The sequence below is a fragment of the Diceros bicornis genome, chromosome 15 (assembly GCF_020826845.1).
Source record: "Diceros bicornis minor isolate mBicDic1 chromosome 15, mDicBic1.mat.cur, whole genome shotgun sequence".
In the NCBI taxonomy this organism is placed as follows: Eukaryota; Metazoa; Chordata; class Mammalia; order Perissodactyla; family Rhinocerotidae; genus Diceros; species Diceros bicornis.
Window position 1 is genome coordinate 63,388,930 of NC_080754.1, and position 63,616 is coordinate 63,452,545.

The 63,616-nt window shown below is 42.0% G+C and overlaps 1 protein-coding gene and 1 long non-coding RNA gene across 3 annotated transcripts in view; one reads left to right on the forward strand and one right to left on the reverse strand.

Annotated features, from left to right (window-relative positions):
* The window catches only part of CCNL1 (cyclin L1), a 12,757-nt gene extending 12,649 nt beyond the window's left edge, over window positions 1-108 (reverse strand). The window contains exon 1 of one of the 2 annotated variants that reach the window (XM_058556445.1): window positions 1-88. This exon is cut by the window's left edge and continues 247 nt beyond it. In XM_058556445.1, the coding sequence (XP_058412428.1) occupies window positions 1-56 (56 nt within the window). In that variant the 5' untranslated portion in view covers window positions 57-88. The other variant, XM_058556448.1, reaches the window with a different exon arrangement.
* A 9,998-nt stretch (window positions 109-10,106) lies between these two features.
* Window positions 10,107-44,935, forward strand: LOC131415012 (uncharacterized). Its single transcript, XR_009222295.1, has 4 exons — window positions 10,107-10,641; window positions 29,675-29,860; window positions 43,390-43,699; window positions 44,730-44,935. It is a non-coding gene; the product is annotated as an uncharacterized LOC131415012 (long non-coding RNA).
* Window positions 44,936-63,616: the final 18,681 nt, after the last annotated feature.

Below are 63,616 nucleotides of genomic sequence, written 5' to 3' on the forward strand. Positions count from 1 at the left end.
GCGGCCGACGAGGCGGCGGCGGCAGCGGTCGCGGTCGGGTGAGGCCCGGACGCCATCGTCTCAGCGATCTGCACGCACGCCCGACGCAGTCGCAACCCGGAGCGAGACTAACCAGCGTTCTCGGCGCGACGGATTTTCCCGTGACCGCCGGGCGCGGCCGCCTCACGCAGCGTGCGCTTCCGCCTGACGTCACCACGCCGGCCGGCGAGCCAACTAGTCCCTTAAGCCGCGCCTGCGCCCTAGAGCTTCCGCCCGCCGGCCCGGGAGCCGCGGCTCCGGGGTACGGCCCTTGGGTGTACGGGGTAATCCCTGTGCTGCGGCCGGTGAGGCAGTGGGGATGCCGTATCTTTGGCTAAAACAGGTTCAAGCCGCCTTGTTTGTAATATTTTTAGCCCCAAGAATAATAAAGGAGCTATACAAGACACCTTCGCCCCAGGTTAGCGTCGGCGCGTTTCCTGGAGCCGCGCGCGGTGCGGTGGCGTGTCCAGGACGCGTGCCCTGCCCCTGAGCCGCTCCTACGCTCGCGTTCGCGCGGCGCGGGCTCCGCGAGTGCCGAGGGAAGGTGGGCCCCCTCGCCCGCACTGGCAGAGGGGGACGGTTACCCTGGTGTCGTGTGCGGACGAACTTGTAACTTAAAGTGACCTGAGAGGAATCTGGAGAGGACTGCTTTACAGTATTTTTAGAAAACGGAACTGTGAACTCCATCGGTGCCCGGAAAAGCCGTCTAGTGAGCGTGTGGTTCCAGGAGCATGGAAGTAGGGCGAGGGGTCCCGTAAGGATGGGAGGGGGGCTGCTGTCCAGCGTTGCTGGTGAAACTCAGGCGAGAGCTGGGACGGCGCCACGGCTTTCAGTAATCTGGAAAATCCCTGCTTTCCAAAGATAGTTTCAGGGCGAGGACTGGACAGCGGTAATCTGATTATGCTCTGGAGTCTCGGTATTCACACGTGGTTACCGCGGGGAGGCAGAACCGGAGCAATCCATCTCATTCATATTTTTGTCCTTTATGATATTAGCTAGCAATTCCCCCAAATTTCCTCAAATTTGAAGTAAAAACTGATACTGATCCAAACTACTAAAGTCTAGAGTTGGAGGAAAAGGAGTAGATCTTTGTTAACTCCAACCATCTTTTTGTCCCAGCTTGAACTTCTGAGATGTTGTCCAGGGAGGACAAGCCCGGTTTTCCTTTTTGTGCCGTTGCTCGGTTTTAAGGCTTCATTTGTTTAATTATGAAAAATACATTGAAACTTGGATCTACAGAGCAAAGGGAGTTTGAGTATATTTCAGTATTTGTCAATGATGTCACTAAGGCAAAACATTTGAAAACCTGATTTTTTAAGAAAAGCATTAAATCAATTTTAGTAAAGATTTTCATAAGTAGTTCTGAACCCTGGCTGCACATTAGGCCATTTTCTGAGGAGCTTTTAAAACGTCCTGTTGCCTGAGCCTTACCAGCAGGTTGGTTGATGTAGTTGGATTGGGGTGGGCCCAGCCAGTGGGTGGATTTTGCCCATCCTCCAGTGACTTAGTGTTCAGCCAGGGTTGAGCAACATGACTCTGAGAGTGTAATTCTTCCCCTGGCTGAAGCCCTTGACCTCTCTGCGTGTCACCTCCACCTTTCTAACTAGGCTGCTTCCAGGGAAACTTCCCTCCTCAGTATTCAGGAGGGACTTAAAATACTGTAACAAATTTTGAAATCTTTAAAAACTAATTTTTTTTTTTAATATTTCTTTTCTTTTTTTGAGGAAGATCAGCCCTGAGCTAACATCCATGCTAATCCTCCTCTTTTTGCTGAGGAAGACCGGCTCTGAGCTATCATCTATTGCCAATCCTCCTCCTTTTTTTCCTCCAAAGCTCAGTAGATAGTAGTATGTCATAGTTGCATATCCTTCTAGTTGCTGTACGAGGGATGCAGCCTCAGCATGGCTGGAGAAGCGGTGCGTTGGTGCGCGCCCGGGATCCGAACCCGGGCCGTCAGTAGCGCAGCGCGAGCACTTAACCACTAAGCCACGGGCCGGCCCTAAAACCTAATTGATGATTTGCTATTTTCCTGGTTCTGATACTCTGCTATGGTTGTGTAAGATAGTATTGTGGCAAGTTGGGTGAATGGTGCACATGAACTCTGCTGTTTTAACAACTTCTTGTGAGTCTTCAATTATTTCAAAATAAAAAGTGAGAAAACCACTAATTGATAATATGCTTCATTGAAACATTGAGCTTCAGTGAAATCACCACCTATATTTGTAAGGACTTGAGAGTAATATAATCAAACTTATTTTTGACTATTTTAAGAAAATTTTTCTCTTCTTTAGAGGGTCTTGCACCATGCCTCTCTGAAAGCTGACTTGGTCTTATCTTGATATATTTTATATTTTTACACTCTAGGTCCATTATTAATCCAGAAAAGTTCACAAGCATAGAAGGGAGAAATTCTGGGACGAGGAGGAGTTACTTGCTTTACTCCTGATATCTTTTCCCAGTGGACCTGCCTGCCCCCCACCTCCTGTGTCTGGCAGTCATTTCCAGAAGAGTAGAACCACCCAGACTATTCCACATCTTGGTGACCATTTCCCACTCCCTTCTGACGGTACCTCAGATTTTATCCAATAGATACGACTATTTTCACTGTTCCCCCCTTTGGCTTCAACAAAAGTGGTAGAGGAGGTGGGCCAGCATTTTATTTACTTAGCATTAACTCATCAAACTGTGATGGTACTTTTTAATTTCTTTTTTTAAAAACCTGTGACTAATTCAAAAGATGGAAAGCAATGTGTCTAGTGGTTCTGCTCCACAAGGTTGTCTTAAGGACAGGGTTAAAAAAATTTTTTTATGACTCCCATATCCTTTTCAGGATCAAATTCCAGAAAAATCATGGTTTGGAAAAGTTGTTACATTGTTTTTAAGTTATTTTTTAAAAAGTTGTTTTTCTATGTACCTACTTCCAAAACATCAACATTAACATGCGGAAAGACTATAAGACCTATTCAGAGTTACAAAGGATCCAGGATTGGGAAGGGTAAAGCATATGCTTTACTTGTATAAAAGCATTAGTAGAAATGAGTTCAGGCAAATGAGATGTTCCATTAGAAAGGTAATGATTGAATTCTTTGTTATTTGAAGAAAAAATGGAAGGGTAAGTCTGTAATATATTTTATATATTCTTTCTCAACAGAAGTAGACCTTCTGGTAGACTCTGAGTTCACCCATGCCTACAAGGAAATCAGTGATAACGAGTAAAGTTGCATTTTTACTGTTTCAAGACCTGCAGCTTCAGATGATGACTGAAGAGATGAATGGAATTATCAGTGGCCTCCCTGTGGCTACCGAAGAATCATGTTCTTGATGCTTAAATCAGTTCTCATTCCATTAGTCTGCAGCCTCTCTGGGGAGCATGTTTTTCATTATTTAAACTTTCAGGTTATTTAATCCTAAAATCACAATTGGTATAATTTCATTAATTTCTTCAGCAATCGGTTATTTGTTAGTAGACCACCAGAATTTAATAACACAACACTGTAATTTAGGCTAAAGGCAAATGAAGCATAAGTCCTGACCTAGAAGGAGCTACACTTTTAAAGAGAATGGTATTCACAAAGACAAATATTAAGGCGACCAGTAAGTGCAAAAAGTAGGCAGAGAAGGGATAAGTCATCATGGTTAATGTCATCAGGGAGAACTTATAACCTTAAGATTAAGTTTAATCAAGTTTCTGTTTACAGCAGAAATCATAGAGTATCTGACTTTATGCATGAACTATTCATGTAGTTCCATGACTGTTTATCATTTAGACCTTTGGGGGTTTTATGACAACACATTCTGGTCTGGTTGCTCTCATCATTAGAAATAGTCATGCTGAAAATGATTTATATATAATTAACACTTAGGCATATACTGCTTGGTAAATCTTATAATAGCACTGGCCTGGGCATTCTGCTGCTGGCTCTGCTGAGAACTAGTTCTGAGGCTTGAAGCAACCAATTTTCTCATTCTGCCAATCTTTTTTTTTTTTTCCTGAGGAAGATTAGCCCTGAGCTAACATCTGTGCTAGTTTCCCCCTATTTTGTATATGGGTCACTGCCACAGCATGGCTGACGAGTGATGTAGGCCCACACCCAGGATCTGAACCCAGAAACCCTGGCTGCTGAAGCAGAACACACCAAACTTAACCACTGTGCCACCAGGCCGGCCCCCTGGTTTTCTCATTCTTAAAGTGAAGGAGTCCAACTGGATGCCTTACAGGTCTAAAATTCTTTGACTCTGGTCATCCAGACATCTTGAACCTCAGACTCATCTTTGGTTTTTATTCTTTTTTGTATTTTAGTCACCCAGTCCTGTTGTTCCTTCCTTCAGGGAAGGAAACTGTTCTTGAATCTGCCTGTTCTCTCTATTCTATCGTATCTGCTGTTACGTCATGCCTGGACCATTACAGTAGTTTTCTAGATGGTCTTCTGGCCAACATTTTCTCCCACCCCTCATTCATCATGGGAAATCTCTAAATTAATCTTGAAATGTCACTTTCCTTACCCCACTCTCTCTCAAATAAAAATTTTGGAGGGATAAAAGGTAGAGATCAAACACCTTTTGGCATCTGAGGCTTTCCATAATCTCAACTTACCTTGTCACTTGTTTCCTTATTGCATTGCCACCTCACCTTATTCCCCTGCATGTATTTGCCGGAACCAAGACCAGCTGGACCTATCTCCTCACTAACAAACACGTTCTTTTCCTTCCTGATTTCACACTTCCCTCATGCTGTTTCTCAAACTTGCAACATTCTTACTCCTCCTCTCTGCTAATCAAATCCTACCAATTTGTTTGAGATCCAGATGAAGTTCTACCTCTTGCCAGAAGCCTTCCCCACCTGATCTAGCTTTCATTAATTTTCTCCTTCTTTGCAGTCCTTCCTAGCATTTATGACCTCTAGTATACATTTTGACACGATTCCACACTATTATGCTTGTTACTTGATCACTTCATGGGTGTATGTCTTGACTCCTTAAAAATAGGACCATTTTTGCATTTGTTTTGCATTCTCCACAGAACCTGGTAGCCACTGTGTGTATGGTGGATACTTAATCAGAACTCGTGCACGGAATTGCATATTTTTCTGCTAGTGCCTCGCATAGGCAGCCTGGTCTCATCTTTGCCTTTCTGTCCAGGAGCCAGTTCCATCCTCAAGTGTCTGTCCTGTCCCCACAGCCCTCTCTCCCTAATAGAGATCTACAGGTCCCCATTTATCTTGTTCTCTTTCCAGCGCTGTGTAGCAGATCAACCATGTTTCCACTTCTGCTCTATTCTGTGTCCTTCTTACAGTGGGCTAGTTAAATAGCCCACAACCTCTGCTCTATACAGGTGTGGGCTGCAGAATAGGAGGCCTGTGGGAATTGCTGTAACCAGACATTTGTGGTGGGGGGATGGGAGCTCATGGAAAGCAATATGGTGAAGCGGTTTGGTGTCTGAATGTGGACATAGGCTCTGGGACAGTTTTTGGAGGTGTGTCCAGAAATTGGGCATGTGTGGCTAAGAGTTAAGACCCGTGCAAACTTTATAAAGCCAACAAAACCACAGGTTTGGTTTTGGAGCGAACTTAAAAGTTAATAGCTAGTCCAATCTCTTCTTTTTCGTACAAGAAAACTAAGGTCCAAAGAGGAGGCTGCAAATAGTAGATACTCAATAAATATTTGCTGATTGCAAATGATCCAGTCAAGCCAGTCCTTGGATGGATTCATTCTTTACGGTATTTAATGTCAGAAATTGGCCAAGTAGTCTTGGTTTTAGTCAGCAGTTTGAGAGTAAGGAGACATCTTTTTGGTATGACCTCCAAACAGACCACATCAAGGAGTGTTGGCCTGCCAACACCTAGGTTTTGGCACAGTGAAACTGATTTAGGACTTCTGACCTACAGACTTGTAAGATAATAAATCTGTATTGCTTTCAGCCACTAAATTTGTTGTAATTTTTTATAGCAGTTACAGAAAACCAATGCAATGAGATTTGCTATTTCCTGATATTCTTTAAGAAATGCTTTTCAAACTTTAAGATACATACAAATCACTTGAGGGTCTTGTTAAACTTCAAATTCTGATTCCAATATGTCTGGGTGGGGCCTAAGAGTCCCCATTTCTATAAAAACTCCCAGGTGATGCTAAAACTGCTATTCCAAGGGCTGTCCTGAAGCAAGGCTTTAAAGCACATTAGATGATTTTCTCTCTTTTACTAATCTCAGTATGGAGAAAATAGAACCCAGGGATTGCAAGTGCTGGAGGCTCTGGAGTTAACTTACTGGGGGGAAAAATCCTATCACTTAATAGCTATGCAACTTTAGGCAAATTATTTAATTTGCTTCAGTTCTTTGGGCAATTATTTAAGCTCAGTTTTCTCACCAATAAAATGATGATATTAATAACACCTACCACAAAATATTGTTGTCAGGTGAGATGGTTATACAGTAATTCATTTTCCAGTCTTTGGAAATGCAAGTTATCTACCTGATGTTGGCCAGTGGTTGCCACCCATGGTTCAGGCCCCAGGGTCTTTCAGTGTGCCAGCTGTGAACAGTTTGTATTCATTCATTCATTTATTTTTAAACTCTTATTTTTTTATTGACAAATAAGTACCAGGCTGTATTCCTGGCTTTGGGGATGGTGATGAATAAGACAGATTCTGCCTTCAAGGAGTTTGCAGATGATTCATGGATATATAAATGAGAAAATTTTGGCTAATGCTGTTTTAAAATAAAATTGGAAGGATCTCTGGGATGTATTATTAAGCGAACAAAAGGAAGTTTCAGCACGATAATGATATGTAATATGAAATTAACTATATATCTATATATATTATCTGTAGATATATATATATATCTAGAAGGATAGACATCATACTATTACCTCTGGGGAAGGTAATGTGAGAGTTTTGGTGAGAGATTGGAGAATATAGATAGGTGGGAATGGGGCTTTCACTTTTTACTTTGTATAGTTCTCTATTGCAGTGCTTCTCAAACTGTCTATAGGGAAGGAACAATTCTTCCCACCTGGTTTGGAATGATACTTTTGTAAAATCCAATAAAGATGAATTACTAGTAAAATGAAATTTTAAAAGACATTGAAAATGCAAGCCTGAATTATTTATTATTGGATTCAACAGACATAAAGTTTTTCTGTCAAATTGCCATAAAAGTTTCTAGACATTTACTCTCAACTTCTGTATTTATCTCATTGAGGACCCATAACGAACAGTTCTGAGTTGGGTGCCAGTCCATGGGCCACTCTGAATTTTTTTAAAATAGAGAGTATATATTACTTGTATAATTGTAATTAATTGTTGTGAAAAAAAAATTCCAATTCAGTCTGATGATAATAGAAATAGGAACAAGGTAGAGAAATGGTTCCCAGGATGGGATAATTTTACGGAGAAGCAAAGAAGGTGACAAAAAGAAGTTATATGTGATCTGTGTTTTAAAGGCTACATACGCATTTGTCAGAAGGATAATTGTGGAAGAACATTTTAGGCAGAGAGAAAACAGGAGCCAGGTCAGGGAGGTATGAGATTGCTGGGTATGCTGAGAAATATGGTGGACATCTGTTGTTTTAGCCTGCCCAGCATCCAGCCTCCTTTCTTCCATTTCCCCTTGGGGACCCACAACTTCTCCATTCTCTAGGTGGTTGGGTGGGGCTGACTACTACGCCAGCTCACAAACTAATCAGCAACTCCCATCCCCCTTCACCTCCTTCCAGTGATTGGTTCGGGATGGCATCAAGTCCAGGACTTTGGCTGGAACCCTGGCCAGGGGAGAGAAGAGAAGTGCTTCTTCCTGCTGGGGGTGCTGAGAGGAGGCTGTAAGCCCAGAGCTCCCGACTGCTGTCTTTACACTGCAGAAGAGAACCAGCTTGAGAATGGAGCCAGCAGAGAAAAAGACCAGAGACTGGAGACAGAGACAGAAACCCAATCCAGTGACTCCATCTATGCCCCTGCATGTAGCCATACTCTATACCCTACCTCTTGGATTTTCAGTTTCATGAACCAGAAACTTCCTTTTTATTCATTTAATCTTAAACCCATCTTAACCGAAAGACTTACACAAGGAATATTATGGTATGCTAAAATATAGCGTGTGTGTGTGTGTGTGTGTGTGTGTGTGTGTACACTAGGATTAAAGAGGCTGCAGAGGTGGGCAGGGGCTGGAATATGAGGGCTGAGGAACAGGCCCTCATTTCTGGAGGCTCCCAGGAGCTCTGGAGGGTATAAAGCAGTGATTACGTCAACAAGAAAATCAAGAGCTATAAATCAGCAACTCGAATATTAAAAAACATTTACTTCTTCAAGCTTTTCTAGTAAGGAGTGAGAGTTATACTTTAATTTTGAACAACGAAGTAGCTAACTCCGTTTAATATTTCTATTTCCAATAAACACTCAACACAAGCAGACTTTCACTGAATAAACTTGTAGGAATAATAAGAATCAGGTTTTCTGAAGCTCCCTACACATTTAATTAGTTTTCTCAGGGGAAGCAGGAAGTAACTCTGGAAATCCAAAGAACACATTCACCATTTTGAACATTATGAAACAAAAATAAATGAGCCTCACATCAAGTTCCCTGCAGAGAGTTGTCATGTCTCTTTCATCTAGAACAATTCTCTAGGGTTTTTGTCTTTTATGATATTTTGCACGATTACAGACCAACTGTTTTGCAGCAGGTCACTCAATTTGGATTTGCCTGATTGTGTCATTATGATTGGATTCAGGTTAAACATTTTTCCGGGAATACTCCATAGATGATGATGTATTCTTCTCCCGGCTTTACAGCAAGGGGCACATGATGTCCTACTATTGTCCAATTTTTGGTTAATTTTGATCATTTGGTTAATGTGGTATCTACCAGATTTATCCATTGTAAAGGTACCATTAGCCAGCCCTGGTGATCTAGTGGTTAAGATCCTGCCCTCTCACCACTGCCGCCCAGGCTCCTTTCCTGGTCAGGGAACCACACCACGTCTCTGTCGGTTGTCATACTGTGGCTGCTGCGTGTCACTGTGATGCTGAAAGCTCTGCCACCAGTATTTCAAATACTAGCAGGATCACCCATGGTGGACAGGTTTCAGCCGAGCTTCCAGACAAAGACAGACTAGGAAGGACCTGGCCTCCCACTTCTGAAAAAAATTGGCCATCAAACCCCTATGACTAGCAGTGGAGCATTGTCTGATGCAGCACTGGCGAGTGAGAGGATTGCGCAAAAAGAACGGGCAGGGTTCCACTCTGCTGTCCACAGGATCACTAGGAGTCCACATTGACTTGACGGCACTAACAACAACAAAAGGTACTTTTACAACTTTGTGGGATGATTCTTTCACAATAAATAGCATTTTTAATAACAGATCTTACATACATTGTTTCAAAGAACACAAATGGCCCATATTTAAATGAGTTGGAAGGAATTATTTCAACAAACCTCTAGTGAATACCCATTAAACTATGTTATGCTAGATGCTAAGACAGAAGTGGTGAAGACTGACCAGCAAACAGAGGACACGAAATGCTAAAACAAAGGGAAAAATACCACTAGAGAATGTGAGCGAGAGACAAAGACCACATTAAATGTGAAGAAAGGGAAGTTCAGAGATAGGAAACTACTAAGATTTTAGATGGAGTGGCAGAGGTGAGATTAGAACTCTGGTTTTTCTGATGCCTGATCCAGTGTTCTCTCCATGACAGCACCCAAACGCTTTATTGTAATGCCGGTTCCCCAGCACAGGTGTAACATTTGTTATAACAGTGAAAACAATTCATGACACCTTACTATGTAACCTAAAGAACAAGCTTTCTCCAGGCCCACCTTCCTCGTGCTTTAGAGGAAATTTTATTTGGATTGATTTAAGTTATCTACTTTGTGGCATTAAACCCACTGGAGACTTAGTCTAGTTTTGCCTCAGGGAACTGTTTCCTCACAGCGACGGTGACACACACACACACACACAACGTAACCGGATATTGCTCATCTGCCACACCTTAAAACTACCGCACAACAAGACTTTTCTATTCACAAAACAGGAAACAATTCAGAGGTATCTAAATCCTACGTCCCGAGAGTAATTACCTACAGTTGATACATAATTACTTTATAGTGCACAGTGTTTTCGTATCTATCACTGGAGTCTCAACAATCTAGTTGCTCCTTAAGCGGGCAGCAAGGATCAGTGTGCGATGTCGGCTGGCTTACTAATTGTTGTGCCTTTAGATTTAGGAATACCTAGCGTATACCTATTTTTCAGAACAGAACAATAAGGCAGATAGTCTTATACATATTCATTCATTGGTTTGTATGCAGTCAGTCCTAGCAGGACCATCGCAGCTACAAACAGAAGCTGGATCTGGAGGTGAGCTGTTCTAGGCATTGTTTTGGTGAATCATGTGATTTACTTTCTTTTGAGCTCAGTTTTTGATCTGCAGACACTGAAATCCCACTGGTCTCTTCCCTGGCCTGGGGAATTCAGGGAGAAACAGGAGGGAAGACATAGCGGGAAAAGCTGATGCTCCCCCCTCGAAAGCTTCAGGAACTATTTTTAAACATGAAGGCCACGGTATCATTTGCCCTGTGCTCGCCTTTCACCCTCCCAGTGAGGACCCTCGTAACATTCTGCTTGCTTTGGGGTAAGTGAATTTAATTGAACAGGTAGTACCGTGGCATTTCAAGTTTCCCGGAAGGACTGTGGCGGTCACTCAGAGCCATCACATCTAGAGGAGGCGCGTTTCCCCGAGGGTTCTACCGTGGGGCAAGGGACGAAAGGGCTGGTTAGCTGGCCAGTCCTTCTCCCCTTTCAGTGAACTCGGCGACCGTCGGGTGCCCATGAGTGCACGCCCGGGCCCGGCCGCGCCGCCCGGCCTCACAGCGCTCGGCCCGCGGACGGTCGCGTTCAGCGTTGCCACTGAATACGAGCGAGGCTTGGCTGGGCTGCCGAGGGCGGGGGCGAGATGATTTCACAACGGTCGAGCGGGAGGGGCGCGCCCGCTCCGTCATTTCTAGAAGCCGGGAGCCTGCCAGGCGGCGGGGGCCCCGTGGAAAGGCCGCGCACAAGCCGGAAGAACGGCGAGTCAGGACCCACCCTGCGCACGCGCGGCGCCCCCTTCCCTCGCGTGACTGCGTCGAGCGGCTCCCTCCGCCAGCTGCCGGATCTAACTTGTCGGCCTTCTCCGTCCGCCGGCCTGCCGCCCTCGCGCCGCCGTGACGTAGCCGGCCCCGCCCTTCGCCCCCCGCGGCGCCGGCTTCTTGTGACGTCACAGCAGAATCCTCCCACTTAGTCCTGATTTGATGCGGAGCGCTGGGCGGGCCGGATGCGGAGCTCTCCTGCTCCTCCCCCGTCTGAACCTCTTTTGTAAAGGAAACCTCTTTTGTAATTTCCTAAGGCTTCGAATTAAGTCTTTTAGCTGTGCCTGTTTCCTAATAAGGGTGCAAATGCGGCCACCTCTCAACTCCTTGCAAGCTGGGAGTTTTGTTAAAGTAAACTGCAGAATTTGTTATTATTCGAGTTTATTTGGAAGCTTTTACTTGTCGTTTTTATGTGTTCTCTTAGTGTGTAAATTGGAAAAAAGTGGCATCCATAAAATGACAGCCTTGTATATGGAGGCTGGGATAACCAGTACCTAGATTGGCTTGGTGAGATTAATGTAATTTTAGTTTAGTTTAAATTTAGTTTTCGGTTGCATTATCCAGGAGTGGCATCTTGAAAGGCTGGGTATAAAAAGCCGTTAAAGAGCTTCGAGGAGTGGTTAATCGTTTTGTAAGCTATTTAAAGCCAAAATGGAAATCAAGGTATATTAGAAATAAAATAAGGATTTAAACTTATAAAGGGCGAAGGTTTTGTCTACGTTTTACAGATAATGAAATAGACCCGAAGGTTTCTGTGACTTGCCTGGGGTGGCATTCAGGCCGCTGCTTTCACCGTGCAGATACTCTGGGCAGCTGGATTAAGGCGTCTTGAGAATCCGCTGGGCCTGGGCACCTATTGCCTCCTTTCTTGCCTTCCTCCCTAACTCGTCTTTTTCCCCTTGCTGTGATTTTGGTTCCCGTGTGTGTGTGTGTGTGTGTGTGTGTGTGTGTGTGTCGCCTCCCCTTTTGCTTTCTCTGTTTCTTTAACTTCCTTGACAGGTCAGCCAGCCTTTCCTTCCTCTCCTTTAAAGCCTTTCTCTTAAATGACCATAAAAGGAAATAGAATAACTTAAAAAGTTTATTTTCATAAGGATTATTTTCTTGTTTTAAGGTTTTATTTCTGGGGGGGAGGGGAGTTCATAGATAGATATAAAATTTCCTCTAGTAAAAGCTGCCTTCTGCTTCCATAGCTGTTCAGTGAAAGTAGGAGGAGTCTCTGTGTGTGTGTGTGAATAGTGAAGAAAAGAGACAGTGTGTGGTGAGCTGTTTAGCATCAGAAACAGGAGAAAAATAATCTATACGAACAGGTGCTCTAAATGATGTAAAACTCAATTCAACATAACAACATAGCTGTAGGTTCTATAAAACTCCAGAAACACCCATCATTTCCGATCAGGCCCTGCACAGGCCTCAGTGATGCCTTTCCTCAAAGGATTTGCGGCTTTCCTGGAATAAACCTGTAGCTTTAGCTGCCCCAGAGGAAGTAATCATGGGGGTTCTATCTGTGAAATAATAAAATAATGTATCATCAGTGTTTCCAGACTACAAGGCCACCCTGTAGGCCTCTCGATGCTGTGGCACCTGTTCCCAGTTCTGCCAGTGGATGATGGTGTCCTTGTTCTGCAGTCGGGGAACCTAAAGCACGGTGAGTCACTTGCCTAACACTAGAGACCTCCAAGGAGGCAGAGCTGCTGCTGCTGTTCCCAGTCACCTAGTCTCTGAGTGAACATGTCTAGTAATAAAGAATATCTAATTTAAAGTGAAAAATAGAATTCGCTAGAACATACTCATACCAACTGACTGAAGTATGCTCTCTTATTACCAATTTATCTCTTTGGTGTTTGTCTGTCTTATTCTGCTTGGTCAACAGTAACTTGAAGAAATTGATTGGAATTTTGTATTTTGCTAAAGCATTTGAAGTTACTCCTGAAGTTTGGTTTATGTTTTAGTTTTATTTGAAAGTTGCTTAGAGATGAAATCTATTTTTCCCCAGCTTTATTGAGACATAATTGACAAATCACATTGTATAAGTGCTGATTTGATACATTTATATATTGCAAAATAATTACCACCATAGCATTAGCTAACACCTCCATCCTGTCACATAATTACCATTTCTTTTTTGTAGTGAGAATATTTAAGATCTACTCTCTTAGCAACATTCATTCAAGTATATCATACAGTATTATCAGCTATAATCACCACGCTATACATTAGATCCCCCAAACTTATTAATCTTGTAAGTGGGAAGTTTGTACCCTTTGACCCCTATCTCCCCATTTCTTCCACCCCCACCCGCTGGTAACTACCACTCTACTGTCTGTTTCTCTGAGTTTGGCTTTGTTAAGAAGAAAACCACAGGCCCAAAATGGTGTCACTCGTGCCAAAAGCCCATGATACCAAACCTAGATTTGATACCTGATATAATTGCAGTTTTAACCTCTCCCAGAAATGCAATCTTAACCAACCAGTCTGGAATTTTCTGGTCAAGCACCAGTAAGGTAATCTGCCACATGGGCCCTCTCTCTCCAACAGAGGAAGAATAGGTAATCTGTGTGATAAAACTCCCACCAGTTCCCTTCCCCCCAAGAAGATGTCATGGCCCAAAATAACCCTTTCTTTTTATTTGCTAGTGACTTCCTTGCCCCACCCTTCTTCCTATAAAAACCTTCCATTTTGTACAACCCCTGGGAGCGCCCTTCTACTTTCTAGATGGAATGAACTCAATTTGTGAATCGCTTAATAAAGCCAATTAGAGCTTCCGATTTACTGGGTTGAATTTTAATTTTTAACAGCTTTTTTAGATTCCACATATAAGTGATATCGTACAGTCTTTGTCTTTTTCTGTCTGACTTATTTCACTTAGCATAATGTCCTGAAGTTTCATCCAAGTTGTCGCAAACTGCAAAATTTCCTTCTTTCTCATAGCTGAATAGTATTCATAGATGGCTATAGATAGATATATATTGGATATGGATAAAGAAGATGTTACACATACAAATAAATCACATCTTCTTTATGTATTCATCCGTTGATGGACGCTTAGGTTGTTTCCATATCTTGGCTCTTGTGAATAAAGCTGCAATGAACATGGGAGTGCAGATATTTCTCTGAGATCCTGATTTCAGTTCCTTTGGATATATACTCAGAAGTGGGATTATTGGATCATATGGTTCTATTTTTAATTTTTTTAGGAACCTCCATACTGTTTTCCTTACGGCTATATCAATTTGCATTCCCACCAACAGTGCACAAGGATTCCCTTTTCTCCACACCCTCACAAACACTTGTTATCTCTTGTCTTCTTGATAATAACCATTCTAACAGGTGTGAGGTGATAACTCATTGTGGTTTTGATTTGTATTTCCCTAATGATTAATGATATGGAGCACCTTTTCATGTGCCTGTTAGCCATTTGTATGTCATCTTTGGAAAAATGTCTATTCAGCTCCTCTGCCCATTTTTTATTGTTTTTTTTTTTTTATTTTTTTTGCTGTTGAGTTATATGAATTCTTTATATATTTTGGAAATTAACCCTGTATCAGGTATATGATTTGCAGATATTTTCTACCATTCTGTAAGTTGTCTTTTCATTTTGTTGATTGTTTCTTTTGCTATGCAGAAGCTTTTTAGTTTGATGTAGTTCCACTTATTGATTTTTTTGCTTTTCTTGCCTGTGCTTTTGGTGTCATATCCAGGAAATTGCTGCCAAGACCAATGTCAAGGAGCTTTTGTCCTATGTTTTCTTCTAGGAGTTTTATGGCTTCAGATCTTATGTTTAAGTCTTTAATCCATTTCAAGTTTATTTTTGTGAGTGATGTAAGATAGGGGTCCAATTTGATTTTTCTGCATGCAGTTATCTAGTTTTCCCAATAAGAGAGATCTTAAATGTTCTCAACATAACAACAATAGCAAAAGTGGTAATTATGTGAGGTGAAGGATGTGTTAACCACCCTTATTTATTTTAATGTTTATTGTGGTAAACATTTCACAATATATACATGTATCAAATCATTACATTGTACACTTTAAACGTACATAATGTTATATGTCAATTGTATCTCAATAAAGCTGGGGAAAAGAAAACAAAAAAAGAATTGTTCATTTCAATGACACTTGGTAGCTGGATAGCAAAAACAGAAAAAGTGGTACACTCTGATCTTTAATCCAAACATTTATGTTAGGATAAATTATTCTCATAATGTATGTGTCATGCTGTAAGTCTATCTGAAGTCTGCAGTTCACAGAAACACTATTATTCTATATTATTATTTTTTTTCCCCCAAATTTTATCTTCCAGGATGGTGATTCTTTAACTTTTATGTCTTATACCTCACCATAAAGTTGGGAACCTGGATCCCAGAATAGTAGAAACACAAAGCTTGCTTACTCCAAGGAGCATTTTATCTATAGGATTTTATTATTATCCTTAACATATACAGTGTTTTGAGGACCAAAAAAAAAACAAAGAAAAAGCAAGAGCATTGTTGGGGGTTAGTTTTATTTTTGTGGCTTAAAAATAATGCTTGTATTAGTCTTTAAAATGTCAGCAATAGTGTTGACGTTTTTACTGCAGGAGCTGTAAAACATATAGACATGAAATAGTCTCATCACCAGAGAAGTTGTGCTGATCAATTCTCCTATTGGGAAGCTTGAGGATTCACTTTACTAACGTCTGCATTAGGGGGATACAATTCGAAAGGGAGATTCGAAGGGCAAGGTTTGCTAACTTTATCCTTGTGTCTTACAACAAAGATAGAAGCTCTCACAATTAACAAGCAATTTGAACAGAAAGCATTAGCAAGGCTGGTGAACGGGCCGTATGTGTTTCATTGCTCTGAAGCTGTAGTAGAAAACATCAAGTGGAACAATACGTATGTGCAAAGATTGCTTCAGATTATTTGGAAAAACTTTTATTCCAAAGTATTGTGAACTTTCGTTCTGCAGATAATTGGAGTATTTTTGGATAATGAATCTATCCATTCATATTGATATGTCTTTGACCCTCGTACTCTGTTCCAGTTACTGCTGCTGCTTAATAAATTGACCCAAATCTAGCATCTTGAAACCACCATTTCATTATGTTCATGGATTTTGTGGGTCAGGACTTCAGACTGGGCCCAGCGGGGATGGTTGATCTCTTCCCCTGGAGGTCTCAGGTCTCATCCCTGGGGCTAGGCTGGCCCAGAGACCAGGACTGTTGACAGGAGCAACTGCGCATGGCTTCTTTACGTGATCAGCTCCGTTAGAGCTAGTGTTCTCAGGGTCGTTAGTGGTTCGCGGGGCAGCGCTGGGCTCCATGCTTGAGTGTTCTAGTGCATAGGGCAGATGCTGCATTGCCTTTTATGACCCAGCCTCACTATTGTGTCCACTGTATTGGTTGAAGGGGTCATAAGCTGGCCCAGCTTCAAGAATTGTGCCCATAGCAGCCCCCCCTCAACCCCAAAGAGGAATGTCAGAAGACTTAGGGCCATGTGCTAAAACTCCCACGTACTTTATATCCAACTCTCTCACACTCATATTTGACTCTAAAACAATTTTCCTTTAGATATTTTCTCAAAGTGAATACAACATGTTCATAAAATCCCCCACGTGGGATCTAAGGCCACTGAAGCCGTCATGTATTGATTTTTCTTTCTCAGGGGAAGCAGATGGAATTATCAGACTGTGCCTACTGTTTTTAAACAAGGCTTGCCAATATCTGTGCGTCCCTTCCAAGAGATGGGCCACACTTCCGCAATGAGAGAGGAGAACATGTAATCATCCCTTTTTAAAGAAATCAATTCTTTCATTTAGAAATCATACTTGCTTGCTTTCGTTGTTCATTCTGGGAAGATATATGTCTCTGCAGATAGTCTGACTGAGCAGGAGCTTGTCATAAAATCATAAAAATGGTTAAAGCGTGTCTGAGGGTCCGGATTAGGGTGAAGCAAGTGAGGTACTTGCTTCAGCTGCAAAACTTAAGGTGGCACCAAAACCCTCAGTAGTCAAGGCAAATATTTTAATGCAGTATTTTAGCAAATCAAAACTAATGCCAAGCACTCCATAATAAAATATCAAAATTTTGAATAAAGACAGTGTGTTCAGGGGCCAGCCCGGTGGTGTAGCGATTAAGTGCGTGCGCTCTGCTGCGCTGGCCCGGGGTTCACCGGTTCGGATCCCGGGCGCGCACCAACGCTGGCTTGTCAAGCCATGCTGTGGCGGCGTCCCATATAAAGTAGAGGAAGACCGGCATGGATGTTAGCCCAGGGCCAATCTTCCTCAGCAAAAAGAGGAGGATTGGCATCAGATGTTAGCTCAGGGCTGATCTTCCTCACAAAAAAAAAAAAAAAAAAAGTCAGTGTATTCATTTTCTAGGGCTTCTGTAACAAAGTACCATAAACTGGGTGGCTTAAAACAACAGAATGTATTGTCTCCCAGTTCTGGAGGCTCTCAGGAGACACAGGTGCCTCTCCCCTAGTTTCTGGTGGTTGCCGCTGGAGGCTCTCAGGAGACACAGGTGCCTCTCCCCTGGTTTCTGGTGGTTGCTGCAATCTTTGGTGTTCCTTGGCTTGTAGCTGCATCATTCCAATCTCTGCCTCCGTCTTCGCATGGCCTGTGTGTCTGTGTGTCTCGTCATCTTATAATGACACCAGTCATTGGATTTAGCATCTACCCTAATCCAGTCTGATCTTATCTTATTTCCAAATAAGGTGACATTCTGAGGCTCCGGGTGGACATGAGTTTTGGGGAGATATTATTTAACACTGCAGACAGGGTCAGCATTACTGATTTTTCCTTTTGCCTCAGGATCCAGTATGGCTCAGCATGGCATCCCCTACTTCAGCAGCCTGCACGGGCTGGCCATTGCCACTTGAGCTGCTATTGCATCAGTTCTGGGGCCCGAGACTGAGAAGTTTCCCTCACTGCCCTGCTCCAGCTTCCACATACATCTCTGATGACTCTGAACTCTCTCTCTGGCCTCACTGCTTTCTTGAGTTCTAGACTCCTTGTCCAAAGTCTTCTGGACGTCCCAACTTGTTAGCCTGTGGGCGTTTCAAATTTAAGTTGTATCTCACTGAGCTTTTATGTCTTCTTGTCCTTTATTGGCGTGATCCTCCACCCTGCCCCCACAGAACAAGCAGTTGAGAGTCATTCTTAACTCTGGTCTCTCCCTCTCCTCCAACATCTCCTCTCTTCCACCTCAGGGGGGTTCTAGATCACCATCCTCTGCAGTAGTCACAGTCTTTATCAGCAGGTATCCCCTGGGTATGGAGATGTGCCTATAGAGTATTATGTTGATCGTGATCTGCTTGGAAAAGAAGAAGAATTGTTGTGACTTTGTTACAGGTTTAGATATTAAGCATATTTTAGCTCCAGAAGTACAGTGAGTTAGCGATAATTTTGTAGTTGTCAGCATGACTTGGCCGTTGTGTTTTGACGTTCAGTATTGCTAACCTTGGTTATCCTAAGCAAATTCCTTGTATTCTCTCTCACCTGAAATGCTCCCTTCAGCTCCTGGCTCTCGCAGAAGGCCCGCTTTCCCTGAGGGCTGCTCCCTCCAGCCCTCCGCAGCACAGCTCTTCACAGGCCTCCTGCCCCCGCGCCTGGAGGCAGGGCGGCTGTCTCCTCTCTCCTCCTCCCTACCCCTATGCCCATTTTTAGTTGTATGTTTTTGGTGAGGAAGATTGGCCCTGAGCTAACATCCGTGCCAATGTTCCTCTATTTTGTATGTGGGACGCTGCCACAGCATGGCTTGATGAGTGGTGTGTAGGTCTGCGCTGGGATCTGAACCTGCAAACCCCAGGCTGCCAAAGGCCAGCGTGTGAACTTAACCACTAGGCCACTGGGCTGGCCCCTAGTCTTATGTTATCAGACTATACCACATTCTACTCATCCATAGTGCATTCATATATGGACCCTTGGGTCCTTCCCCTGCATTTTTTGAAGATTTTTATCTCCAAGCTCACTGCCATTCTCTGAAGCTACTCCTGATTTCAGTATCCAAGTGGATGATCTTCCAGTAGCCTGGCCTCATGGTTCCTTTGTAACTGAACCAAAGTGGGTCCACTTCTAGGTGAGTTGAAATCAGAGCCTTCGCTGGAAGGTAGTTTCTCTGCCACAAATAAGGAGCCCATGGGGAATTATTTCCCAAAGCCATGGCTCCCTGAGCCTGGGACAGCAGGGGGCTGTTATTTCAGATGGGAATAAATATTCAAAAGGGAGAGGTGGGTATTCGCTTGCACAGGCTCAGTTGGAAAACATGCTTCCACATACGTTGCGTGTTATGATAATAAGGCTTAGGCTCCTCCTGGGGTGGTGGTTTTAGTATTAAAATGAAGTGAAGGGCAACTTTAGGTCATCTCTCGGCTCATCTTTGCAAGTGCTGCTCTTAAGGTGAGGCTTGGTCTGGTTCAGGGTGGTTGATGATTGCATCTCTCAACAACAGCAACAGAAAACAGTTTGGAGGGCTGGCCCCGTGGTTTAGGGGTTAAGTGCGCGCGCTCCACTGCTGGTGACCCGGGTTCGGATCCCTGGCGCGCACCGACACACTGCTTCTCTGGCCATGCTGAGGCCGCGTCCCACATACAGCAACTAGAAAGATGTGCAGCTATGACATACAACTGTCTACTGGGGCTTTGGGGGAAAAAATAAATAAATAAAATTATAAAAAAAAAAGAAAACAGTTTGGAGAAGCAGTTAAATGTTTCTGAAACCTCCCTTGAGTTTCTCAATTAGTTCCTCAATTAGTCAGTGACTTTGACTTTCCCTCCTCCAGTAATCATGTCCTCTCCCCTGTCACAGCTGCTTGACTCCCATGGATCTGCTCTGAACTTTGTCAGACCACTTCCTAGCCTTACTCTCCATCTCATTCTACCACCTCCAGTCTTTGCAGCTGGCTCCATCTAGCAGTACTTTTCACCTCCCGTAGTAGTCTCACTGTTCTCCTTACCTGGCTTAAATTTCATCATCGGTCATTATAATCACTCCCCTGCATAACTCTCAGCTCCCTACCCAAACTCACTCAGCATAACAGCTGTGGAAAAACACTCAGCCATGCCAACTGGGCATGCTCTAAATGCACAAGTCCACCCCCAAGTGGACCTTTTATTGTGTCTGACAACCACACATTTCCCTGGAACATTCATCCTCTCCTAGATAACCCTTCTGGACAACGTGCACACTCTGCTAGATTACCAGTTTTCACACCTTCCTTTATTTCTTCTAACCTCCAATGCATCTCCCGTCCTCACTCTTTCAGTTTTCCTAAGAAAACAGAAGTGCTATGAAGGAAGAGAACTTCCAGCTCTCACCGCCACGGCCACCACCATCCACATCTGGGCAGAGCGTCCATTCTGCCTTCCCTCCTGTTTCTGAGGGTGGACTGTCCGTGTTTCTAGCTAAGGGTGGCCCCTTTGCCTGTGCCCAAGATCAATTAGCAATCAGTTAATACATTGGTCTATCAATGGATTATTTTCATCAGTACACAATATGTGCTTTGCCTAATTAAAAAATTTCTCTCCCATCTCCTCCAGCTACTGCTCCATTCTTCTGCTCTCCTTCACAGCAAACCCCTCATCATTCCTCCAGCTCCTCTCTTTCCATCCTTTCATGGATCTCTTCAGATCAGGTCTCACCCTTGCCGTGCCACCAAACCTGTTCTTGTCAAGGTCATAATGACCTCCATAAACTGGTTAATTCTCATACCTCACCTTTCTTGACCTACCAGCAGCTAAGACACAGTGGCCTCCTAATTGGCTTCCCTGCTTGTACCCATGTCCCCTTGTAGTTTATTCTCAACACAGAAGCTACAATGATCCTTTTAACACATAAATTAGCTCATTTCATTCCTCTACCCAATAAATTCAGAATAAAAGCCAAAATCCATACCATGTCCTCAAAGCCCCCTGAACTGACCTCTCAGGAACTCTGGAAACTCCCTCTGCCGCTCCCTGCTTAGCCACTGCCCTCCACGCACACTGGTTTCCCAGCTGTTCTCTTGACAGGCCTGGGTGTGCTGGCCCTCAGGACATCTCTGCAGGGAGTTTGCTCTGCCTGGAAGGCTCTCCACCATTACTCTGTGCTTCTTCCCTCCTCCCTTCTTCCACACCCAGCACTAGAATGTCACCTCTCAAAGGCAGGGAGGCTGGTCTCTTCATTTACTTCTGTAATCTCAGTGCTGAGGACTGTGTAAGGACTGTGCCCAACACACAGTGGGCCCTCATCCAATGTTTGTTGAATGACTGGAAGAGTGTCATGTTTTGTCCTGACCATGTGCCTTCCAACATGTTCTATTGCCTTGGCCTGGAATGCCCTTCCTCCCACCTGGGAAATGTTCATTTCTTCAGACCCACCTTTTTTTGGTGAAAAATCTTTTTCCCTAGGTAGTCTCTCTTGTCTCTCACCCATACTGGTGCTTTTAAATATACTTAACCACAATATTTTTATTATACTTAGGAAATTCAACATTGACACAATAATATTTTCTAATATATAGTCCCTGTCCCTACTCAGATTTCCCCAACTGTGTCAGTAATGTCTTTAAAAAATTTTTAAATCTAAGATTTAATCAAGGATCACACATTATCTTGTTTTTAAAATTTGCTTAGTTTTTAATGTATCTTATCACTAATTCATGCCCATAATTCCCAGGACAAAAGTAAAATCCCCTCTCAGCAAGGTCAAATAAATGAGAAAATCTATTAGTTCTGTTTTTTTTTTTTTTGGAGATGCCCCTCCCATAGGTCTCCATCCAGAGTTCTGTGTCGTGGGCCTTCTGCACAGCTTCCTCCTGACACTTCCCTTTACCACGTGAATGCAAGCAAGCCGTAATCAACCTATAAGTCAAAATTGGGGTGAGTTTACTGTGAGCCAGGTTTGAGGACTATAGCCTGGGGCCTGCCTTTCCCCAAGGTAGGAAGGACACCAAAGAAGTGGAGTGTACAGAGTGGTTATACACCATCTTGGAACGAAAAGCATACCTCACATATGACAGGAATGTCTCTTTTGCTACTGTCATGAGATGCTTAGCTGGCACAGCAGGTCAGTGGTCACAAGGTGAGCACAGCAGTTCAGTAATTAATCCTTAGTTTCTAGGAAGAGATGCTTATCCTTAAGGAAATGCCGATATGGGGGGAAGCTACATCCCTCTCTTTAGGGGAAGCTACATCCCTATCATTCTTGTCTTTGGGACACAGTAAATGTTTAAAGCAGATGCACAATGCATACTCAACAGGCCACATCAGACCCTTTTGGAAAAACAAGGTCAGGCCAAATTAGTTTTAAACCAACTGGCTTCCTCATATACTCCTAGATATCCTATTGCTTGTCATTTATTTATCAACCCCCATCAAGAATTCCCTTCACCTCTCTCCTATGTTGGATTCTGTGTGTCGTGGACCCCAGGTCTCCCTCTGTCTTGATTTACTCCCTTGTTTTGGTAGAAAACACCCTCCAGTAGCTTCTTGTGGAAGGGTGCATTGAAAGTAAGTTTTTTGAGAACGTATATGTCTAAAAAGACCTGTATTCTACCCTTGTCACTGCCCAAGGAGGGTCTTCTGTTCGCCGCAAGACATGCCACTAGTCAAGAGACAAGGTGGTAGGAGAAAAAGGGCTTTTTATTACAGCTTGCTAGCAAGAGGGCAGATGGCCAACTAATGTTTCAAAGAACTATCTTACAGGACAAAGACTACAGGCCAGTTATATAGAGGGCTATGGGGAGGCATCTGGTCTCAGGGTGGGGGCATCCATCTGGTCTTAGTTCCTGGCAGTCTTTTGTTTTACTGGATATGCATCAGAGACCAAAGCAATGCCCTATACTCTGATCTTTCAGTTGTCATTGATTATGGCTATCAGCATAGACTCTCTGTCTGGGGGTCATCACATTCCTAAGGAACTCAAAAGAACAAAGTTATCAACTTATAGCAGCTGGGAGGGGCTACAAAGTCCAGAGTTAGTCAGAGGTCATCCAAAGTTACCATATGGTCTCTTCTTTTCTACAATATGGCTTCCCTTATGTCAGCCTTGTCTTGAGCTGGTATCACCCTCAAACTCTATTGAGAGTTTGGTTGGATATAGACTGCTAGGTGTAAAAATAATTTACTCAATATTTTGAAGGTGTTTTTCTATTGACTTCTAGTTTCCAATGTGGTTTAGACATCCAGTATGTTCTGATTACTTACTCTATGGACATACCTGTTTTTCTCCCTGCTCTGAAGCCTATTAGGATTCTTTCTTTATCCCTCATGTTCTGAAATTGTACAGTGATATACCTTAGATATATATTTTTTTAATTCAATAGGCTAGGTACCAGGTAGATGCCTTCAATCTGGAAACTCATTTCTTTCAGTTTTGGGAGAATGTTCTTTTATTATTTATTCAATAATTACCTCCCTTTGATTTATTCTCATTTCCCTTTCTAGAACTTCTGTTAGTCCAATGTTGGGAAGTCTGGGTTTGTCTCCAAATGTTCCTACCATTTTTTTTCTTCTTTTCTTTTCTTTTTTCTTTTTTTTTTTAATTTTATGGAACTTTTCCTTAAAATTCTCTTTTAACATTTCTATTGAAATAGTTTTCATTCTGGTTATTATATTTTTAATTTCCAAAAGCCCTTTCTTGTTCTCTGATTGCTTCTTTCTTTTTAAAAAAACTTTTTAATAGCACCTTATTCTTGGGTCATTGGTCCAACAGCTTTTCTTCTTTTTCAGAGGATACTAGTTAGTTTCTTTGCAATTTTCTTCTATTGTCCACATTGTCTCTGTTTTTTCTAAGTCCCCCCCACCCCTTTTTGCTTTGGTCTATATCTCTTATGTTGGAAGCTTTCCTAAAACGTCTGGTGATCCTTGGCTGTCTGTCTGTACATAAGAATGAGGATGGGAAAAGCTGATTTTAGTGGGAAGGGGGAAGCCTGATGAGTGGTGAGCTTCACTGGAGGATTAACAAGCCAGGAGTGAGCCAATTTCTGGAGTTCTTGCCCAGTGTTAGAGCCCAGAAGCACCCATTACTCTCTAGCTTTGGAGGGAGCAAATCGGCCTGGCCCAACAGCTTTCTGGGAAATAGGTGGGCAAAGGGGTTGGATGGTCTTGTGGACCAACAGGTAGATTTCTCCCAATTTTATTCCATTTTCAGTTCACCCCTGGCTCCTGCCTTTCCAGGCCTAGGAGGCACTTTTCATCTCTGAGCCGCCAGGGTTCGGGGGTGGGATAGGCTTGCTTCTCACTGGCCCCCCTTTGTTGGTGCTTGGTTTCAGCTTTTTCCTAGGTTAGTCACACTCAGCCATCGGTTGCCAACTTCCTAAAAATGTGATTTGGTCTGCTGTTTTTTTCTCTCCCATTTTTTATTTCCTTGTGGATTTATAACTTTTACTTTCCTTTTTTGTCTTTTGAGAGGGGCTTGGAAGAGAGTGGAGATAAAAAGCGTGTGTTGAATTCTCCATATTTTTAGGTAATTAATCATTCATTATTAAACTTTTTAGATGGTCACAGCATGGTTTTCCCTTAGAAGAGGACTTCTTTATCACATATCTAATTAAATATGCTGTACTTTGTCCTGGGAACGAATATTCCACCAGTTAAAGGAACTTGGTATGTGTTAGGGCCATCTAGTGGACAACTTGAATTTAGCACCATAAACTTTACATCTGACAGGGTGCCTTCTGAAACCTACGGAAAGAGCTAGAAAGCATCACTACTATGTTCTTTGTGTCGCTATGCAAAATCTCGCTAAATAGAAGGGTCTCCTCTATTATGTGGAAAGAAAACACACACATTTATTTTGTAGTTTATTTTATTACCTGTTTTATTTCATCTTTATGGCTATCTTCAGGTCTTGCTGTTGAAATTTAAAATGTTTCTCTCTTAATATCCTTGTGTGAGATAAAAAAATAACACACTTAACTATTCTCTTTTCTTTACAACAGTCTTTTTATTCAACAAGGATTGGATTCTATTTCTCTCTCCTCTGGGGTGTTTCCCTAGTCCATGGCTGACCTTTCCTAGGAATTAATTGAAAAGGAAATGGCAGATACGATTTGGCTGCTGGACCCAGTAAACCAGCAGAGACCAGGCATGGAGGGAGTTGTGGCCAGCTGGGACAAGCTGCCAGGGGATTATGCTGCTCTGTGGTTGTTAAGGCTTCATGTTACCCCAGTGAATTGAAAAGACATAAGCTATCCAGTCTCTCAATCTCACCCTCAATAATTTACTTAAAAAAAAAAAAAAAGCTGATCTGAAGATTCAGGCAGAAATTTAAAATTACTTCTCTCTTTTCATTACTCCAAAAGGATTTTATGTCTGTAGCTGTAGAACCTGCTGTGGATATTCCTAGGCCCCAATTCAGGCAACTCCTGAGAGTTCCCACAGGGTCAAAATATATGAATCACCAGTGCTTGGGCCAAGTGCAAACCAATTAAGGTTTTAAATAGATCAAGTGTGAGGTGAAACCTGCTGCATAATTTAACTGCCATTTGGTAGCCAAGTGTCGTTATTAGTTCTCAATCAAAACAGTTTTGGTGCTTTCTAGTATTTTTCTTAGGGTGATTTACCAAATAGTTTTGAGTCAGGGATATTATAGCTGCTTCTGCTCTTGGAGTGAAATGGAATTGGAATATTTCCTCACCATAAAAAATGTTGAACAGCTTGAAATGTGCATAAGTCCCAGCTCTTATTCCAGGCACATATGCTTATCTGGCTGCAAAACAGAGAGATGTAGCTTAGTTTGGCTCCTAGGTTATTAAATAGCACCAGTAGTTATGATGTGTTACTTTATAATTGAAAAATAAAAAGACGAATATATGTAATGTCAGGTAACTAGTATAGGAACAAAATTCTAAATATTGATGGCCAGAGGACTTAAAGGATCGACCTTCAGTCTCAGAAACTTGAAGAACTGTGAGAGAGACATATCATTTGTCCATAAGTAAATGCCATGGACAAGCAAATTAGTGTGATAATAATAAGAGTGGTGGTGGTTGCAGCAGCTAACATGTATTTTACACTTAATGCTAGACACTGTTTTGAGTGCTCTACTTATATTAACTCATTTGATCTTCACAACAACCTAATGAAGTAGGTACCATTATTACACCCATTTTATAGACAAAATCGAGGCACAGAGTGGTTAAATTGCATGCCCACTAGGGAGAGGCTGAGTAGCAATCAGAATATTTGGAGTGTTCCTTAGTCTCTTAGCTGGTTTGGATTTTCCTTAGTATGCTTTGGCTGAGGGATCCTTGGAGAATCATGAAAATCCCTCTCATAGAACCAGGGCACAGTCTGGGCTGGGGCTTCAGGTGGGGTTTGGGGTTTGGCTCAAGGCTGAGGGAGAGCAAACAGGGCTCTCTCTGGGTCTCTGACCAGATCAGCTTTGGTTAGACCTGCCCGCTCCTCTGGCTCTGTGGGAGTGAACTGCCCCTGGAGGACTGAGAGTAGATTTCACTTTTGTATAGTTGTGGAGTGGGGTTATTTGTAACCTCCTTCACAGAGTAGAGACTTGATTGATTTGAGTGTAACCAAACTAGCTGTGGTTATGCAATAAATAGAACATCATTAAGCCTTTTTCTTCTTGTTGGTCTCAAATCTGGTTCTCTCCTTTCACTTCAGACATGTGACCATTTAAAGCCTTAAAGAAAACAAATGAGTTTAATACTTTACATAGTGCTTTGTTGATTTCAGCGAGCCTCACAAAGTGCTTTTGAGGTCGATAATAGTAGGTTTATTGTCCTCGGTGTACAGATAAGGAGACTGGGACTCAGAGAGATTAAGTGGCTTGCCAAAGTTCACGTGACTGTTGACCATGGAATCAAGACTAGAACACCTAGGTATTTCACTGCATTTGTTAACACACACACCTGTTTTTCCAGGCTTGTAGTATGAATATGTGTGCATGCATAAATGACAATACCAATTAAATTTTAAGTAAGGTAGCCTAATATAAAAGTGAAAATTTTGCTAATTCCAATGTTATCATCTATTTTCTACTTTCCCAGTTACTATTTAGAGATCTTCAAAAGAAAGTCAGATAACCAAATCAGTTAGATAGGATCGATAGTTTAGGTATTTTACAGACCCAAAGACAGAATCTAGGTAATCTTTCAAGGTTAACTCTAGTCCTCTAATTTTATTTTTTAATTAAAAAAGTAGAATTCTAATTCTTTAAAAAAAATTTTATTCATCAAATGACATACCTCTACAGCAGTTTCACAAGCTTGTCGTGCCTAGTACAATTTATCCAGAAGGAGGCAGCATTTTACTATTAAATTGCTGCTTCTGCAAAGATTCTAACAAGTATTTTTCTTTTTTTCTTTAAAGATGCGGATTACCTAATCACACACATCCAAACCTTTCAGGGCAAAGATTCTTGGAAATCACTAAAGCTTTGCATACTGAAACAGTTTTAAAATCCAAATCTTGCTCAGATGAACTGCATCTAAAATTACAAATAGCATATATAGTGGCCAAATTCATCGGCAGGAACTGTTTTTGCAAGAAAGATGCTGATCAAAACAGAGTTGAACAGAAGATGGGGCAGAAGAAAGGGAAAATGTGTGATTCAATTATTGCTGACTCGTAGAAAAATAAGTATTTGGTTGATAAGAAATCAACTTTTGAGGGAAAAAACCTTTAATTCACTGAGAAATAAGGATAATAAATTCGTTTTAATCATCTACTTAATTTCATATATGTAACTTGCTTCTTTCCTTGCTGTCATAGATTCATGGGATCTTTAGAAGAGACCTTGAAATTTCATGTGACACATTTCCGTGATTGCAGGTCAGAACTCATTTCATCCATCCAGGGAAGTGACAGTCTATCTGCTTTCAAAAAATTAGGAAGAAAGGGATTCCAACATGATAGGGCAAACGAAATTATAAGAATGATGGGATGGCAAGAGGGACTTTTTCTGTTGCCCCGGATTTGACAGAAGGCCCAGAGCTAAAAACAGTAATTGGGGTCTGACACTTTCTCCTGAGTTTTCCTAAGGAGCTAACGAACTGGACATCAGTCCCCGCCTACATCCCATGCCCCTTCATCCCCAGTCACTGGTCTGTAGAAGAAGCCTGAGGAGGATGGTGGTGGCCGTTCCTCCCCTCCCACTAGAGAGGGTCTTCTCCTGACCCCCATTGCCAAGTAAAGAAAGAGGCTCCACAACAGTGGCTTTTCAGGACTCTGCCTGGTCACCTCTGCTTAGGCAGCAGACTTGCTAGGCTGCCATTCCTACCAGAGCAGAGAAGATGGAAGCTGGAGAGACCTGGCTGGCCAGGTGGAAGAGGTGACAGGGGGACAGTCAGTTTGCCCACCCATTATGTGGCATGACCAGGGTGTGAGAAGTTCCTTAGGACCAGAGGACAGACAGAAAGCAGCTATCCTTGAGCCACCTGGCTATAACCCCCCACCAAGGACTGTGTACCATGACTTGGGGTATATTACTGGGATAGTTGAGGGGGTGGGTGGGAGAGGTCCAGCTAGAGCTGAATCTTCCATATGGGGCGCTGTGTGGTAGGAAGACCCCCTGACTAAATTTCACATGTGCTCCCGCGTGGCGAACTTTAGACGCTGGCATGCACACACGGGGTCGTGGAAATGCAGAGCAGCTGACAGAGAGGGGCTACAGCTGTCTCTTTCCTTCCCTTTCTTTCCAATTCCAATACTTGAGGGGAGCCAGGCCTGGGAGAGGGAGGAGGGGGTGTCTCAGAGCCAAGACTCCCACCAACCTCATCTCACTACAAGTAGTCAGGGTCCTGACAAGGGCCTTCTCTGGAGGGGTGGGATAGGAAGGAGAGAGAATTTACATAGAGTTTGAAATTGGAGTTTTAGATGGTCTTTTTTTAATATCCAAAAGTGAATAGAAAGCGATGCAATCTGCTCAGGATGTCATGGAGTGATGGGAAAGGGAAATGTGGAGACAGGATGAAGGCAGGTGCAATTCTGATCACCATTTCCACTGTGTGGGTTTTTTCCCCACACCACCAAGCAATTCTCCAGACTCCAGCAGGGTGTCCTATAATTCAACTCAATTCTGACATTACCTACCCAGAGCTAGCATCAGATCCCACAGGGTAAGGGCTCAGTCCCATGACTGCCCCACTTCAGATGCCAGTCCCAAGTCCAGATTGCTACCTCTGCTTCTGCCCAGCTGGCTATAAATCAGAGGTTCCCACAATCCGCTCCTTGGGTTCGATTAATTTGCTGGAGCATCTCACAGAACTCAGGAAACCAGTTTCCTCATTAGATTACTGGTTTATTACAAAGGGTATTAAAGGATATGAATCAACTGCCAGATGAAGAGATAACACAGGACAAGGTCCCAAATGAAGGAGCTCCTGACCCTGTGGAGTTTGGGACCTGGCTCAGTGGCATGTGGCAGGGTTCTGGTTCACTAAGCTAGAAGCTCTCTGAACTTCGTCCTTTTGAAACTGGCAGACAGTTAGCCATTGATGATTAGGTAGCTAGGAACTAAAATTTTTTCTTCTTTTTGCAATTACTGGTTATAGCTTTTAGCTGTTCCCCCGCCCACTGTTAACTGTGCTGTTTAGGCAATATGCTATCTGACTCCTACTAGGTTCCTACAGATAACATCTCCCTGGAGCCTGGGTCACCATGGTAATGGGTGTTTGAGCTGTGTTTCAGGAATTAGAACCCCTTGTCCACTTCAGACCGGTTGAGACGACCAATCCATCAACTGGGCTCAAGCAGATGTCCGATAAGCGACCTTTGGACGTCAAGAGGCTAAAAACTCCCCCCTCAGGTATGCTAACACCGCCATTTTGTGAACATGTGTCCTATGAAGAGGCATGAAGTCTGACTACGCTTGCGCAGATCATCAATTACCTCACCTCTCCTCACCTCCAATCATCTATCTCCACACTTCAGACCACCTTGCCTCCTACCCCATAAATATCCCTGAGTCCTTATTTTCGAGGAGGTGGATTTGAGACTTGTTCTCCCATTTTCCTCACTTGGTTGCCTTGTGATTAAACCCCCTCTCTCTGCAATCTCGTTGTCTTGGTGTTTGGCTTTCCTAGTGATGGGCAAAAATGAACCTGTAACAGTAACACTTTTGGGTTTTTATGGCGGCTTCATTACATAGGCATGATTGGTTCAGTCATTGGCCATTGGTGACTGATTCAACCTTCAGGCCCTCTCCCCTCTCCAGAGGTCAGGGGGGTGGGACTGAAAGTTACAACCCTCTAACTGCAGGGTTGGTTCCCCTGCACCCAGCCCCCATCCTTAGGTGCTTCCTGGAGTCACCTCCTCAACCTAACAAAAGACAACTTCCTGGCTCTCACTTAGGGAATTCCAAGGGTTTTTGGAGCTCTGTGCCAGGAAAAGGGTGAAGACCAAATATATATTTCTTATTATAAGTCACAATATCACAGCAGGGATTAGGAAAAAGTTAGATTATTTCATATTTATATCCCATTAGGTAGAGATAAATTGGCTACATAAGTATGTAATGGGAATGCTATTTAAAAGCTGATATAATACTTTTTAATTGTGTATATATATATACACATACAATTATTTTTGTATATTTTATAAGTTTTGTATATTGTATAAATACGTTTATATATATATATATATATATGTTTTTTTTTTGCAGGGGAAGATTCACCCTAAGCTAACATCTGTTGCTAGTCTTCCTCCTTTTTCTTCCTTTCTCCACCCAAAGCCCCAGTACATAGTTGTGAATAGTTGTAAGTTCTTCTGGTTCTTCTGTGTGAGCTGCTGCCACAACATGGCTACCGACAGACGCGTGGTGTGGTTCCACTCCCGGGAACTGAACCTGGGCTGCCAAAGTGGAGCGTGCCAAACTTTTAACCACTAGGCCATCAGGGCTGGCTCTAAAAACTGATGTAATACTTATTTTTCCTAATTCCTGTTCCTCCTCCAGCCTTCACCATTTAGGCTTATTTCCCAGGGAAGGAAAGAACAGTATCAAAGAAACTCTGAAGGAAATTGTGACAATCGGTGTTTTCCATGCAATGGAAAGAGAAAGTAGATAACACTTCTAGTTTTAGGAAGCATGTACACACGCACTCTACACCCGAGACAAAGAGAGAGGAGACCGCAGGAGGGAGGAAGGAAAGCAGTCAGATAAGAGGACCCTGGTTTTCTCCCCATACTTTCATGGCCAAAGGAGAGAGGGAGTTAAAAATAACCATATCTTTTTGGGGGGAGTATTCCTAGAGCAGGGAGGTTTGTTTCTAGTTTCCTAGATACAGACTGGGAAAACTTGAAGACATCTAAAAGATTCATGGTATTCAATATGGAACCACCCAGCAGTGAAGTAGAAATGGCTGAAGATAGCATCTAAGCTTAGACAGAGTCAAACATAGAGTAACAAAAATTCCTTGGCGTCTGTGTGATGTGGAAGGATTCAGAAGTTCTTATGCGTCCTGGTGCAGGAATTGAAAGCAGTGGCCTGCTAGGGCTGGGGTAGCAATGGGTGGGATGACCCCAGTGCAGGCCTCTCTCAGGTGCTGCTGGAAGATAAGGTAGAGAGAGACTCACAGAGAACTTGCAGGGCCAGCCTGGGCTAAGGTGGAGACAGTTAATGGAGGAAATGACCTCTGAGACTCCAAGCTTTGCTAAAAGAACTGACCACAAATGTCTCCAGCAGGGTATGACCAGGTGGTGCAGGGTATATCTCTGAGGAGGCCTTCAGCTGACCCCAGGGATATGCAACCTCTGCCCTACGCTTACGTTCCCATCTTGGGAGGAGGGAGGAACAAGAGAGGAGAGACTAGTCTTAGAGGAATTTTGAACGTTGACTGCGTATTTATCTGGACTATTTGAACCAAAGTAACTGACTGATTCTTAACTGGTGAGTTTGTAGCTCCCCTTATCCCACCCTGTGCCCCCACCTCCAAAGGTGTGAATGGGGACATATTAGTCTTTTGGGGCTGCCATAACAAAATACCACAGACTGGCTTAAACAACACAAATTTATTTTCTCACAGTTCTGGAGGCTGGAAGTCCAAGATCAAGATGCTAGCAGATTTGGTTCCTGGTGAGATTTCTCTTCCTGGCTTGCAGGTGGCCGCATTCTCACTGTGTCCTCACAAGGCAGAGACAGAGAGCTCTAGTGTCTCTTCCTCTTCTTATAAGGGCACCAATCCCATCGTGAGAGCCCCACCTTCACGACCTCATCTAAACCCAGTTATCTCCCAAAGGCCCATCTCCAAATACCATCACATTGGGAGTTAGGGCTTCAACATGAATGGGGGGCGGGTCAGAGGGGGAAACAATTTAATTTATAGCAGTGGGCTTGGGAGGAAGTTTATATCATTTATAGAAAAAGCATGATACCACAATCTATTGGCATGTATAAATTACAGTGTGTCATTAAAAAACAAATCCTATTACAAGTATTTTTAGTTCCCACCTCTCCACCCATGGGAATACTGTTTGTGCACAGAGCAAGAGACGGAGAGGGTGGAGGGAGGGGGAGAGAAGGAAGTAAAAAGAGGCTAAGAAGAAGAAAAAGAGAAAATGAGAGGGAGATGAGAGGGAGAGAGGAGTGACCTGGAGTAGGGGAGAGAGTGGGAGGGAGGAAAGGAGAAGGAGGAGGAGCCTGAGGAGGAGAAGGACTCAGAGCCCACTGGAGCAGTGGAGTTTGCCAGATGGACTGGAATTTGCGGGGAAGAGGAATGAGAGAGATTCTCAGGTAGCTGCTCCATGATGTGTGATGTGACACCTTGTTGGTCTCCTCAAGACACCTTCTGTCTGGATGGACATTGAGGGTATAATGCAAAGTGAAATAAGTCAGGGGGAGAAGGTCAAATACCGTATGATTTCCTTCATTAAGTAGTAGATAATAACAACAATAAACAAACACATAGAGACAGAGATTGGATTGGTGGTTACCAGAGGGGAAGAGGGGAGAGAGGAGGGTGAAAGGGATAATTCGGTACATGTGTGTGGTGATGGGTTGTAATTAGTATTTTGGTGGTGAACATGATGTAGTCCATGCAGAAATAGAAGTACAATGATGTACACCTGAAATTTATACAATGCTATAAACCAATGTTACTGCAATAAACAAAAAATTAAAAAAAAAAAAGACACCTTCTGTCGAGAAACACGGTCCTTTCCCTTGCTTGCACTTGCTCTCCTGTTTCATTTTGATTCTTGAGTGTGTTGGGACCTGGGGGCTTTAGTGTCACACACTGTTCACACAGGGTGACCCAGGCTAAAGTTCAACAGGCCCCGTTATGGTAGAGTCTGTCCTGTGTCTGGTCCCTTATGTCGGCATTGATGACACCCCTTCCTGTTTGTCCTGTGGGAGAGCAGTCTGTCCCTGACCTGTTCAACAGCCATTTTATTTTATTTTTTTATTTTATTTATTTTTTTTGTAAGGAGATCAGCCCTGTGCTAACATCTGCCAATCCTCTTCTTTCTTTTTGCTGAGGAAGACTGGCCCTGGGCTAACATCCATGCCCATCTTCCTCCATTTTATATGGGACACCACCACAGCATGGCCTGACAAGCAGTGCATCGGTGCGCGCCCGGGATCTGAACCGGTGAACCCCGGGCTGCTGCAGCGGAGCGAGTGTACTTAACTGCTTGCGCCACCAGGCCGGCCCCTCAACAGCCATTTTATTTCTTATTTTTATTTTTTTTGTGAGGGAGATCAGCCCTGAGCTAACATCCGTGCTAATCCTCCTCTTTTTGCTGAGGAAGACCGGCTCTGAGCTAACATCTATTGCCAGTCCTCCTCCTTTTTTTCCCCGAAAGCCCGAGTAGATAGTTGTATGTCGTAGTTGCACATCCTTCTAGTTGCTGTATGTGGGACGCAGTCTCAGCATGGCCAGAGAAGACAACAGCCATTTTAAAGTGAAGTCTGAGAGGAGGTTGTCCTCCAGGTTTTTCTCTCCTGGCTGGAATAACCCAGTTTCTTTATTCTTTTCTCCTAAGTGGCTGTAGGCCTTCCTTCTGAGTCCTTTCGTTGTCCGTAGCCTTTCTGGCATTTGCCCTGTCCGTCTTTAGCTAACTAGCCTGGAGTAGCATTAGCACACACCACACGTAGTGCTTGGCTCGTGTAGTTCTGAGTCATGCTCTATCTCTTTCAATGGCTTTACATTTATTTCTTTAGACTATTTGCTTAATTAAATAAAAGTTCACATTTTAGTTATAATGGTCCCAGTGATATCAACTATCTGCTGAGTTATTCTGACTCCTTCAGACTCAGATCTCTGCCTTTTGCAACAACACTGGCTAGAGGACAGCAGTGTTATATGATACTTTTCTGATAGTCTATTTTCAATGTAAAACTCTTAGTGAATATTTAGAAGTTTGGTTTATTAAAAAGTTTAGAATGTGTGTTTACTTAAAACGAGAGAACTTTAAGTTTATCATAAATGTCTATTTTGGTTGATTACTTCCCTAATGTAGCATAATATAAAAAAATACTGAACATTCCATTCAACCATGTGGGACAAACTGGGAATTCTCAAGGATTAAATTTCAGCATAAGAAAATGAGAAAATTCCATACAATTAAGAGGAGACAGGAAGAAGGAAATGGTAAGTTTGTAATTTTCTGGGGAAAAAAAATTGAAGAAATTTTTTTTCTGTGTACAAAAGTAGGGGAAAGAGTTCCAGAATTTATAAAATATACTGCCTTTACATCCCAGGGTAGATTTTGTGGTCTACTTTAAAGCTTGAAAATAGTGTCTGCAAAAGCTGATTGGCTTAGTCATACTGAAGGCATCTTTCCCACTCAAAGACTGTCTGGAGATAAGCTCTCCGAAGTTGCAGAATATTATCAAATATTGAGTACTCATGATCCTGGGCACAAAATAATAGATGCAGTTTTAAAGGCTTTCTGGAGGCTCTGTTGAAATTTTTTGGACAAGGTCAAAGGCATTTTGAGATATCAAGTATTTTACTTTGTTTTTGAAAGAATAGAAAAGCAAATCCGTGCTTAAAAATGTGTTATAGGTGCCAAGTAAAGTGAAAATTTAAGTTAATTATCTAGATAATTCAAATACAAAAGTCTGAAATATTCACTGAGAGGCAAAAATGAATTCGACTTATATACTTTATTCAGTTGACTTTGTTCTCTCTGCAGAGAATCAGCCTCAAAACTGGGAAGTGATGCGATTAGAAATATTTGTGTTTGTATTCTTTTGGGAGCAGCTTATTTGGCGCTTAGTTGAAGGGTACCTAGCCATTAGGAACGGTTTTTTTCTAAATACTTTGGTTATTATAATTTGTTTGACTCTTGCCTCCTTTTTTTCCATTAATTCTCTTGTTCAAAACGGAAAGAGAATGGTCAGGGATGTGCTTTAGTTCTCAAGTTTGTCTACTGATTTTCTGACTCTCAGTGAGCTCATTAATCATAGTGCAATCTGTTCGGAGAGAGGACCAGAGAGATGCACTGTGAAAGAGAATAAAAAGATGGGGGCACAGAAGGAAGATGGGGCAGATTCAGTCTTCAATGACACTGTGCTCATATTAGACTCAGAATGTGTGCCCATATCACACACACCCAGCAGTATATGTTTGCCAACACCCACCCCCACAAAATCATTAAATCACAGGAAGGATGAATTACATCTTGAAAAGTATGACACAGGTACAGTTCACCTGCCCTGAGTCCCCCTATCTTTTCTGGCAAGTAATTGTGTCTTTTCCGTCAGTGTAGGCAGACCCTGATATCACATTTGAGGTGTAATCAACGTGATTGGTCAGCACTGAGGGGGACGGCCGGGATAACTCTGGAGAGCTGGACCCGGGGTCAGGGGAGAGCAATCTTGTAAGAAGGGAGTAGCAAACAGTGCACCTATTTTGGGGACCTTGACCTTCCAATAAATCACATCATACCACACCCACCATTACAATGTTTTACATTTGCATAACAGTTTTGGTCTAAGAATCTTGGAGATTTTTCAAGAAATAGCATTGCTATTATAGTTCTGTTTTTATATAAGTGGAAATAGTGAATCACAGGATTAAAGTACCTTTTAAAGGCATTGTTTAGTGCTAGATGAGGCTGATAGTTGGTAAGAAGTATAGAAATCAAGGAGAAATGTATATGTATCTAATGACATCGACCAAAATAAATCAGAAATGTGATTCCAACAATTTTTCACCTTATTTCATTTTTTGCTTCTTTCTGCCTCCCAACAACTCAAAATTCTTATATCTCTGTAAACCTGCTCTTAGGAATGTTCTAGAATCAAATTTGTGGATTTTAGCCAGTATGTTACCTCTTCCAGAGGTATTTATATTTTAAGCCTTTTCTTTTTTTCTGAAAGATAAAGTTTGTCCTCAGTAAAAGGAATTTCAAATCAAAGGAGCGTGATGAAGAACTGTTTTTGGAAGTAGAAAGTCCATTCTAGTACAGGTCTGCTTGCTTCATCTGTAAGTGTTAATGGTTCTTGTCTGTAAATATTTCTTTATATAAGTAAGAGACAAAAAGTCAGAGAGAGTCTCTGCTAATTAAGTGGAACTTCATCAATTAGCTTTGAGATAGTTGACTATTAAAAGAATTTTCTGGCCATTCCCTGACGTAAGCCAAGAAGTATTCCTGGGTGTGTTTCCTGGTAAGATTGCAATAGCCTATGTGACTCAGTTAGTAACACAGTTCCTCCCACTCCCTCCACCCCAAGCGTATTTGGAGAGACTTTTTTTTGGATATACTTATAATTAAAGAAAAAAGTAGCAAATTTGGAAAAAAGAATATGCTAAACATCTGGGCTATTTAAGAAAACTGTTTTAAAAGAATGACTCTAGGGGCTGGCCCCGTGTTGTAGCGGTTAAGTGTGCGTACTCCGCAGTGGCGACCTGGCTTTGGATCCCGGGCACGCACCGATGCATCGCTTGTCAGGCCATGCTGTGGTGGCATCCCATATAAGGTGGAGGAAGACCGGCACAGATGTTAGCCCAGGGCCGGTCTTCCTCAGCAAAAAGAGGAGGATTGGCAACAGATGTTAGCTCATGGCTGATCTTCCTCAGAAAAAAAAAAAAAAAGGATGACTCTATTATATCTGTGAAACATCACCCATATTATCTTTGGTAAAATAAAAAAGGAAATACTTGGTTGAAGACAATAGTAGAGTTCATGTTTTCATGATCACAATATAAATTCATTAAGTTTGTTCCAAGGATTTGTCAGTTTCCATATGATTTATTCTTGTTAACAAGGGCAAATATATTGAATTAAAGTTTTGTATCAAACCTATGTCCTGTAGGATTTAAAGTAAACCAGTCTGGATGACACATGGGTATGACGCAGAAAATCACTAATGAAAATAAGGCAGGATTCCAAGTGTATCAGATGTCCATCTGATTTGTGTATGTTATATATTAAAAATTGGATTTGTGATTTCGTAAATCTAAGGCCTTGACTTGGTTTTAAGATTCTGATATTTTAATGACCCATCCACACCCCTTCTTCAATGTCCCTTGAGTATTTCAAAGCCTCTACTTCTCCACTTCTGACAACGCTTGCTGTGCTTATACCCTAGACCTTGTCATCAGCTGGGCATACTTTACCTCCATTTTTTTTTTTTCCTTTAGGTACAACCTTTTCTCCTTCAACCTCTCCCATTTCTCAAATCCTCTGAAATGGTTCTTCTTTCCTTTCTACCCCTGCCACTCCTCCATGTAGCCTGTGAGGCCCACTCCAGCCTCTTGTCTCCCTCTGCTCACCTGGAATCTTGTCTGGGCCAGACTTGGTCTTTGAGAATGTGTATTTAGAAAGGTGAACAGCTTTGATCTCGTTGTGATGTCCTTTCCCTTAACACCTCCCTCTTTTTCCAGTCTGTTGGCCACCATTTCCTTTGCTTCCAGCTGCATGTTTGGGAAAGAGAGAGCATGGGAGAGGCACGTTCCACTTAACCACGTCACTCCACTCACATTCTGTTGGCCAGTGGAGCTGCAAGGGAGGCAGGAACATGTAGTGGTACATGGAGATACCGGTGAGTATTAACAGTTTCTTCAACATCTACCTTGTGAGATTGTCTTGAGAATTAAACACAATAACATTTGTAAGGTATTTAGCTCAGTGCTCAGTAGATAGTTTTCTCAATATATTTTGGAATTCCAGTTTAATGAAAGTTGCTTTTCTCATTATAAGTTGATGAATTAGCATTCTACTTTATATTTATATATTTCTGTGAATTTGGTTAATGCCAGCCAAAGTCAGAAGGGTCTCTTCACACTCAGAGTATTGATAAAAGTACATTACTGGGTCTGCTTATGCAAAGAACACCTAGAAACCATCTAGAAACACCACCTTGTGGAATCACGTCCTTGGAGCAGTCAACTCCGAGATGAAAGTGCTCAGTCACAGTTGGTGCCTTTCTTGGAATTGCACCAGGTTCTATAATATATTTTTTCCTTCTGATCTGAGCTGGGCTTTCAATATTAAGAGCCAGGGGGCAGAGTATCTATCTACCTATACGGACTTTTTGGGTCATCCTCAGTTATTTCCAGTAGGCTCCTTTGTCCCATTCCCCACAGCAGTGCCTGAGCTTGTTGTAGGATGCCTGCTGTGGAGTTTCCTCCTGGTGTAGCCTGGAGTGGCATTTGCCTGGAAGTCCTGCCGCTCACTCCATAACCTACTCTAGCTAGCTTACCTTCTAATGCTGACCTGACTGTGTCACCCTTTCTCCTGATTCCATACCTTTGTATCTTCTCATCCTTTTGCCACTTGCTTCCCAGATCAGGGCCCATCTACCCCCAGCAGAGGCTGGCACATCTGCTTCAACATAAATTTAACTCACTGGTGAGAAAGAAAAGCTATTATTTTTTATTTTGGAACAAACGTAAATATGTTAGGGAATAGAATGTAAAATCCTCTTGAATTTTAAATCTAGAACTGCAAGAAAATTTCTTACAAAAATTGGGTGGAACTCTTCCTCCGTTTCTAGTTTGCTTTCCGTTGCTGATTTGCATGTCCTGGGATAAGAGTTTAAGGAGCACCAATCTCTCACGTTCCCATCTGGTCAACCTGGACTCGCTCTTGCTGAGTCTAATATAGGCCCTGTTCCAGCATGGCACTTTCTCTTAGGCCATTCCTCATGTCCTTTGGCTGGTAGAGATGCCTCTTTTTCATTCTCAGAGCCTTGCATGGTTCTCTTATGGACCTTGTTTATATTTTATTAATTATTTACTTATTTAACAAAAAAATATAGCACTTACTAAGGACCAGACAGTCTCCTAAGTGATGAACGTATTTTAATTCTCATGATCACCATATGAGGGAGGTACTGATTTGTGTGTGTGTGTGTGTGTGTATTTATATATGTAAATGTAGGTGAATGTATATATTTGTGTGTGTGTGTATGTGCATGTGTGTGTATAAAAGACTGAGGCACAGAAGTTAAATAACTTTCTCAAAGTCACACAGCCAATATAAGCCGTAAGCCAGAGTCAAGATTTGAGCTCGAATGCCTGACTTCTAAGTCTATACTCTTATAGTCACTAGGTTATGCTGCCTCTTGCATTAATTTTTGGTTAATTTCTCTCTTTTCTCTAGACTATAAGGGCCTTGAGGATGGAGTTTCTTTTATCTCTGTATCCCTCAAGCCTAGAATGAGGCCAGGCACACAATAATGTGCAGCGAATATTGGGTAACCCTGTCCACACAGAGGGTGGAGGGCACTGGGACCAGGTGCCTGGGCCGAGGGATGCTGCCCTTAGTCACCCGATCACTTTCTTGATGTCCAGAGCCAGTGGCCTCCAATTGCTAGAGGAATTTTAAACTCATTTCATCCTGTGCTTTCTGGAACAAGTTGTGAAACTTTTGTATAAAATATCTTTAGACATTTTCCTGGAATATTCTAATAATTTCTTTGAATGTCTGAATGGGAATTCTAGGATTCCAATTTCCCTCTGTACCCTGTTGTTTACGATTCTAGGAAATATGGTTTAGTTGTGCCTATTCAAGGTTTGTGGAAGGTTGAGAGCCTTTGTGCCAAGCTCTGAGATTTCAGTCTGTGCTGCTTGTCTTAGATCCCTGCTGTCCCGGGAAGACTTGACCAAAAAACCAACCAACCAACCAACCCAACAGCTTTCGAGGCTTTGCAAGTCGAAGCAAACATCACTTCCTGCAATATCAGCACTGCCTCTTGGAGTCTTTCCTAAGCCACATCTCAGGAAAGTGGTTTGGGATCACAATTCTATATTCCCTGTGAGCTGAAGCGTTTCAAAAACATGCTTGTTGCAAGTGATGAGTGGTTAGAAATAAGTCTACCAAGGGTTAGTTCCATGTAGGAGTGATCATCAGAGCTTAAGAAATCAAAACCATGTTTTTCTTAGAAAACGTTTTCTACATGAATATTAAGCTGGGGATCCTCCTTATTTTGTTTATAATCGAAAAGAGGGCTTTGCATTACAGCAAATTTTGACTCTCTTGTGGTGTTTGTTTCTCCTGGCTGCCCTACCATATTACACACACACACACTTTTTTTGTTGGTTTCTGTTTGGAATATGTTGAGAAAATGTGGTCTCTGTGCTATCAGTGCCCACGTCAACATTCATTGACTCACTAATATGGTAAACATGGTGTGTAACTTTTACCATTACTTGACTTTCACCTGATTTTCTTTTTCAAAAACATCTTTACACATGTCTTTCTATGATCAGATAGTTAGAATTATGTCAAAATTATTCTTTCTCCCTGTTTCCTTCTACTTGCCCTCCCCCCACCCCCAACCTCCAACTTCGGAAACAAGCCATCAGTGCTTTTATAGTCATAGAGTACCTTGAGGGAGGAAATAGTTCTCTTTCCTCCTGAGGGCAGTCTAGCAAATTCTGCACATACCAAGAAGTGTGAATCAGTACAGCGAGGTCAAAAGGACCATATGGTTGAATTCAGATCCTGAAGCAGTTACCTTGGATATAAATGATTGTGCCACTAATTGTTTATGACATGTTAAGGGTTATGCACTGCTAAGATTATAAATAACAAGAATTGAGAGTAGTATATTTGAATTACAGATTGAGTATTACCTGTGGTAGGTAAACACCATGTGAAAAACATAACTGACACAGCCAAAGATCAATGCTTCACATGCTCACAATTAGGATGTGTATTATGCAAGGATACATACATACATACATATATGTATATATATATATTTATTTATAGCCTGTCTTATCCCAGAAAGGATTTAAGATTGTTTACCAAAATATACACGGCACAGAGATGAAATAGAAAGCAGGTAGATGAAGGTACCAGGTCCTAGCTGAGGGTAGGAGAGATGCGGACGAAGCTCGGAGGGTCCTAGCACATGCAGTGTGTGCTGTAAAGATGGGCCTCTGCTCCTGTTGGGCTACAGAGCTTTTGCTCCATGTCTTTGCTACATGTTGGGCTCTATGAGCTCAGCAGCTAACATAAAGAGAGACACAGGCCCAAAACTCACTTAGTGGGGGCAGAACCACTCCTGATACTAAGAAGAACAGGAGGGAGCCAGCCCCGATGGCCTGGTGATTGAAGATTGGCGTGCTCCCCCTTGGCGGCCCAGGTTAGGTTCCCAGCGTGGAACCATACCACTTGTGTGTCAGTTGCCATGCTGTGGTGGCAGCTCACACGGAAGAACTAGAAGAACTTACAACTAGGATACACAACCATGCACTGGGGCTTTGGGGAGAGAAGAAAAAAAGAACAAGAGGAATTTTTCATAAAGAAAGTGTCATAAAATAATAAAGTCCTTACAACATCGCCCAAGTAAGTACAGTGATGAGTTTTATTTGGCTGCTCCATGATCCTGTGTGCCCTGTAGCTAGCTGATACTCACCCCTCCAGAAACAGCTGTTTTTGATTTGTGGAGCTGCTTATAGTTTACATAGCTCAGGAATCTTTGAGGTAGGGAGGATGGCAAAATATTATTGTTTTTCTAGGTATAGGCAACAATACTTTGACAGCCAAGGTAAAGTCAATGTATATTCAAAAAAATTGCATACATATTTAATTCCAGAAATAATTACAATATTTCTTAATTTCAGAGGAGTTATTGTTATTATTATTTTTGCTTACTGTCACTTGATGTTGTTTATTTGAATATTTCTCCTATACCTTCTGGTATGTGTATAATGGAAAGAGGGCAGAGATTAAGAGATTTTAAAAAAATTTCTTAGGGTCAGCCCTGGTGGCCTAGTGGTTAAGTTTGGCATGCCTTGTTTTAGCAGCCGAGGTTCAGTTACCGAGCGTGGACCTACACCACTTGTCTGTTAGTGGCCATGCTGTGACTGCGGCTCTCACACAAAAAGAGAAAGATTGGCAGTGGATGTTAGCTCAGGGCGAATCTTCCTCAGCAAAAAGAAAAAAGAAATTTCTTATGTTTTCTGTGTTTGCTTTAGACTCTTAAAAATTTTTTACAAAAGTGATACATGTTCATTATAGAAGATTTAAAAAATACAGAAACAGACAAATGGCCTAAAATATCACCATCTAGAAACAACTTTGACATGTTATGTCTTTATGTATATGGTGTATGCATTGACTTAATTTTCTAATTTTATGAGTTAACCACAGCCATAGCAACTAGTGCCATAGCTTCTCTACTTATGATTAAGTGAAACTATTGATTTTCTATTTACTTTGCACACACAGACAGAACTATCCTAAGATGCTATGGAATGGGAAGAGAAACAAAATACAAAGCTTTGAGGTTAAGGCCAGAGACTTGAGATAAAGTCTGACATTCACAACCGGCACCTCCCCCTTTTTTAACATTAAATCCTTTTAGGTCTCAGTTTCCACAAAGTAAAAATATTACCAAAATGATGGTGCTTCAGAAAGTACATATGCAAATGTTATTGTCCTTGTAACTAACACGGTAGCTTGGAAGTTGGACAGGAACCCAATGACCAGGGTCCTGACCATATGCTCTTGACCCTTTAATATTGAAAGAAAAGAGGTGGAAAAAAGAGGAGAGATTAGAAAGAACACTCCAAATTGGTGACCAGATCTAGAGGTCACGAGGTCAGATATGAACTCCTCCAAGCAGGTCTTCTTTTCTTTCTTATCCCCTTAGCTTTTCCCTCTTCTTTCCCCCATTTCTACTTTCCTTTCTCTATTTTCCTTTTTCCTTTCTCTTCTTTCTCCTCCTCTTCCTCATCTCTCTCCCCTTTTTCCTCCTCCTCTTCTCCTTCTTCCTCTTTCTTCTCCTTGTCCTCTATCTTTCATTGACCTGCATTCTAGACGTTTTATGTTAAAACAGGGAAAGAAAGGTAGAATGCAGCCCTCAGAATTGAGTTTGAATTTTGAATCCCAGTGAAAAACTTATTTAAAATCTATGACAGTTTTTGCTTTAACCAGGGCCACAGCTAAAAAGAAGATGGTCCTTTCTCCTGGAGACTCAGATATGAGATTTATGGATGGGCGGGGGTCTATAATTCCAGCGTCACTGCTGAGGGTGAGATGACCATCTTGGCCACCGACATGATTGCTCTCAACCATCCCTTCATTCCAAGGCCATGGCTGCTGAAAATTACAACCCCGGAAAAGTTGTCTGAGTTTTGAGAGAGGAGTGGACTTCTTCTCTCATGAACCCTATAGGCAGTCTGCTGCTTTCATATATAAAACCTTCCTGAAAGCATGAAAGCAAATTGAATATCAAAAATATAAGGTAAGTCTAATTATACCAATTTAAAACACAGATGTGTTTCTGATGTATCATATATGTGCTCAAATTTTGATCTTTTTTTCCCCATGTAACAGAACTCACTGTCACCTGGGTTAAGTTCAATGAACATCTGAATAAGGATGAAATCTGTAGCTTTTGGCATGTCCACTGATTTCCCTTTTTGTCTCAATAGCATTACTTTTATGAAACCTATATTTTTCGCTAATATCAACCATTCCATTTTCTCATTTCCCACAACTTTTTATAAAATACTAATGGCAAAATAGGATAAAACAGTCAAACTCTTTCTACAGCACTACCCACTGACAAAGATGGCTGTGCTGCTGAAGTGAGTGACCACCTGGCCTCAGGCAGCCCCCATGTCGTGGCTCAAAATGTTTGGGAGCCAAGAAAAAGTTCCGAATGTGGCCAACAACAGTGAGTTTAAGGGCTCTAATGGGGACCAGCCAGTGGCGCAAGCCGTTAAGTGCACGCGCTCTGCTGCGGCGGCCCGGGGTTCGCTGGTTTGGATCCTGGGCACGCACCGACACACCGATGCACCGCTTGTCAGGCCATGCTGTGGTGGCGTCCCATATCAAGTGGAGGAAGATGGGCACAGATGTTAGCCCAGGGCCAGTCTTCCTCAGCAAAAAAAAAAAAAAAAAAGAGGAGGATCGGCAGGTGTTAGCACAGGGCTGATCATCTCACACACACAAAAAAATTAAGGGCTCTAATGTATAATGTTTGTAAAAAAAAAAAAAGTATGGGTAATATGGAAATTGAATTTGAAAAAAATAGAGGACCATGTGTATAGGGAAATGGATACGGTAGAAAAAAATAGCATAAAAGTAAAATCTAAACAACAACAAAACAACTCAGTTGTAAGCATAATAACGACTTTTATGTTTGGGATATGGGTTGCTAATATTTAATTTTCTTTTATTTGGGGAATGAGATGTGTGTTGAGACAATAAGAGAAAAGGGAGAAATATTTCTCAGAGACATTGCCATTTTAGTGTATTTTCCCCCGCAGCATCATTCAAGTCGACAGGAAAAAGTAGCATCACCTGGAGATGTACGTATGGAGGTGGAGAGAGACATTTGCTCTCAGTCCAGGAGCACTGCTGGGTGTGGGCTGCGTTCCAGCATGTGGGTGATGAGACGACTGAGGCAGCCTGTGCCCCCGAAGAGCTCAAATGCGTTTTGCATGATACTGAGAGTTCAAAAATAAAAAGTGGAAACAATGAGATTTATTGAATAATGAGATTTATTTTATTTTATAAACATCATATTTTATTTTAAAATTTGGTACGGTAATAAAGTTTCAGAGAATTTGTAAGGACACTGCAGGACAGAAAACTTTTTGTTTTCCTGAACACTTTGAGAGTAAGTTGCTGACCTGCTATGTCATCATTCCTGAATAGTCTAGTGTGCATTTCCCCACAAGCACATTCTTCTGTGTAACACCAAATAAACAGCAAAATCAGGAAATTAACACTAAATCATTGCTAACTTCTAATCCTTAGGCCCCATGTAAGTTTTACCAATATTGTCCTAGTTATGTGCTTTATAGCAAAAGGATCCGGTTCGGAATCACACGTTGTATTTAGCTGTCATGTTCGTCTCCTTCAGACTGGAAGAAGTCCGTAGTCTTTCTTTGACTTTCACAACCTTGACACTTTTAAGAATCGCAGGCCAATTATATGGTAAAATGTCGCTCAATTTGGGGTTGTCCGACATGTCATGATTACCTTCAGGTTTTGCGCTGTTGGCAGGAGTATCCCAGCATTCTCTTGCATCCTCTCAGGTGACGTAGTTTCCATTTGTCCCATTGCTAATGAAGTTCACTCTGATCACCTGACTAAGGTGGCGTCTGCCAGGCTTCTCCATTGCAAGTTTCTCTTACTCCCTTTGGTAATTTGAAACTATATTTCTCCTCAAACTTTCAATCCATTCATTTATTTAAATCTGTTTGGACTCATGGTTTCCTATTTTATTCAATAGGTTATAGCTGTTGTTTTTATTTCGATCCTCCAGTTATCCCTGATTTGGCCAGTGGCAGCCCCTTCAAGCTGAGTTCTATGTCCTTTTGACATTTCCCCATCATTCTTTGAGCACTTCCTTGCTTTGATATAATAAGATGTTATAGGCTCATCTTATAGTCTCCCTCCCTCCCATGATTCCCAGCTCTAGAATCATCCATTTCTCCAAGAAATCTAGGTTGCCGTTACTGGAGAATCATATTTATAACCCAAGATCTGGGTGCTAGGTGTGTTCATTGCTATGAGAGTTTGGCTGTTCCCAGGCCCTCTCAGGGGACAGAGCTAGAGAATACAGTACATATATATAAAGCATATAGATGCAACTGTGTCTTTATACACATATGGTTTTATTTATATGCATGTATAATGACACATTTGCATCTATATGCTTTTCTCTATACCCATATATATTGAAAATCACGAGTTTGCACTGATACCTCCAATTCCACTCCAACACCATTTCATTCTAGTTTTTCTTCCTTTCCATATTTATAGCTTCCTTCTCTGACAATGAGGAACCTGACTCTTAACATCCTTAACTCATTTACTCATTCTGTCAATCCCCGGTATGTAACCCATCTCTGCTGCTGCCCTCTTGCCCACGTGGACACTCACCTCCCTTGGGCTGAGACAGGCTGTGTGGGGCTGACCCCACCTGATGGACACCTGTTTACCCTGCCTGGGCTGTAGCACTCTGGGCTGGGTGGCCCCAGGCCTGGATGCCTTCCTCACTGTCTTTGGGCTCTGACAGCTTACACCAGGCTGCCCCTTCTCATGCACGCTCCTTCCCCAGCTCTGGCTCTGACCCCCATGGCGGGCAGCCATCCTGCGTGGTCACTGCCTTGCTCCATGTGGGCTCTAACACCCTGCTCTGGGCCCCTGTGGCTCTCTCCCTCGGGGGTAGATGCTGACCTTCCTCTGCTGCACTTCACGGCTTCAGGCCCACGCTGTTGGGAGGGGAATGCAAAGGGAAGGGGAGAGAGGAAAGGAAAAGAACAGTAAGGTCTATTTTAAATTCTAAAATTTGAAAGAAATCAAACAATGTACATCATTATATATTTGTTTTCCATACCAATGAGAAGTGAGGCATTCTCTAGGTCTTCTAAAGAAGACTAAAAGATTAAACATGTTTGTAAACTTTACATTTATTTTCTTCTGTGGACTACTGTAATGCTGGATAATTAGACTCAGGTTCCTCATTTATAATCTTATGTGGGGCCAGAAGGGAAGTCTCTTTCAATATACAATCTTTCCTTTTTTAATATGCCCAGAAGGATTGGAAAATATTGGGAATTTACAATTATTGGTGAAGAGACCAGATTGTAAAGCTATTATAGTTTAAAATAAGGTCAGCATGGCTCCCTTTAATCACTTCACGCAATTTCACCCCAAAGTCATTTATCCTTGTCTTTATCCATTGAAATACATTGTAAACCCTATTAATTTAATCCAGAGATGTCAAACAGTTATTTCTGACTCCATTTTGCCATTCTATTTGAGGTAATTACTACCAAGTGATCAGTGATTGAGCCTGAAAAATGTGTTTAATTATTATTAATTGAATAACCACTGAGTTAATAAAACTGTCCTAGGATATTATACTGGAAATTAATTGAATATGATATATATATCTACCTTCAAGAAATTATATCCTGAGGGAAATCATAGAGGAGGAACAATCCTTTCTACTTGGGAGAAAAGACACTTAATAAATGCTCATTAAATGAAATATTTTCCTAGTATTTGGGAGCTGGGGTAGCTTAGGGGAGCTGAATAACAATTTTATTTATGCAGATTTTTAATATGGCAAACATCTGAAGTTAATGCACAAAGTTGGAAAATCCAGTGCCTTGTCTGAGAATTTTAATATCTAGCTAGTAAGCTGGATTAAAAAAGGTGTCTATATAGTCAGTTGTTTATTTTATTATGTAAAAAGTAGTAACAAGGTGAGATCAAATTATGGTAAAGAACCTAAAGTCAGAAAGCTTGAAATGGCCACAAGCCCATCCCTTTCTTTTTCTTTTGAAACTCAAGACACCAAGCAATTTTCTTAAATAATAGTAGAGCATAAGATACAGGTTTTCTGCCTCTGACTGGCTTAACCTTGCATTGTTCCATGATTCTGGCTTAGGATTCTTACTAACTCTTATGTGGAAGAATTGCAAGGCCTTTGATGCAAGCCATGATTCTGGAATTGTTGTCTCATGAATTCGCAGACCAAAAACGAAGGGAGATGTTTTGCCCTTGATAATGCAATGAGAGGGATGGGAGGGTTATCGCAAGTAAGTTAAGTGTGTCTGCAGAATACGCAGACTCCAGGAAGCTCACTGAAAAAGAAAGATGACAAAAATACCCAATAATATGTTTAGTGATTCATCACGACCTTCAAATATATTTCACTTTTCTTTAAGTGAATGTGTATGTGTTTTTAAAAACATTAAACAGAATCTGAATATAGTTTCCAGGATTCAACAATCCTTGAAGAGCGTTGAATAACAGAATCAAAAGAAACAAACTGAGAGAAACCATGAACAAGGATGAAAAGATTGTGGTCTCTGGAAACAGTCAAGAAAAAAGATTACTGACCACAGAATGAGACCACCTATTTGAGTTCTGGGAAGATAGAAAAGGAATAAAGTGATGAATCAAGAGGGAAAGTACTTTGCTAAGAGGCAAGAACAACACTTTTGTTTGCAGAAGCAAACAACTCTGAGACTTCAAAGAAAACCGTTTTTTCTGTCTTCTTTTTCGTTTCTTTTTGTTTAAATTGTTAAGAACTCAGTGACAGAACTGTATCTGATAATGGCACAGTGGACTTTGGGAACCATTGCCTCATGCCCAGTATTTTAGGTCAGTCATTTGCAACATCCCTTATAAGTCCCTGCCCCACCCCCTCCCTGGACCATTTCCAACCAGATCCCATTCTAAAACTGTCTAAATTAAAAAATGTTTGCCTGAGGAAACAGAGTTCTTTTATTTTATTATTATTTTTTAAAAATTTACTTAAAGATTGTCCCTGAGCTAACATCTGTGCCCATCTTCCTCTATTTTGTATGTGGGACGCCGCTACAGCACGGCTTGATGAACAGTGTGGCTCCGAGCCTGGGATCCAAACCTGCAAACCCTAGGCTGCTGAAGCAGAGTGCACAAACTTAACTGCTAAGCCACTGGGCCAGCCCCAACAGAGTTCTTTTAAATTTATAGAGTTTTAGGATTTGAGACAGAATTTTCCAAGCACAATACCAGATCAGGAGGGAAGGAAGGGCTGTCTTTCTGAGAGCTAGCTTGTGTTCAGTTCATAAATTCAGTTCATCTGACAACAATTTGATACCAGTTTAGGAGATTAGGAAAGAATGGATGGCGGTTCATTCTGAACCCAGAAGTCCAGAGATTTTCTGAGGTTTCAAATAAATTGTATTGCGTGTAATGTCAAGTTCTCATACATATGAAACCCAAGTCATCTGTCTATGCAGTCTGTGGTTCTCAATGATGTTAAGAAGTCTTATCCTACCAGCAGTAATCAGGATTATTGTTCCCAGTTCTTTGCTCTCTCCTATAATAAAATGATACATCCGTGTTCTTTGCCATGGAGATTTAAAGTGCTTCCCACAGTGGGCAGATTATATTTTCACACCCTATTGATGTTGGGCTTGGTCATGTGACTTATTTTTGCCAGTGGAATGTGGGCAGAGGTCACAGTGTGCCAGTTCTGAGCCAGGCCCTTAAGAGAGATTGCACACTTCTGTACCCACCTCCTGTGCTCCTTCACTGCAATGAGAAAAACATGCTATAGGTAGCTGCAGCCTGTTCAGCCTGGGTCTCAGAAAGAAGACCTGAGGAGCAGACCTGAACCCAACCGAAAGCCTCAAATTCACCCTGCCCCCACCCACGCCACTGTGTCCAGCCAGCTTGCAGACCCAGGTGGGAGATACGTAAAGGTTTGTTGGTAAGCCACTGACTGATAAACTACTGCACAAGCTTACTTTCAAATTTCCTTAGTATAAATCCTAGAGATCAAATGACATTACAAATAGCATCATCATCTCTACATATTTCTAATGTTCTTTAAAAATAAGTTGCCTCAAAGCTTCCAATATAAAAATATAATTGAATCCTAGATTAAATTGTGCTTAATGTCACTTAAAAATTTCAGCTCACTTTCTTATTATGATGGATAAATAAACCATAACTGGACTCCCAAATTCAAAACTTGAAATCATTTTACTCACAAAAAGTACACTCTATGTAGCCGTTATAAAGGGAAACACCAAACCCCAAAAGGACAACCTAGTTCTCTACCTACCCCACACCTGCGCCTGAGCAGCTGAAGGTGGAGGGAGGGAGAAGGTTGGGAAATTCCACTCTGCTGGCTGGTCTCACTTCAGATTTATTGTTATCCCAGGAAGACAGTCATCGTGCACGTTTATGGCACATTATCTTTTCCTCTCTACCAGAGGGACCATTTCACTGTTCTCTTCTCTCAGCCCTCCGACAGCCTCTCCGCTGGTCTCCCTCTCAGCTGATGACATTGCTTCTTAGTTTACTGAGAAAATAGAGGCAATCAGGAGATACCTACCTTATCTTCCTCCCTCCAACTCCACCTGCCTCCATGTCCACACCTTCTTCGCTTTGTTGTATCATTCCAGCATCTCTGTGCCTGAATGGGACAACTCCCCGCCGAGCACGGAATCACTGAAGCGCATTCGGTGCTGCCTCCTCGAGAACTTGGCCCCTGCAGTCATGCCCTCTCCTTTCTGCACCATCAATTTTCACCTACTTAAGAGATCATTCCCATCAGCACACAAGTGTGTGATGTCTCTCCTATTAAAAAACCGTCTCTTTGTGCAATTTCTCCTCCATTATAGCTGTTCTTCATGGCAAAACTCCTTTAAAACAGAAACAGTTGTTTGGTGTCTTCACTTCCTCACCTCCATTCACTCTATAACTCACTGCCATCAGGATTTCATCCCCACTGCTTCAGTGATACCATCTCATCAGAGTCACTAGGGACTTCTATGCTGCCAAGTCCCATAGCCAATAACACGTACTACTGCTGAGTACTCCTTTTTCCTCGAAGTACTCTCTTCTCTTGGGGTTCAGTTCACTATCCTCTCCTAGGTTCTTCCTACTTTACTGGACACTTCCCCATCTCCTCTGCTGGCTCCATCCGACCTCTTGGACCTCTAAATGTTGGAGGACCCTAGGGACAGTGTCCTTGACTCTCTTTGCTTTTGTTTCCTACCCTTTCTAGGTAAGCTTAACCAGCCTCATGGTCATCTATTTGCAGATTAGTCTCAGATTTATATCTCCTCTGAGCTCCAAGCTCATACAACTATCTGCCTACTAGTCATCTCTGCTTGTATGCCTAATAGGCCTCTCAAACTAGACGTGTCTAAAACCAGACTCTCTACTTCCATACCGTGCTTCTTCCCTAGCCACCACCATCTCAATAATGGTGACTCTACTTAATCAGTAGCTCAAGCCAAAACCTGAGGTGTCATCCTGGTGCTTTTCTTTCTTTCACTCCCCATATCTAATCAGCAAAACCTATTGGTTCATTCAAATTATCTGAAATCGGACTACTTCTCACCACCTCCTGTGCTCTCTGGGTTCCTTTTGGGTTCTGCTAATGGCAGGCGCCAGTGGGATGGCAGTGAGTGGGAACAAGGAAAGGCCAGGGTATTTCACCCCGTCCCCCTCTTTGCTTCAGGCCTGATCTCTAGCTGGAGCTGTATCCCCCCAACTCCACAGGCCACCCCACTGTGGCCCCGCTGGCACTGGGCTCTCCTGTGACCCTGTTTCTTCCTTCCTTTGCCCCTTCAGCCCTTGGGATGGTATCACCTTGCCTCTTTTGCCTGGCATTCCTCTTCATGCCCCGTGAACAGCCCCTTCATCAAAGTCTCTTCATTTGAGTCCTCTGAGGGTGGAGTGCTTTTCCTGCTGGCCTGCTAATTGACACACTACCCAATCTGAAATACCACCCTCTCTACTTTTTATCCTTTCAACTATTTTTATCATAGTACATCCTGTTAATTGAAATGTATTATCTACATTTTTTTCTTTTCATTTTCTGCCCCCTTCTTCCCTCCTCTAAAAAGTAAGCTGTCTGAGGGCTTTTCTTTTTACTTTCACTTTTGTATTTGTAGCCCCTAGAAGAATGCCTGATACAGAGTTTCATGTAAACATGTTTCTAGGAAAGATGTTCCTGACATATTAAAAAAAAAAAAATGCATGTTAAAGAAGAATATTATGGTGTGGTTCTATTTTTTTTTTAAAAAAACTAGCTATCCAGGGGCTGCCCCATGGCGTAGCAGTTAAGTGTGTGCGCTCCGCTGCTGGTGGCCCGGGTTCGGATCCCGGGCACGCACTGACGACCTGCTTGTCAAGCCTTGCTGTGGCGGCGTCCCATATAAAGTGGAGGAAGATGGACACAGATGTTAGCCCAGGGCCAGTCATCCTCAGCAAAAAGAAGAAGATTGGCATGGATGTTAGCTCAGGGCTGATTTTCCTTACACACACACAAAAAATCTACCTAGCCAGATATAATAACTGAGTAGTAAAAAGAAAGGTCTGGAAGCATATACACCAAAATATTAACAGAGGTTCCTTCCCAGGGAGTGGATGATAGGACTTGGTTTTCTGCTTTGTTCATATCTGTATAGTTTGCATTTGTAGAAGAAGCAAGCAGAGCCGCTGGAAGCCTATAAGAAGTTTTTGGGCAAATTAGAAAAAGTCATCCCCCCACCATTGGGTAGACACAGCCCCATTGGCACTAGGAGAATGGATTTTATCCCTCGCTTATCACCATTTTGAAAACACAACTGTATAATTTTACCTGTTGGCTTGAAGACTACATATTGTTATTATTTTTTTTTCTTAAAGATGTATGCACATCTCTCTTGCTCTCTCTCTCTCTCTTTTTTTATTTTTTGGTGAGGAAGATTGGCCCCGAGCTAAATTCTGTTGCCAATCTTCCTCTTTTTGCTTGAGGAAGATTATCCCTGAGCTAACATCTGTGCCAATCATCCTCTACTTTTTATGAGGGATGCCACCACAGCATGGCTTGATGAGCAGTGAGTCCATCCCAGGATCCAAACCTATGAACCCTGGGCCGCCGAAGTGGAGCATGCAAACTTAACCATTACACCACCGAGCTGGCCCCTACATATTATTTTTTAAGGTCATAGAAATGTTGATTTTATATACTTTCCCCTCAATTTCTTTTTCAGCTCACCTTTTACATTTTTTTGAAAAATTCTTGACATTAAAAACCAAAGTGAAATATATTAATAGTCTCTTATTACCTTTTCATGACAAAACAGAACTAATGTTCTGAGTAAGAGAACTTACTTGTGGGCAAGAAGTAAAATAAACAACAGAAAAAACTTACAAAACTAAGTAGTGAACTCACTGTTTACAGCTGAACACAGAAAGCTATTACAATACCCTAATGAAAAAAGTCATAACTTGATAATAAAGTAATGTAGAAACTGAAAATTTACAAACCACTTAAAGCCTGGAATTGCTGACTATTCAGAAATTCCACAGATGGATCATGAGAGGTATGTAGCAGAAGGGGTCCCCTATGGGCCAGGTCAATGTTGGCAGCAGAGCTAATTTGAAATCATACCTTAGATATTTGAACAGATTTCATTGAATTCGATGACTTGGCTCCTGATTATGCAGCTAACTAAATATTTTAGAAAAAATGAGTTTATGGGAACTCGAATGCAGAATCACCTGATTAGGCCCTGGAGAGCGGAATTAGGTGCCACAGAACCTGGTATAGTCACATAACATAGGGAAACCAGACTTTTGCATTTCCATTTGGTGCAGCTTGGTCAACCCCAGAGGTAGCCCCTCCAAGTCAGAGTTGAGGCACATGGATGGTGCCTTACATATAGTGTGGGGAAAGTGATACTTGTTGTCTGGGCTGTGTCTGTCTTGACGCCTGCAAAGATGACCAGAGAAGTGGAGAGCTTGTGCTGATAACTGGACAGTCATGCCTGCCAGGGGAACCAGGGAGTCTCCAACGAGACCCTGGAGATCTGGTCCACGAGGTCGGTGATGGATGGTGACATGTGAGCAGTAGTGATGGCCTGCTCACTTGAGTTGTCTCCAACCTGCCCTGCCACCTGGTCCTGAGCCTTGTACTCTCTCAAATTTCCTTCATCTTGTATCTACCTTTCCCAAAGAGAGAGCCACACTGGTGAGAAGGGATAAATATTTTGGAAAAAGTGAGTTCATGGAAACCCAAGTGCAGAAGCACCCAGTTGGGCCTTAGGCTGACGGGGGGTCAGTTCCGCTGGTCATAGAGTGGCTGATGTCCTCTTTCAGACTCTCAATGATCACAGCAAACGCTTTTATAGATGGCATTAGCGGATCTAGCCAAAGCAATGATTCTCTCAGGACAATTTCTTTCTGAGATGTTGCTATATGCATTACTCTCCCCATGCATTACCTTAACTATTGCTACTTTTTCCTCCATGATTCTCCCAACTTCCTTTCCATGTAATCTGCTTTTAGTCACACTAGAGTCCATCTAAGCAGTGTCTGGGGAGTTGGATACTATTAAGTGGTTAAGTATTTGGACACTGGTGGGAATATATGCCAAAAATTGTGGGCTCAGGGTGACTGAGAGGAAAAGAGGACCAGGAGGGAAGGGAAAGGTGGGATTCTAGAGATGGATCCATGGGAGCATGGAACAATAAGGGCAGGGGGACAGTGAAGGGAAGCCTTTGTCAAAGAGGAGAAAGGAGAGGAAGAGGATGGTGGAGGATCAATAAGTGAGAAAAGATGTGGGCTGCAACATCTCTAGCTATTATTTTTGCTGGTCTAGGCCAATCCTGATCATTACAAGCCAATATTTCTCTCAATTCCCTAGGAACATTTTCTTCTCACTCTAACTCAATTTAAATTGTGGGCTCTCTGAGAGCAGGACCATTTAAAATAGGAAAAGATTGCTTATATATAATATTTTGAAACTGTGGCTCTCAAAGTGAGGTCCCTGGTCTAGGAGCATCAGCATTTCCTGGAAACTTGTTAGAAATGCAAAATTTCCAGTCTCGACTCAGACCTCCTGAACCAGAAGCTCTGGGGGTGGGGCCTAGTGATCTCTGTTTGACAAACTTGGCAATGATTCAGATACACACTCAGGTTTGAGAGCTACTATATTAAACTCTGGTTCATTGACTAGCCCACTGTGCCCATTCCCAAGACATCAATCCTTCTGGGTCTCTTTCTCTTCCTGGATAAATGGGAGGATCTCTCTTTTCCATTTCCTTGATAGGCATGTGACTTGCTTTGCTCAATAAAATGTAAGCGGAGATGCTGTGTGTTCCTTCCAGGTGGAAGCGTTTGAGTCAGCATATGATTTTCCAAGCTCTCTTCTCTGGCCAAGGTGACTGTGGAAGGATATTTTGATATGGATGACCATATGATCGGAGCATGCAGGAATACCAAGACACCAACCATATGGAGGGTAGCCTCATTGAAGGTCACCTGTCCCAGCTTTGTGTGAGCGATAAATAAACTGTGTTTAAAGCCACTGAGATTTTGGGATTATTTGTTACCACAGCATTAAGTTGACCTATCCTGACTAATATGCTTATTCATTGTAAATATGGTATAATTATAGTGTTTGTAGTTTCAGGCACTTCGACCATAAATACTAGTTAGTTAAATGAATTGAATGAAGAATGAATCTGACATTCAATCAACAAATGCCTGTAAGTGTAGGGAGAGATCAGCTAGATTAACTCAGTGCAGCAAACATTTATTGATTGGGACTATGATATACGTTGGGGATACAAAGATGAATTAGACACAATTTCTAACCTGAAGGATTTGGGTTGAAAAGCAAAATTGGAAAGGTTGATTATTGTCAACCCTTGATATGGAGGATCTTGAATTAAAAACTTAAGAATTTCATCTTGTAGTGTGGGGGGAGAAGGATGTCAATAGATTTTGAGTAGACGGCACTACTATTAAATTGTTATTTTGGGAAAATTGATCTGCTGATGGTAGAGGAGGTACAGGAAAACCAGTTGAGAGACTATTTCAATAATCTAGGTGTGAGAAGATGAGGGGCCAGGCCAGAGTGCTGGTGATTGTCATGAAAGGGCATAATCAGAAATGAGAGAGATTGGAAAATGAAAACAGGATATTGGGTGTGTAAGGGGTGGGAGGAGGAAGAGGCATGACTTAAGAATGACTCTGAGCTCCCACATCTGTGATGCCACTGGGGGAGGTGGGAGGAGATAAAATATGATAAGATCCTTTTGTTTTTTTTTTAAGGGGTGAGAGGTCTCTCTGAGGTCTGTTTTTTTTTTTTTTTTCAGGAAGATTAGCCCTGAGCTAACACCTGCTCCTCGTTTTTGCTGAGGAAGATTGGCCTTGGGCTAACATCTGTGCTCATCTTCCTCTACTTTATGTGGGACACCACCATAGCATGGCTTGATAAGTGGTGCGTTGGTCCGTGCCTGGGATCCGAACCTGCGAACCCCAGGCTGCCAGAAGCGGAGCGCATGAACTTAACCACTAGGCCACCGGGCCGGGCCCCCCCTTAAGATCTTTTTGTTATCTGTTGAATTTGAGGGATGACAGCTCATTCATGGAGAAATGTCCTTAGGGTAGTTTGTGAAGTCGGATTGGGTGGAGCTGGGCAGAGAAGTCATGCCAGAACTAGAAGGTGATAGTGTAGAGGTCACACTGGAAACAATGAGTAGGTGAGGTGTCTAAGGGAGAGCTTGTAGAGAGGAAGGCATTGGTCTTTGGGAGAAATCTACACTGAGGGACAGGAGAATGGAGAAGAGTCATTAAGGAGACTGGGCAGTAATGAGAAAGATAGGATAAATAGTATAGGTAATTTTTATTGATCAGTTACTAAGTACCAAGAATTTACTTGTATTTTCTTATCTAATCCTTACAGTCTGCCCTAGGAGGAAGAGTTATCCAGTTTTACAGATGAGCAAACTGAGACTGACAGCAGTTTAAAAATTTTCCCCAAGGTCAAATAGCCACTAAATGGCGATGCTAGGTCTGCTTGACAACAAAATCTATGTTCTTAACCACTGCCCAAACTCAAACGGTCTGAGTTTTACATGAAGCAATGCATGGTAGCTTGTTATTGAGGAAAGCCTGGCCCACAGGGTCAGATGCTGTGGCGTTCAAGAAGAATGACATCTGAGAAAAGTCCACTGATCTGATGGGTGGAGCAGGAGCCTCACTCAGGGCCACAGGCATGAGTGGGTGGAGTGGATGTGGAAGGAATTGGTGGAGACAACCAATCAAGAAACATTTGCAGAAGAGTGACGTCAGCATCATGGCAGAGTGAGCTTCTCTCATTGAACTCTCCCCCTCTAAGACTCTACAAAAAGGACATTCATTTCAACAGAAGCTATTCACACAACACAGGGGACATCTGAGGCACCCAGGCAGCCGTACACCTGAGGACTGAGGTGCTAGAATCTCCAGAGTAAGTGGAAGGAGCTGCTTCGGCTTGGCCTGTGCTCATGCTCCAGCTGACTTGGTGCCAGCAACTTCGGCCCACCACACTCCAGTTCCAGCTTCTTCGGCCCAGCACACTCCAGTTCTAGCTTCCTTGGCCCAGCGCACTCCAGTTCTAGCTTCTTTGGCTCAGCGCACTCCAGTTCCAGCTTCTTTGGCACAGCATCACTCCAGCTCTCCCTTCTTTGGCCCAGCGCACTCCAGTTCCAGCTTCTTTGGCCCAGCACACTCCAGTTCCAGCTTCTTTGGCCCACTGCACTCCAGTTCCAGCTTCTTTGGCCCAGCGGTGCTCCAGTTCCTCCTTCTTCAGCTCAGCACACTCCAGTTCCAGCTTCTTTGGCCCAGCACACTCAAGTTCCAGCTTCTTCGGCCCAGTGCACTCCAGTTCCAGCTTCTTTGGTCCAGTGGCGCTCCAGCTCTTCCTTCTTCAGCCCAGCACACTCCAGTTCCAGCTTCTTTGGCCCAGTGGCACTTCAGCTTCAGCTGATTCAACCCACTCGCACCCGAGCCCCAGCTGCTTCGGACTAGCTGCGCTCCAGCTCTGGCTATTTCCACACTTTCCCCCCCAGCAGCCTCCACTCAGCCACAATGCAGATCAGCCAGGGGCTGACAAGAGTGCCCACGGATTGAGGCAAGCCAGAATACACAGCCCTTGACCCCCACCCAGTGGCAGCAAGAGGAAACTGCGACCAAATATTTTCACTATGACGAAAGGTAAGCCAACACCAACAGGCACCATGCAAAAATATATTAAATCTCCAAACCAAAAAGAAAATGACAAGCACCCAGAAGTTAACCTGGAAAGCACAGAAATATGTAACCTTAACGACAGAGAATTCAAAATAGCCATCATAAAAAAGCTTAATGAAATACAAGAAAACACAGACAGATAATTCAGTGAAATCAGGAGTTTCTTCACAAAAGAGATTGAAACTATAAAAAAAAAACAATCAGAAATCTTAGAGATGAAAAACTCGATAGAGGAGATAAAGAAAAATCTGGAAGCCTTAAGCACCAGAGCTGACAATATGGAGGAAAGAATTAGCAGTATTGAGGACAGCAATGCAGAAGTGCTCCAGATGGAGGAAGAAAGAGAACTAAGACTAAAAAGAAATGAAGAAACTCTCCAAGAAATATCTGACTCAATTAGGAAATCCAACATAAGGATTATAGGTATTCCAGAGAGAGAAGAGGGGGAAAAAGGAGCAAAGAACTTGTTCAAAGAAATAATATCTGAGAACTTCCCAAACCTGGGGAAGGAGCTGGAAATACCAGTGAATGAAATTAATAGATCTCCTAAATATATCAACACGAAAAGACCCTCTCCAAGGCATATAGTAGTAAAGCTGGCAAAAGTCAATGACAAAGAAAAAGTATTAAGGGCAGCTAGACAAAAAAAAAAATAACATGCAAAGGATTTCCTATGAGGCTCTCAGCCGATTTCTCGACAGAAACTTTATAGGCTAGGAGAGAGTGGAACGATATACTCAAAATTCTAAAGGACAAAAACTTTCAGCCAAGAATACTCTATCCAGCAAAAATATCCTTCAGATATGATGGAGAAATAATAACTATCCCAGATAAACAAAAGCTAAGGGAGTTCATTGCCACAAGACCCCCACTACAAGAAGTGCTCAGGAAGGCCCTCATCCCTGAGGAAAAAAAGAGAAAAGGGATTCAAAGCTTTGAATGAGGAGGAAAATAGGTCGACAAAACCAGAAAAATTGCAGTCCTCTATCAAAATAGATTAGCAAACACTTAATTATAAAACCAAAGATCAAGGGAAGGTAAACAACAAGCATAAATATAACCTCATTGTGTTAAACATGAACTCACAACACAAGAAGGAATAAGATGTGACAACAATAACTTAGAAGGGGAAGAGGAAAGGGATCGAATTGACTTAGTCTATGGCAATAAGAGGCCATCAAAAAATGGACTATCACATCCACGAGATTTTTTGTACAAACCTCATGGTAACCACTAACCAAATAATCAGAACAGAATCACGCATGATAAAGAAAGAGAAAACTAAGAGAACCCCCATACAGAACTACCAAACTGCATTGGTAGTCCAAAACACATGGGACGAGAAACAAAAGAAATGCAAAAGATCTGGAAAGAGAGTGATAAAATAACAACAACAAGCCCCCATCTATCAATAATTACCCTAAATGTAAATGGACTGAACTCTCCAATCAAAAGACACAGAGTGGTGGGATGGATTAAAAAACAAGACCCAACAATATGCTGCCTCCAGGAAACACATCTCGGCTCTAAAGACAAACACAGGCTCAGAGTGAAAGGATGAAGACAATACTCCAAGCTAATAGCAAACAAAAGAAAGCAGGTGTTGCCTTACTTATATCAGACAAAGTTGACTTCAAGATAAAACAGGTAATGAGAGACAAAGAGGGGCATTGTATAAAGATAAAAGGGACACTCCACCAAGAAGACATATCACTTTTAAATATATATGCACCCAATACAGGAGCACCAAAGTACGTAAAGCAACTATTACCAAACCTAAAAGGAGATATTAACAACAACACAATAATAGTAGGGGATCTTAACACCCCACTCTCATCAATGGACAGATCATCCAGACAGAAAATAAATAAGGAAATAATGGACCTAAATGAAAAACTAGATGAGATGGACTTAATAGACATATACAGAGCACTCCATCCAAACACAGCAGATTACACATTCTTCTCAAGCGCACATGGAACATTCTCAAGAATAGACCATATGTTGGGAAACAAGGCATGCTTATATAAATTTAAGAAGATTGAAATCATAACAAGCATCTTTTCAGACCATAATGCCATGAAGTTAGAAATCAACTACAAGGAAAAAACTAGGAAAGTGACAAAGCTGTGGAGACTCAACAACATGCTACTAAACCACCAATGGATCATTGATGAAATTAAAGGAGAAATCAAAGCATATCTGGAGACAAGTAAAAATGAAAATACACCGTACCAACTCATATGGGATGCAGCAAAAGCGGTCCTAAGAGGGAAACTCATAGCAATACAGGCCCATCTTAACAAACAAGAAAAAGCCCAAATAAGCAACCTCAAACTACACCTAACAGAATTAGAAAAAGAAGAACAAACAAAGCCTAAACTCAGTAGAAGGAAGGAAATAATAAAAATCAGAGCAGAAATAAATGAAATTGAAATTTAAAAAAAAAACAGTAGAAAAGATCAATGAAACAAAGAGCTGGTTCTTTGAGAAGATAAATAAAATTGACAAACCCTTAGCCAGACTCACCAAGAAAAAAAGAGAGAAAGCTCAAATAAATAAAATTAGAAATGAAAAAGGAGAAATTACAACAGATGTCACAGAAATACAAAAGATTATAAGAGAATACTTTGAAAAAGTGTATGCCAACAAATTGGATAATCTAGAAGAAATGAATAAATTCCTAGACTCATACAACCTCCCAAAACTGAAGCAAGAAGAAATAGAGAACCTGAATAGACCAATCATAAGTAAAGAGATTGAAACAGTAATGAAAAACCTCCCAAAAAATAAAAGTCCAGGACCAGATGGCTTCTCTGGAGAATTTTACCAAACATTCAAAGAAGACTTAATACCTATCCTTCTCAAACTATTCCAAAAAATAGAGGAGGATGGAACACTTCCCAACACATTCTATGAGGCCAACATCACCCTGATACCAAAGCCAGGCAAAGAGAATACTAAGAAGGAACACGACAGACCAATATCCCTGATGAACATAGATGAAAAAATCCTCAACAAAATATTGGCAAACCGAATACAGCAATACATTAAAAAGATCATACACCACGATCAAGTGGGATTTATACCAGGGACACAGGGATCTGCAAATCAATCAATGTGATACACCACATTAACAAAACGAGGGATAAAAACCATATGATCATCACAATAGATGCAGAGAAGGCTTTTGACAAGATCCAACATCCATTTATGATAAAAACTCTCAACAAAATGGGTATAGAAGTGTCTTAACATGAGTACAGCCATGTTTGGCCACTCCATTGACCTACAGCCACCAGCACAAAAAGAAATATAAAGCTGCTTTCTGTGTGGTGGGAACTGGCCTTTTCCCAGGAACTGGCCTTTCTCCCACGGAGAGAATTGCAAGTTGTAACATTTCAAGGCTCTTGGAGCATTGTAGCACAGGATGGACTGGCCATCTGTGCCGGGCTAGGACCATAACCAGAGAGAACAATGCACGTACACAATTACTGGGCTGGGACGTTAGCCAGAGGGCTCAGTGCACATACGCCACTGATAACCATTTGTGCATGGAAACACTAAATGGTTGCTCTGCAAGCTCTGTAATTGCTTACTCTGAAAATTATTGATGGTATAAAAACTGCTGGAAACCGAGACCTGGTGAGAGTTCCACCTGTGGAAGGGACGCCTTGCCCAGGACGTGTGATCCTTGCCCAGCCGCGTCGATTGACAGGGCTCTCCCGGCAGTGGGGCGTGGATGTTGTGAGTAACTGATTTGATGTGAAGTAACTGATTTGATGTGTTCTCTTTTAGGTCAACCTGGTGTTTCTCTTTCTGGTTGATTTGTGTCATTTCTCTTCAGTCGATGTGGATGTTTTCCCTTTCCAGTCGGGCTGATGTTTTTTCCCTCTTAATATTTGACCTATTCGGATATGTTTGCAGACTATCACCTTTACTATCCTCTATATAATAAAATATACTTTCAGTTCATTTGTTTGGAGTGGAGAGTGTCCTTTACATCTCCAATCGAATCCCCGAACCTCTCATAACAAGAAGGAAAGTACCTTAACATAATAAAGGCCATGTATGACAAACCCACAGTCAACATCATACTCAATGGGGAAAAACTGAAAGCCATCCCTCTGAAAACAGGGACAAGACAAGTGTGCCCACTCTCACCACTCTTATTCAAGACAGTACTGGAGGTTCTGGCTAGAGTAATTAGGCAAGAAAAAGGAATAAAAGGAATCCAAATAGGCAACGAAGAAGTGAAACTCTCACTGTTTGCAGATGACATGATCTTATATACAGAAAACCCTAAAGAACCCATTGGAAAACTATTAGAAATAATCAACAACTACAGCCAAGTGGCAGGGTACAAAATCAACTTACAGAAATCAGTTGCATTTCTATATACCAACAACGAACTAACAGAAAGAGAACTCAAGAGGACAATCCCATTTACAATTGAAACAAAAAGAATAAAATATCTAGGAGTAAATTTAACCAAGGAAGTGAAAGACCTATACAATGAAAACTATAAGACATTACTGAGGGAAATCAATGATATAAAGAAATGGAAAAATATTCCATGCACTTGGATTGGAAGAATAAACATAGTTAAAATGTCCATACTACCTAAAGCAATCTACAGATTCAATGCAATCTCAATCAGAATCCCAAGGACATTCTTCACAGAAATAGAACAAAGAATACTAACATTCATATGGGGCAACAAAAGACTCCGTATAGGTAAAGCAATCCTGAAAAAGAAGAACAAGACTGGAGGCTTCACAATCCCTGACTTCAATACATACCACAAAGCGATAGTAATTAAAACAGCATGGTACTGGTACAAAAACATACACACAGATCAATGGAACAGAATTGAAAGTCCAGAAATAAAACCTCATATCTATGGGCAGCTAATCTTTGACAAAGGAGCTAAGGACATACAATGGAGAAACGAAAGTCTCTTCAATAAATGGTGCTGGGAAAACTGGACAGCTGCTTGCAAAAGAATGAAAGTAGACCACCTTCTTTCGCCATACACAAAAATTAACTCAAAATGGATCAAAGACCTGAAGGTGAGACCTGAAACTATAAAACTCCTGGAGGAAAATATAGGTAGTACACTACTCGCCATCAGCCATAAAGCGATCTTCTTGAATTCCATGTCTACTCAGACAAGGGAAACAAAAGAAAAAAATAAACAAGTGGGATTTCATCAGATTAAAGAGCTTCTACAAGGCAAATGAAACCAGGATCAAAATGAATAGGGAACCCACCAGCTGGGAAAAAATATTTGCAAACCATATATCTGACAAGGGATTAATATCCATAATATATAAAGAACATACACAACTGAATAACAAAAAAACAAACAACCCAATCAAAAAATGGGCAGAGGAAATGAACAGACACTTCTCCAAAGAAGATATACAGGTGGCCAATAGGCACATGAAAAGATGCTCAACATTACTAGTCATCAGGGAAATGCAAATCAAAACCACACTAAGATATCACCTTACACCTCTCAAAATGGCTATAATCACCCAGACAAAAAGCAACAAATGCTGGAGAGGCTGTGGAGAAATGGGAACCCTAATCCACTGCTGGTGCGAATGCAAACTGG